Consider the following 72,089-nt stretch of genomic DNA (forward strand, 5'->3'; position numbering starts at 1 on the left):
ATTTCTGAAATGTTATTTGTATATTATCGTTTTTGCTGTAATCCACCTTGATTCCTCTGGGGAAAAGGAGGAATATAAATTATTATTATTATTATTATTATTATTATTATTATTATTATATGGAGGGACAATTGAACACATCCCAAGATTCCATGATAGGATGGAGCCAGGGTGGTTAAAGCGGCACCAAGACTGCATTAGTGTGGCATCAACCTGGGTGACTATTGGTCAAGTCACACTCTCTCAGCCTCTGAAGAAACAACCCCCCTCTGAAGAAACTCATTATTATTATTATTATTATTATTATCATTATTTATAGTATTTAGCTCTTCAGCAAAAACGCTATCAGAGCGGCTCACATTATTTTCAATTAGGCAACTTGCCCAGAAAAACCCATGATCGCGTTACCTTAAAAAGGGCCTGTCAGGGTAGGCAACAACAACAATAACAACAACAACAACAATAATATAATGATTTATTTCTATTCTGCCCTTTTCCTCACGGAATCAAAGTGTATTACAACAAGAACATTAGATATAAAAAAAGATAACCATACAGTAAACATAAGCCAGAAAACAAAACATAAACCTAATGCCTAAAGCAAGGTATATATATATATATATATATATATATATAGAACAAAATCCACATTATCAATGTAATAAATTAAAATATACTCTAACATAGTTAATGTAACTAACAAATATCAACTTTAGCAGCAATATATACACACACACACACACACAAACAGGTCAATACAAGTACTAGGGCAGTAATAATACAATAATGCAGGTTAGAAGCAAATTTAAGGAAACGAAACAGGGAAAGATCCGAAGACTTGATCTATTGATTTATAGATCAACTTGATCTATTGACTTTTAATTATCGGCTATTAGTTTTAAAATGAATTTGAATGATTAAAAAAACTTTAGAGAATGAATCTATAACAAGCAAAGGAAATTGAATGAGTATCACTACTAATGTATTTTTTGTCATAGGTTAAATGTCACTAATTTTTTGCTGGGTTTTGTTTTGTATTGTTTGTTTGATTGAGGTTGTTATTTGTTTTATATGTTATGAAAACTATTCAATAAAAATATATATTTTAAAAAAATATGGGGGAGCTGTCAGGGTGCCATAATCTTGAAACAACTTGAAGGCACAAAACAACAACAACAACAAGGGCAGCCCCTCAGTGACTCCCTTTTATGGCGTCATGTTGTGACAGGGCGCCTTCAAGTCCTTTCTAAAGGACTATGGCGAGGCTTTCTGAGAGACTTGGTGGAAACAGTTTTTGTGATCAAGCTCGGATTCGAACCCGGCTCTATCAGCATCGTAGTCCAACGCTAAAACCACTACGCTACAGTTGTACTGCAGATACAGGGCCCTTCCTTCCTTGTTTTATCATTTAATGACTCTTTGGGCTTCTTTTCCCGCCCTTTTGCTTCACGTCACTCACTGCGCATGCGCGACGCCGCCACCTCCCCTTCACCGCCTCCCACTGATGAATGAAAGGAGCGTCGCGTCTACGTCACGGGAAAGTCCCGGATGTGTCAGGTCAGGGCGCTATGAGGAGACCACAAGGGGACGGCCGCAGCCACCGCGTATCGCGATCAGGTGAGGCGGAGCGGGTGACGACTAGACTGAGCGGCAGGGGCAACAGGAGACAAAGAGTACGAGCGAGAGACCCATAAAAGCCAACGGTCGGTCGGTTGCAAGGGCCCTGACGCAGAGAGAAGGGGCGGGGCCAGAGGGGAAGCAAAAAATCCCAACACATTTGGATAGGAGCTGCGCATGCGCCGTGGCGTGATTTCCTTCTTCTGAACTACGGCGCATGCGCGTTGGTTCAAAGCCCGCGCAGGCGCCGTGTATGGAAAGGAAAAGGGAGGTGGAGGTGAAGCCCGGGGCACGCAAGTTTTTGTGGGAGGCTGCTCTTCTGCGCGTGCGCAGAGGAAGGAACGAAAAGAGGAACAGTCACATCCTGCAGCTTCCTGGCTTTCTTTAACCTCCCCTCCATCTGCGGCGCATGCGCATAACGTTGTTGCAGGGGCCTTGCGGAATAGTGATCCTCTGCAGCGTTGCAAGAGGGAGACATGCTGCCAAATAGTGAGCCATGAGTGTTGCTGGCTGCTGCTTTTCAAAAGGGAGGAGGAAGAGAGGGAGCAGGAATGGTGGGCAGAAGTTGCCTTTTTAGTAAATATTTATTCAGTTTTTAAAAAAGCTCCACCTTCTGGACCACTGGCTCCCTCCAGTGGAGTGAAGAAAGTGGCAGAAGTTACTTACTGGGGCCAACAGGTAAGAAGAGCCCTGGCTCTCCCTTCCTAGGAGCAGAAAGCAGGCCTGCTTTCCTTAGGGACAGTTGGGGAAGAAGATGGTGCTGAGCCTTTAAAAGGGCAGAGGAGATCTAGTATGCCCTTGTTGTTGTTGTGCCTTCTAGGCTGCATCCACACTGGAGAGGTAACCCAGTTTGGCACTGCTTTAACTCTTGTCTGGCTCAAGCTTATGGAATTCTGGGAGTTGGAGTTTGTTGTGGGCCCAGAGCACAGCAGAGCTCCGCTCTGGGCCCCACAACAAACTCCAACTCCCAGAATTCCATAGTCTTGAGCCAGGGCAGTGCACCTTCAGGTCGGCTTAAAAGGTCTTGTGCCCCTAACCTTGGCGAATATGGAGGGACAAGTGCACTCATGTATAAGTCTAGAAATTTAGGTTAAAAAATTGACCCCCAAAAAAGTGAGTGGACTTATCCACAGGTCAATGTAAGTACTCTACTTTAATTCATCTATCTGTTCCTTGGCTTACAGTTGTTAGACACTGCTTAGGTGGTATGAAGTGGTATATAAATGAAGCTTGTTTGGTGAAAGGCAAGAATTTAATCTGCCCTGGAAGCACTGACCTCCTCTACTCTGTCATCCATCCAGCCTTTAGTATGAGCACAAATAGTTATGTCTGCTGGAATTTTCTAAGTTCTTTGGCATTGTTTTCCTTTGCTTCATCCTTTACATCTTTCACTACATGTCCCTAAATTTTACCCCAGACTTATCCACGGGGCATATCAGAATCCATAATTTTGGCTCCAAAGCCTGTCCTCGATTTATATATGAGGTTGACTTATAGTCAAGTATAGACAGTATTTTATTTATTTATCTATTTCATTTCATTTTTATACAGCCTTTCTCCCGGGAAGGGACCCAAGGCGGCTTACAAGATAAACCTATCATGGGGTTTTCTTGGCAAGTTTCTTCATAGGGGGTTTGCCATTGCCATCCTCTGAAGCTGAGAGTGTATGGCTTGCCCAGGGCCACCCAGTTGGGTTCCTGGCTGAGCGAGGAATCAAACCCAGGTCTTCAGAGTCATAGTTGAACGCCCAAACTACTACCCCACGATGGCTCTCAATCTATTAAACTCCCCCTGGTTAAAGAGTATTGGCATGAAGTTGTTGGTGAAGTGAAGCAAAGGAGGTAGACTTCCAGCAAATGGACATTTATGCACTGGATGGGCTTTGGATGCCTTCTGACTCCATATTCCCCGAGGCCTTTTCCACTACACACTTCATCATGAGATGTATGGTCTTTCTTTCAATTTATAGGGGGAAACGCAGAGCCTTTGAGATAGGGCAGGTTAGAAATGTAAGCAGAGGCCCACTTTTATTTATTTTATTAGAGTATTTATACCCCACTCTTCAGCCACAAAGGCTCTCAGAGCAGCTTACAGATTTTTAATTTGACATTTCTCTTGTCAGTGGCCCCATCCAGACAGGCCAAAATAAAGCTGCTTCGGACAACTTTGGAGGACTGGAGCGTGGCTTTGGTGTGGCTTCCAGACTCTTAGGACGCATGCATCAATTAAACAGCATACCTCCAAAGTGGCCCAGAGCAGCTTTATTTTGGCCTGTCTGTATGGGGCCAGTGATTGATTGGTAGACAGTGTCAAGCCTTTATCATTGTCTGATGTTGCTCTTGTCTTCATGGGGTGTTGGATACAGGAAAGAAGTTTTAGCAGATGGCTCTTGACCTGTCAGCTGTACTGCAATGGAACGCCATTGCTGCTGAAAGGTTTCCTGTTCCACTATTATTCAACATATTTTCTTGTATTACATATAAGAGTGCTAATGTCTGATCAAACTTCTAAATCCAGATTTTGGCCAACCTATTAAGTGTCTACAAAGCATTTTTTTTAACATGTAGAAATACCTTCTCTGTTATTCTCTTGAGTTATATGTGTAACTTACCTAAACAAACATAACTAAACTTCAGGGGCCGGAAATCAGGACTGAATCAGCTTTATAATATATACTGTAGAATCAACCAAGATATTTCTTTTTTTAGAAAAGCTTTTTAACCCACCAAATGTCTAAAAGTCTAGGATAGATAACATATAAAACCAATATCATGTGGACTGTAACTATCATCCCAGATCCTGTTGAAAGTGCATTCCTCCTTATCCATAGTAACTTGTCAAAGCAAAGGTTTTCCATTTCTTATGGGAAGAGTTCCACAACTGGGGATTGAGTGTGAAACCTCCTGGCACATCTTATTGTTATATTCTGGCACACAGGGAATGAAATCAGCATAATTTTGGGGAGAGAACTCAGTCCACCCTGTTTTATGTTAGCAGTGACTAAGTCTAGAGGGAAAATTGGAGTGAAGTTTTGTAAGAGTGGAAATAAAACTAAAGGATGATGATGTATTAGTATCTAGTATGGCATATCATATTATAATTATCAGTAGAATGGAGATTTCTGGGTAGGTTGTCCAGTGCAGACAGTGGGACCAGTTGATTATCTATCATGCAGGACGAGGGAAAGAGTTTGAGATTGAAGGAGGACTTCTAAAGAGCCACTCAGCTGTAGTATAAATGGCTTTTACATGCTCAGGCAGGAACCTTTTGTGAACTGCTCCTTGTTTTCTTTTTAGGCACACATTATTAACACTGATGATTTGTGTAGGCAGGAGAGCTAGTAAAAAAGCAGAGACACTAGTTATTTTTGTAAAGTTCATTTGCAATACTGTCTTAAAGTCTGAAATAATGGCTATTGAGAAGTGGTAGGTTGCTTTTGTGGAGCGTTAATGAGGCAGAGATGTTCTTAAAAAAAATTAGGTTGTGAAGTGGTGAATTTAAACTAGGGAAGGATAATTCAAAGTGTTCTTCTGTGAAACCAATTGGCCTAGAAGGTGTGAAATTCTTTTGGGGCCTTCTGAGAAGAAAGACTCAAAGAAAATGAGGGGGAAGAACAAGTTGGTGGTTTCTTGGAGTAGAAACTAAAAAAGGCCAAAACAGTCCAGTGTAGGAACAAAGTGATTTCCTTTCAGGCCTTGATGTTGAGGGATAAAAAGAAACCCTAAATCAGAGGTGGGCAAAGCGTGGCCATGAATCTCCTGCATCTCTTCCAGAAAGTTTTGTGGCCTCAGCTCCTCCAGGACCATCATTTCCATGGGTTGTATAATTGTAGATGGAATCAGAGGGCCACCAAGCCATTTCCAGGCAGAACTCAAAGTGCTGACTGTGAATTTTAAAGCCCTACATGGTTTGAGTCCAGACTATCTGAAAAACTATCTTCTTATATGAGCTTGACCATGCTCTGAAATCTGTGGGGAATGCTTTCTCTTGGTGCCTCCATAATCCCAGACATGTGGTGAAGAGATGAGAGAGCTCCTTTTTGGTGGCTGCTCCCAAATTGTGGAGCTCCCTTCCTCGGGAGGTCCAGTAAGCAGGCAATGTCAGTTCCCATTTATTTCAATGGGCCTACTGTAAGTGGGGCTGACATTACCTTTAGGCTGCTGCCACACTACAGAATTAATCCAGTTTGATACCGCTTTAAGTTACATAGTTCCGTCGTATGGAATCCTGGGATCTGTAGTTTGTTGCGGCACCAGAGCTTAGTGACAGGGAAGGCTAAATTTCTCACAACAACACAAATCCCAGAATTGACCCATTGAGCTGTGGCAGTTAAAGTGGTGTCAAAGTGCAGATGCAGCTTTAGCCAAAAGGTTACGATGCTCTCTCACTTGAAATACATCCTGCACATTCTATACATGCTTGTCGGGAAAAGACTGAACTAGAAATTGTTCTCAGACATGTTAGTTTTGAGTGTGGACGGAGCATTCAAACATTTAATTTCCAACTTCAGTCTGAAGTTGTACAATCCAGGAGGTATCATGTGGGAAAGATTCTGTCTGGATTGTCATGACTAAAAGCACCTTAATAGATTGGGTGTTAAATCCGGATCACAGCTGGGCCAAAACATTGTGGAAGGGTTCAAAAATGAAAGAGGTTATGCACACCTTCAGATGGTTTGTGTTGCAGTTTGAGATCCATTCTTTCAGGTGACCGTGGCTCAGATTTTTTTTCATACTGAACCAGTAATGCCCAAAATATCGATGTTGATTCTATTGTTTGTCAGGAATTTGTAAAACTGTGTTTTGGCTTTTTGGGCACAGGTCAGTACTTGCATTACATTTGAGATCTCCTGGTAAATACAAGCAACTAGCCATATACAGTATGCATATAATTATATTCAGTTTGCATATCCAAAAATAAAAACCAATTAGTTTTAAAGATGCTGCCATATATTTTTCTTCCTCTTTCACAAACAGTATAAAAATGACAATAGCAGAGTTTTGTGTTAGAAACTTTAATGAGTGGGTTTTGCCATTGTCTGTTGGAGTAATTAGAGCAAGAATAACGGAAGGCCTGCCTGCCTTCTTGTATTATATATTTAGTATCACTGTCACAGAAAGATCTTAAGCATTTTGTTTCTTGCCCATCTAATTCTATAAATGGATTAATATTACAGTATTTTATTCATAATGTTTTGAATACAATTACGTGGTAGTTTTAATTATATTTTTGATCATTGTATTTTTAATTGATTTTATATTATAAATTCACCTCTCACAATTTGACAGCAGTGACAAAAAATACAAGAGACCCTGCTAAGTTGAATGGTTTTAGACTAAGAGTGGGCAGAGCGTGGCCCATAGCAATAGTAAGTACATGCTCTTACTGCTTATCAGTGAACTAAGCACTCCCTAAGCGGTTTATAATGTGTAAGCTAATTGCCTCCAACAATCTGGGTACTCATTTTAGCGACCTATGGAAGGATGCAAGGCTAATTGGACCTGGGAGCCCCTGTGATTGAACTCACAACCTTGTGGCCTGCAGTACAAGCATAGGCTGCATGTGCCCACACCCCCTGAATTCTTTCATTAGTCCCCCAAAGCCCCCTAACTCAATTTTTAAAAAGATACCTTGGCAAAAATTTCAGGCAATTTTTACTGGAAATCACAGACAAAAAAATAATAATCCTACGAACATATGAAAAATATGAGAAAGCATCCACACTCACATAATCCTCCAGAATCTCCCCCTATTTTTAGTCCCTCCATTTGCCTCTGTAGTCCCTCTCAAAATGCTGGTAGGGAGTGGTGTCACGCTGAATGCCATTTTGAGAGGGAGTGAGTACAGAGGAAAATGGAGGTGCTTGCAGTGGAGAGATGCAGCCTGTGAAGTGTCTGGGTCAAAATTTACACATGCTCCAAGGCAATTGCCCAGCCCTGCTTTGCTCAGTCTTGGCTGTAGTTTAGCCCCGGAAGGGGGCAACACCAGGATCTTAACTGTGTAGTAATATTTGGGAAAACATTACACACTGTGCTGCCGTTACACATTCATTTAATCACAGTTGACTTTAAAGTTATGTAAATCCTCTGTGGTGATTATATTTATTATTGCTTTTAACTTTCAGCTATAAACCTGCTTTTACATTCTCTGCCTTGACAATTGTTTCAAGTTTTTGGTGTTTTCTGTTAGAAGTACGGTGTTATCTGCATTTCTTAAATTGTTATTTCTTCCTCCAGTTTTCACGCCTCCTACCTCTGCACTAATAATGCTTTTTGTATGATGTTTTCAGCATACAACTTAAACAGATAGGATGATAAAAGGCAGCCTTTTCTGACCACCATACAGTACTAATTTCAAACCAATCTGTTTCTTCATATTCTGTTCTGACAGTAGTCTGTCACACATCAGGACAATGAAATGCTGTGGCACACCCATTTCTCTAAGAGCAGCCCATATACCCATAGACTGTGCTCTATACAATCGAAAGCTTTACTATAGTCTGTAAAGCACGGGTTAATATTCTTTTGAAATTCTTTGGTACATTACATTGTCCAACAACTGTTTGAAATAGGATCCCTAGTGCCTCTTCCTTTCCTGAAACCAAGTTGGACAGCCTAGTATTTCTTTTTCCATGTATGATAGAAGTCTTTATTGTAGAATTTTGAACATCGCTTTGCTTGCATGGGAAATTAATACAATGGTCCTGTAGTTGGTACAGTCCCTTTTGTCCCCTTTCCTGGGGATTGAAATATATTTTCAATCTATCTCTATTGATTGAAGCAACTCTATTGATATGCCATCTGTTCCTGGTGATTTATTTTTCCATAGTGCTCTGAGTACTGCTTCCACTTCACTTTCTAAAACTGAATGTTCGTATGCTTCTTCAGTATATTAATCTGTCATCCTTTAATCTTTCTTATATAGTTCTTTTGTGTATTGTTTCCATCATCTTTTTATTTCTACTTGGTCATGCTGTGTGTCCCCGTGTTGGTTGTATAGCAGCCTTACTCTTGGTTTACATTTCCCTTTGATTTCTCAGATCATGTTGAAGAGGTCTCCTGTTCTTTCTTTGTTGTCAGCTTCTATTTCTTTGGATAGGTTATTATAGTAGTTTTCCTTATCGCTATACTAGTTGCTGAACTATTGCATTTAGGGTTCTGGTTCTGTCTTGGTTATCTTTTACTTTTATTTCTCTTCTGTGTGTTAGTAAAAAAAAACCAATAGAGTGTTGCTATTATATAAAACTGGGCTATGGGTAGGCTAGCGCCCTGCCATCTAAAAGCTTATGCTGCCTTTCATGGCATTGTTACCACTGAAGTTGTGCGCAGCTTTTGATGTTGATGACAGTGATGTGGGGGAGAAGTTTTTCCAGTGATTAGTTTTTTCTATGAAAAATTTGAAATTCTTAAATAAATGTTTCATAAAATTAATTGGTAATAATGAATGAATGCCAGTATAATATTAGGCAAATGAGTCTGGGGTGGTGCTAGTGATAGTGAAACTAGTGGTCCCATAGTAACTGCAACAGAAAGTGGGTGATACTGTATATACTCAAATATATGTCTAGAAATTTTAGTCAAAAAATTGACCTGAAAAACCTGTGTTGACTTATCAATGTAAGTAGCACTGTACTTTAGCTCTTATTAAGAAAAACGAACCATCCCTTGGTAAAAGGCATGAGTGTAATCTGTCCTGGAAGCACCAACCCTTGTCTACTCTCATCCATCCAGCCTTTAGTGTGAGCACAAGCATGCCTCTTGGAATTGTGTAACTTTTTTTGGCATTGTTTTCCTTTGCTTCATCTTTTAGATCCGTTGTTTATGCCCCTAAGTTTTACCATGCACTTTATCCTCGACTTATCCATAATTTTGGCTCCAAAACCTTCCTTTGACTTATACACAAAGTCGATTTATGGTCGGTAGGTTCATGGACAGTTACATCATGTCATGCGCTGTTTGTTGAGTGTTCTAAAACCAGTATCTGAACAATTTTTGGTGCCCTTTCCCCTTAAGTATAAACAGTGTAGAAGAAGTACATGTAAGAGTATAAAGATGAGTATCCCAAGAAAAATTCTACACAAAACTTTGAATTTGTTTGAATATGTTTCATCCACTTTAAGACCCAAATCCCATTGCTAGTTACAGTAGATCCTTAGAAATCAGGTGATTTATTTAAGTGTTGACTTACTATTCAGCAGTTAAATTTAGGAGTCAATGAGTTTAATTTTTTTCCCTTAAGTAAACATTTCAGTTCAAATATTTATGAGCTGTTGGGACCTTGTCAAGTTGACCGTGACATGGTTGCAGAGGCCGCAAAATAAAGAATAAGAAAGAAAGGTGTCAAATGGAAAAAGAAGGCTAAATTACAGTCCTTTTAACTCTTAGCGCTATTCCTTTACAGAAAGTTACAGGTGGTATTTCCAGACTTGATGCAAGCTTGTCTACCTTCTGAACTTGCTAATTATTTCACGTCATTCCTACCCAGCCTAGACGCTTCCCCAGATATGTTGCACTATGTTTGTGCATTACATTTTCCTTTCTCTCCCAGCCTTCAAGCTACCCTTACATAATGTTTCATCGGGCCAGTTTTTGTATTGCTTGGTTGGAAGTCCAGTTTTGGTTTTGAAAAACTGATTATTATTATTATTATTATTATTATTATTATTATACATCAAACAATTGAGGGATGGCTGGCATCTGTTTAAAAGATAATTTCCCTCTCTTGAAGGATTCCAGGAGAAGCAGTTCACCCTTTTGTTGCAGGAGTGGCCAGCAAGTTGTGAGAAGTCAAGCACTGCAAGGAGGAGACATGCTCACACTTTGCCCCTGTGTACAGTCCATGTGTCACTTCTCTTTTCTTCTGCCTGCTTTTGCACCTTTATGTGTTCTAGTTTGTCTCCAGAAACAAGTATTTGAGCTGTGAATAGTCAGTTTTGACCACTACTTTGCCTTCATAGCAGGCCTAGCTAGACTTATAAGCAATGTCTTGAGTGACTGCATGTTTTGAACATTTATAGATCTGTTTCCAGGAAGGTCTGCCTAACTCTTTTCCCACCTGGGCAGTGCTAACGTTCATTTTCTAATTTGGAAAAGGCTATTGCAGGCAAGGACCAAAAAGTCCAGCAGTTTATGTTGTCCAGACCTGCTGCACTCATAAGAGAATAAGAGAATTGGGACTTGGCGATCATGTTTTTCTTTGTTTTGTTTTAGTGTTCCATGCACTTTATATGGATTATTTCTGAAAATCTTAGAACAGCTGTAAAAGTAGGTGCCTTTTCACATGATGCATAGTAAGGGACCAGAAAATTTCCTGAGGGCATACCATGCTATTATATAATTAAAACTAAGCAGAGCTCAGCCCAAACATTGCATAGATGGGAGAGTGCTTCCCATCTAAATTGCTTTAAGCTCCTTGAAGAAAGAATGGCATATCATCACACACATTCTAATAATTAGAAGCCAAGCTAAATACAGTTTAGTGTCCATGGATCACAGTGTCAAGAAATGTTTCCTAGGTGCAGAGAAACTCAGATTAAACAATAAAATTCTAACCAGCCTAGGAAGGCAGGCTGGGCAGTGTTGAATACTTTTTCTTTTCTCTGATTAGGGTTGTTTTTGTTCAATGTACCTGTTAATGGAGGGTTCTCAGAAACTGGCAGTCCCTGGTATCGGTAGTTGCTTGCTAGCCAGAGATATTTTTTTTTCCTCTTTAATCTAATTCTGCCTGGTTACACTAACCCCCAAAACATCAATCTTTGAAAATTAGCATGTGGATGCACTTATTGAGAATTGGCCATTATAGAGCAGGCTGGGATTCTTTGGCATTCTTTAAAGCAGCATTTCTCAATATTCACTCTGCGGAAGATTTTGGCTTCAACCTTTTGTGTTTCTAGTTAGGCTAGCTTGGGATTCTGGGAGTTGAAGTCCAAAACATTTGGCTCCCATGGTTGAGAAATGCTGCTTAAAACAACAACAGCAACAACAAGCAGCATGTCTGTATTTGAGTCATCCCCAGAGCATGGAAAATTACTTTTTGTTCTGAGAATTAAGATCCTGGGACTTATGGTCCAAAGATGTAACTTTTTAAAACTTAGTACCATGCCTGTTTGAGAGAGGCTAAACATTGTTTACTAAGAGTCCATAGTGCTAGGCTTTCTCTGTGCTTTCTGTGCTGCATTTAGAACTGCCTATCCTTGTCCTAGAAAGTTCATGTATGCCTGCTGCTCATAAGACATTAAAAGCAGTATGTGGGGTAGGGGTGGCAGAACACAGCATTTGCAACCTATTTTCTTGTTTCTTTTTCTTTTTTATTCTTTCTTTTGTTTGTTTGTTTGTTTGTTTTTGTTTAGGTTTATAGTCTTTTCCACCCCAAAGCTTTGGGAAGGAATTTGATGCAACATATCACAATATGAATTATATTTCACATCGTGAAAACTTGCATCTAACACTACTGCCAATTTACCCAAGTGCTTGGTGGTAGATCTATGATAAATAACTTGCTTCCGTCTGAAGTCAGTTTAACCCAGTTTTGCCTGCCTGCTGCTATAATATAGAAAGTGATAAAAGCCCATTTAGTTCTCCCTTAATTGTCATAACTTTACCGCTCTGTGCTTTCAAGTGCTTTTGTACTGTGGAGGCAAAGTAGTTAGTTCCTCCAAAGGGACCAGTTAGTTCAGCCAGCCAGAACAAATATTATTTAATTTAAATTAACTTGCCCCATTGTGCAGGCTCTGTAACAGGTATCAACATTTAAAATAGAACCAGTATATTCAACTGCCTCTTTACTGGCATTCCTTCTAACTATGTTTCTTTTTCATCAGCAAGTTCAGTATGCTCTACTAGATGCATTGTTCTCTGCCTACATTGATTATGCTGTCCTTTTCTTTCAGATCTGTGGCTTTGTGGCTCATCATTCTTCATTTTTGTTCTTCTAAAGCTCTAGCTACCTTGTTTTTTTCTGTTTTACCAACCCTTGTCCTCTGTTAATCCCCTGTTTTAGTATACAGATTGAGTATCCCTTATTTGGAATTCCAAAATAGTTCAGATTCCCAAATTATCCACATGGATGGCTGAGATAGTGACACCTTTACTTTCTGATGGTTCTGTGTACACAAACTTTGTTTCATGCACAAAATTGTTAAAAATATTATATACCGTATAAAATTACCTGCAGGCTATATTAAAAAGGTGTAAATGAAACATATAAGTGGAAGCTCGTGTTTTGACTTGTGTCCCATCTCCAAGACATCTTATTATGTAAATGCAAATATTCCAAAATCCCTCCCCCCCAAAATAAAATAAAATTCTGAATACTTCTGGTCCCAAGCATTTTGGATAAGGGAGACTCAACTTGTTTGGGGGCACCCTCTAACCTTATTCTGATCTGTTCACCTATAATGTCGGCTTTCTATTGGTGTTTGTCTAACACAGAATAAATTACAGTTGCCCCTCCGTTTTCGCAGACTTGAAGTCCGTGGTCTCAATTACTCATGGAGGGGCAAGCCTCAATGGCTAAAAAGGTGTGCAGTGACGAATGGGGCTTGATTATATGCGAATTCAAGCCAGTGGGGCTTGAATATATGCGAGTTTCCATTTTCGTGGGTGGGTGGGGTCCAGAATGGATCCCCCGTGTAAACGGAGGGGGGACTGTATATGCTTTCAGCAGGAACCCTATTAATTTATCAAAACCCCTGTAGTTTTCATAAAAGCCCAGTAGTTACCAACTGTGATTTTGTTAACATCCTCAAATGTTGTTGAAATTCAACTCCCAGAAGCTCCCGTCTATGTAACCAGCGCTGATGGATTCTGTGATTTGTAGTCCGACATCCAGGGACTCAATTTGATTCCTACCCTGAGTCTGATTCCGAGTTGGTTGTGTTCAGTAGTAGTAATAGGAGGACATAGCTACTCTACAGGTAGACAAGTGGAAATATCACTTGAGCTATTTGTAACATTCAGAGAGTTAATCAGTAAAACAATCTAGTTTCACAGTGAAATATGTGTGTATGCATGGCTCGAGGAGGAAAGCCCTGTGTCAATCAGTGAGTACTAGATGTGCATTGGGGAGATATTATGCTGAATTCAAGAAAAAAGGTAACATGATCAAGTGGCTTTGGAAAAGAGCTGGAAAACAGAAGCCTTGCAAGAATTCTGGAAGATGGTACAAGTGAGACATTGGATGTCCTAGCTGGGGATGTAAACATCCGTTAGGATAAACTCTTTCCCAGGCTGGCTTGTTAACTGGGAGGAAAATTATCAAAGCTGGAGGAACTTCAGGTCTTGCAAGGGATCCTGGCCCTCCTGCATTGGACTACCTGTTTATGGCAAATTCTTGCTTCAATTCAGCTGGTACTATTTCTCTGTTGTAAATAGGTTTTGGAAAATAGTCGTTAGCAGAGAAGTAGCAGCAGATGGGAGTTGGTAAACTTTACCTTTCTCATGCCCTCTTCTAGTATCACTTTCTTGCAGCCAATCCTCCAGATCCATGTTTGCAAAGAAACATGGTATCTGCAATCTTATCTGCAGGGATAATTCCATAAGAAAATAGACAGGTGAGAGAACATTTAAGCATCTCCCCCATCCATTTCTTCCCTAAAAACTGATTCTCTGGACCAAAACACACTATAGGAATAATCCAGCCTGAGATTGCTTTAACTGCTCTGCCTCAATGCTAGGATATTCTAGGAACTAGTTTTGTGAGACATTTAGCCTTTTATGTTAGAGAGCTCTGGTACCATAATAAACTAATGTCCAGGATTCCCTGTTATTGAGCCAAGCCAGGCAGTTAAAGCAGTCTCAAACTAGATTATTTCTGCAGTGTGTTTTGGACCTCTGTCTTCAACACCATTCACTATGCAGTGGTAATACAGTGCTCAGAGTTTGGAAATGAGCTTCCTACTTGCCCTCTTCATCTGCCATGTTTTCATCTAATGGTGTTTGGATGCAAACAGACAATTAATTGTCTGATAATTAAACTAGAAAAATGCACAGACTTAGTTATGAACAGTCAAATAGGTAGAGAAGGCAGACAGGATCCCAGCACAACTGCATTATCCTTGTAAATCCCAAGAAAACCTGAAAACCAGTCATGATAAACATCATGTCTAAAAACAGTGTTTCCTGGGAAATTATCAGCCTTGGAACTTATTCTACTCTGAGCCCCAGCTGACAAATGAAACATACAACTATTGAAGAAATGCTTTTATAGATCTTTATGCTATAGGGTTCTTAGGCTGGAACGATTGTAACTGAAACTGAATTGGATAATATCTTGCACCTATGGATCATTCTAGGCACAAATGAATGATTTTCCGCTACCTCTGATCTTGCAGTCCTGCATGCCCACCTGAAGTGTGGACTGTCTTCTCTGTTACCTCCATGGCATAATTCATATGAGAGCCACTGCCAGAGGAAATATCCTTGCATTCATTGTGGTCTTGCCCATTTCTAGCTTTGGATCTGCGTTTCTGATACTGAAGCACTTGTTGCTTATATTGTGCTTCCTTTTACTGGCTCTTCTTTTGAAGTAAAGGTTGTTCTAATGTTTAATTTAAAAGAACATCTTCAGATTTCTAACTGATGTAATAAGATGAACGTGGTAAACATTCTCTGTGTTTCTGTAAAGATTCCTGTATACCATGAATGTTAAGTATAACATGTATGTTAAGCTCTACCCTTTTTAAGATAAGGCGTATTATTTAAATGTAACTTCAGTTAGCCAAAAGCATTCATGTGTGGTAAAAGGCTATGGAAAGAGTTCTTTTTAAAAAATGGTTTGTGCCTTGAAGAAAGTATGCCTTTCCTCTGCTACTTTCTGCTTTGATTTAAGGGACCCAGCATCAACACATGAATTTTGAGGTGGGAAAATTAAATCTTGTCACACCTGTGAAACTAAGTCTGTCCTTAAGCACCACAAGACGTTTTGGGTTTTTGTGGCCCCAGGGTGACACATTGCCTCTCTGAAAATTGTTTCCATGGATTGTGAAAATGATTTGGGTATTTCATGTTGACTCATTGCCGTTACCTTCCATCTGTCAGTTTTTCTTCCTTTTCTTTCCCTGGCTGGATTTTATTCCTTGCTGCCCTAAGAGGGGCAAGTTATTTCACCATTATATGCCCACTACCAGCCCAGAGCAGCCAAAAGCATTCCTCCTATGCAATTGCTGCTTCCATGTTGTTGTTAACTGCCTTCATGGCAACTCTATGAATGGGGATATTTAAAAGACCCCCTATTCTCAACCTCTCTGCTCAGGTCTTGTAGGTTCAGGCCCATAAACTACCTTATCAAGTCTAGCCATATGATGTATAATTTCCCTCTCTTTCTACTGCCTTTCCTAGCATTATTGTCTTTTCTAATAAGTCAAGCCTTTTCATTATGTGGCCAAAGTATGAAGGCTTTAATTTGATCACCTTCGCTTCCAGGGAGAGTTCAGGCTTGATCTGTTCAAAAACCCATTTATTTTTCTTCCGTACTGATAGCTTATGTCCATCTACCATTTTAGCCTTCCTCTCCTTTTTGTGTGTGTTTACATGCTTGCCACATTCTCTTGTAGCAATGGCTCTATACTGAATGACATAGTTCTGATAATATTAAAGAAGAGCGCTAATGACAATTTTCCTTTCTGGTAGGTTAAGTAATCTTCATTACAAATAGTCCAGTGCTTTCTCCCTGGCTCCTTTTGTGGCTTTACATTCAGACTTCTTGTCCTATTTATCTGTGTGCATCTTTCCCCTAATTATAGTCCTAATCCTTTGATTTTGCCTCGCTGAGTCTATTGTCTGTTTCATATTAGTCTGTTTGCACCTTCCCATTATACATGGTTTAAGGGGTGTCTCATTTTTGTGTGTGCTTTTTCGTGTTCCTAACACCTATCTCTTTTATTAAAGATTTTGTGGTACAGATTATTACTCTGTTGATTTGGGTGGCTCCCTGATCCTTTTCTCTCTCTTGATCTGTGGCCCCAGCTGACAGCACACACTAGGTATCAGGACTTGTTTATTTGTTTCTGCTCCATTTTAAAAGCTTAATCTAAAAAGCTAGATTTATATGGAAACTGTAGCCAGTTGTAATTACTATTTGAACGATGCAGCATCATTTTATTTTCTGCGCTGCTGCACAGAGAACAATGAGATAGATCATATCCTGGGTGTGAAAATGGTGCTGGAGGAGTTGCAAGTTTCCTGCATCAGAAATGAACATGGGACTCTCAAGTCAAGCATAGTCTGACTTGAACTTTGGCAAACCTTTGCAGTGGAGGAAATGGTACATATGGCTTCAGCAGAGAATTCCATTGTACCCATGTTGAAAATGCAGATATGTTGACCCAAACTGATGAAACGAAGACTGTGTATCTGCTTCTGTAGCCATGAAAAGGGGAAAATGTTTTTCTCCCTACAGCCCCTCTCTTCTTTTCACCTTCTCCTATCCCTGGTTTTCTGCACAGCTAGTACAGTGGGTTTGCTGCAGAAGGCAATGTACTTTTATATAGTCTGAATACACTATCAGGAAGTTTTACTTTTATAACTGATTGCCTACTATTTAATTGAGCTTGGGAATGCAGGAAAATAGAATTTTGGGGCACATTTGCATTGCTGTCTTCCAGTAAAGCAGGACACTTTCTCAGTTCTTTTGAGATTATCTTTTCCAGGCACTGTTACTTCTTTCATAAAGGGACATATTTGAATATATGTGTGTTTGCTTCTATGCAAAAAATCGAAATACAAGGAACAAATCCAGCCCCTCCCCAACTTCTGGCGGTTGCCATAAGAGGATATTCTAGAAAGAGGAAGCCTTTGCCATGTTTAAAGGAAAGCCTATTGAAAAAACTACTGCCTTTGAATAACCAATGTAAACACAAGAGGAACTTCAGGGGCAGTTGCTGGAGATGTAAAAAACTAACAATACACAATTGTTTTAAATAACTTGAGTAGCAGGAAATAATCAACAGAAAGTCTTCTTCCTGCACTCTTCCTGATTTACTGAGGAAAGCATAAGGATTTTATTCTTTGTTGGACACGTCTGTAGTTTTGGGCTATTAGTTTGGAAGATCAGCACAGAAGAGTAGCCTCCGTTAATACGTGAAAGTTGTCATTTTAAGATGTATCTAAGTGCCTTCTTTTCATCTATAGCTACCGTGTCAGCATTTATTTTCTGCTACATGGACTGAGGTGTAATCTGTTAGTTATTGATTTTATTAACAAAGTTGGAAAGGAGGCATTGAAAAAAACTTAAAATATGGATATTGTTTATTTTAGAGATATCTAAGTTGCCATTTAAGGTCATGGCTTCATCAGGTGGTTTCCATAAATTATAATACTTCATTGAAGTACAAAGCCATATGTAATTATTATGATACATAATTGTGAAGACACACACAACTAAAGGTGGTGGCAGGTTTGGGTGTGCAACGCCGGTACCCTGGTGAGATCAAACTCTTTACCCAAAAAAGGCTCTGAAGCTGAATGTAAAGTTCAAAAGGGGGAAATTTAATTTAAAGGACAAAAATAAAGAGTTTTCTCCTCCCCAGCTCTAAATAAAAGATACTTTACAGTTTCAGCAATCTTCCAGATGTCATCTTTCTGGGTCTGATGTCGGTTTGCTCTCCTCACTCAATGGAGCTGGTGCAGGGTCTTTCAGCTCCTGAACGCCTTTATTTTCTTGCTGATGGTAACTAATTTGGCTAAACTGGTCCTGGTAACTAAAATGGCTAAATACTGGTAACTAAAATGGCTAACGTGTAAGAAATGCCCTTTCCGGCTGCCTGGGCCTGTTTGCCACCAAAAGACAGCTCCCTGCCTGCTCACAGCAAAGACTGCTCCAAACTAAACCTCTAGCTAAAGCCAAGCATGTTGGGAAAGGGCAAACCAAACCTGGAAATAATGCAGGGGAAACCTACAGCTCCTCCCACAAACTAATACAATGAACTTTTCTACACTAAAATATTCTATGGCCTGAACCAACACGAAAGAAAATGCAGGGGGAAATTTAATCAGTCCTGGCAGGACATCACAATAATAAAATACCTTTTGAAGTGATTGACTGAAAGTAAAATCAGCAGTAACAACATGGAACAATAACTTTAAATGCGGCAATGTAAAAATAATGTAAAATTGCAGGATTTAATGTCTAAGAGAAATCCTCTTAAATAAGTGATACTGTAAAGCTTGTTTGAAGGTCTCAATTGATGGAGACATACACATTTCAGTCATGATAAAATTCTATAAAAGTGGAGGAGCAGCTTAAAAGGTTCCATGCCTGCTCCTTATATCCACCAGTCTAACGGCTTCCACTGGAGACGATGCAAACAAGGCTTATGAGACCTCTCTCAAAGTATAGGTGGGATAGAGTGAGCAATATCAGTTGACATCAAACAAACAGGAGCAGCAAGTGGCTTATGCATGGAAGCAGTGCAAGAGGTCTGGGGGCCTGCTGTTGTTTTCTCTGGGACATTGTCCTAGACTTCTGCTGCTTGAAGGAGTGAATGAATGAGTTGGAGTGAACAACTGCATAGTTCTGCAAGTATGAAGCTCATGATCCAATAGGAACAGCAGACAGCTTTTCATAGGCATGTATAACAGAGGTTTGAGGACAGGTCTGGGAAAGTCAGGAAACTGTTCTGGCATTCTTCAAGTTCTGTACTGTTTTTATTTCCCCCTGCTGAGGATGTACAGCACTAAACTTGCAGCAAGGACAAGCTGTATCTTGCTGGAAGAAGGTACAAAGGCTCATGACATGCCTATATATGCTTTGGCTTCTTGGGGAAAGTAAATAGGCAAGGAGCAGTAGGTGCTTCTGGAAGGACAAGAAGAAGAAGCACTTTGTAAGGAAAAAGACAAAAGCCAGGCACTGGAGGTGAGATGAATGGTACACACAGGAGCAAGAAATTTGTGGAGAATTGTGTCTTTGAAGCTATGGAACGGTTTTCAGGACCTTCCTACGTCCGTTGTGGAGTAAGTTGGGCCCACAACAGTGATTCTGCAGCACTGGAATAAGAACAGCTGCCCCAGATTCCAGAAAGCATGAAAGAGGATAGAAAGTGTTCTCTGAATGGAAGGAATTTTATGACCCTGTTGAAGAGAAGGGAACATGTGAATGTGATGGTGTTTGGTGGCTTGCTACCGAGTGGGGCAGAGGCAGTGTGTTGTGGCCTGAGGAGTTGTCAAGGAAGGTGCATTGTCTCCCTATGTGGGTATTCAGGATGTGATGGAGAGTTTGACAAGATTCATCAAACCCACTGACAATCATCCCTTCCTCTTGATTTAAATGGGAGCAAATGGTACTGCCGGATGCAGATTTCATCCCATTGACTGTGAGACTGTGGCTTGTTAGATGAAGGCCTGTCAGTGGGGTTGGCAGGTGATGATCTTGTCATTCCTTCCTATTGAAGGTCACAGCTGGGGATAAAAGATTACTAGAACAATGATTGGTGACATAGATGTATGTGTGTTGTGTGTCTTCAAAGTGGTTTCTAACTTATGGTGATCCCAAGGCAAACTTATCATGGGAATTTCTTGGCAAGATTTGTTCAGAGGAGGTGTGTCATTGCCTGATGCTGAGAGCATGTGGCTGGCCTTAGATCACCCAGTGAGTTTCATGGCTGAGTGAGAATCAAACTCTGGTCTCCAGAGTTGTAGTCCAGCGCTCAAACCACTATGCCATGCTGGCTGGCTACACAGCATGGGGGAAAGCTGGGTTCTTGGACAAAGGTTCGGTGCATCCACAAGATAAATCTTCTGATGGAGATAGGTTATATCTCATGAGAACTGGAAATAATGTTTTTGGCAGGTGTTTTACAAACCTGATCCGGGGGAGGGTGCATAAACTAATCTCATGGGAGAGAACAATTTAATCTTAGATGACAGCATGGGGATAGTAGTGTGAATGAAAACAGGTCAGTAGGGTAGTTATTCACTTAGATGTAAGGGATAGAGATGTGAAGACCTGGGGGAGGGAAACACAAAAATTTAAAGGGAAACCCCATTTTTTTCAGTTCCCTCCCCTAAAAACATTTTTTCTTAGGAAAAATGGGAAATTGTTAAAAGAATTTAAAAACAATTGATTATGGAGTATTTTGTTCTAAACTAATAAAATGTTTAAGACTAGGTGTTCATATATTTGCTTACTCCCCCAAAATTATTGGTAAAAATTATGTAAAAGGAAGCCTTTAAAAAAAATATAAGACAATGTACAGGATCATATCATTGCAATTCTTGTTCTTGGTTTTCTCTTCTATCATCTTTCCATGGGAATTAATGCTTTGACTCTACTTGATACAAAGGAGAACTAGAGATGAAGTAAATTTTTCTTCTGTTTTTGTTTTTATTGTATGCCTTCTCTTAAAGAACTCACAGAAACAAATTGATTCCTTACAGCCCAGAACTTTGTAGCTTTGATCTGTAACAGAAAGTAAAAATATTAAAATCCTGTCTCCATACATTGTACAGTGAGCCCTTTGTATCCACTGTGATTTGATTGCAGGATACTGAAATTCATGGATGCATATGGCATAGTAAAATAGTGTCCACTATATGAAATGGCAAAATCAAACTTTGCTTTTTGGAATTTATTCTTTTTTAGAATATTTTCAAGCTGTGGATGGTTGAATCCATAGATAAAGAATCCATGGGTACAGATGGTTGGTTGTACTGTTTAAACACCAAACATAATGACTTTATGCCAGTCAGAACTAAATACAGTAGATATAATACATGAAATTCCTAACGTAACAGAATGAATTTGAAACTGTAAAGCGCTAATGTAATACTGTATTCTGCTTTTTATCTCGAGTAAGGAAGCAGTTGGAGTATGCAATACATGGTTTCTGAGGTGTCTGTATCAAGTATAGAAAACCTGACATCTTCCAGATATTTTAACTTCAATCATTCTTGTCCAATGCTGCCTGAGGCTGATTGAAATCTCATTCAGAACATTTGGAGGGCATTAGTTTCCTTACTCTTGACCCTACCAATGTGCACTGTCTGGAAAATAAACAAGACAACTTGAAATCTTAACATGGAGAGGCAACTAGGACTTAATAGGCACTATTAAATGGGTGCCATAAGGTTCATAATTGGCATGTAGGAAACAAACTAAACAGGAAGGGAGGAGCTGTACAATTGGAAGAAAAGGATAGGTACGCATGGGAGGGATTCAGTAAAGTTTTGACTTCCTTGCTTGACAGTTCCAAGTGGAAGAGACAATTTAATTTAATCTAATTTTAATCCATTTGTTGTTTAATTTCTATTTTACTGCTTTTCAGCTTATGTTTTATGTTTGGGCGTTGGGATGTGGAACTGTTTTAGCACAAATTTGTATTTTTATGATATTTTATTGTTATACTTCTGTTCTAATCTGCCTTGATTCCCCTGGGAAAAGGTGGAAATAAATTATTATTATTAAAAGAAGAAGTTTTGGAAAGAAACCCAAACACAATACATAACCATTTCGGTAAGCAAGAAAAATGGAAGGCTGAGCTGTATAAGTAGGACAGCCAGACCCCCTCATGGATACCAAAATCCACAGATGCTCAAGTTCCGTTGTCCCCAATGGCAGTGCATGTGTGCGGCTATGCCACCGTCAGGAACAATGGGACTTCAATGGCAGCACGTGCATGTAGCTGCACTACCATTAGGAACAAACCCCATTGTCCTCAGTGGCAGTGCATGCACGTGGCCATGCCACCATTAGGGATAATGGGACTTCAGGTGAAGACTCATTGTTCCTAACGGCAGTGTGACTGCATGCTCAAATTCGTAGATGACAAGTCTGTGGATACTGAGGGCCAACAGTATTCTGATGAGTTCCAGTTTAAAAGGGGCTGTATAGGATGCCAGCATAGTGTAGTGGTGATTTAGTGGTTTGAGTGTTGGACTACAATTCTGTAGACCTGGATTCGATTACCAGCATGGCCATGAAACTCAATGGGTGACCTTGGGCAACTCACATGCTCTCAGCCTCAGGGGAAGTCAATGACAAACCTCATCTAAACAAATCTTGTCAAGAAAAAACCAGTATGGCCTTAGGCTTGCCATAAGTTGGAAATGACTTGAAGACACACTACAACAACATACCTGAAGGAGGGTAAACTAGAGGAAGTAGCCAAACATTGTAATGAGTGTATTGGTAAGTATATGGCTCAGGCAATGCTGCTAGGCAGTCATGCTCTTAGATGAGTCTGCAGTTTGTTCATGGACTATGTCTGGAGAATGTTCATCAAAAAGACTAATACAATCAAGTTGCATCACAAGAAGTATGTTGGTCAATTGTGAAGGAGTAATGATTCATCTCCGATCTTCACCTAGATTACTTTGTCCAATTCAGAACATCACACTTTCAGAAAGATACTGAGAAATTAGATTGTGTTTCTAGGTAGGGTATTTGGATCATCTGAGGACACTTGCAAGTCCTTTCACGTTTCTAAACCAATTGCGGTTTATGTGAAGGGGACTGTAATTTGTGGAAAAAATAAGCCAATTGATCCATCTGGTGAGCAGATTTTTTGTGCGTGTGTGTGTGTAATTCTTTGCCTTCAACCCATAGGAAGATAAGGTGTTCTGAAGATATTCAAGAAATATGAAAGGAATTCTTACATTTTGTATCATTACACTTCTTACTGTCAAATAATGTTTGGCTAATAAAGGCATGAAGTTTTCCTTCTGGCACCACAGTTTAGAAATTGAGTTACCCCCAGTTTAGAAATTGAGTTAAATTTGATAAGGATGTGCTTATCAAATTTGCAGATGACACCGGATTAGGGGGGGTAGCTACTATACCAGAGGACAGGATCAACATTCAAAAAATGACTTTAATAGATTAGAAAGCAGGAACAAAAATAAAATGGATTTCACCAGGGAGAAATGTAAGATACTGCACTTAGGCAGAAAAATGAAATGCACAGATAAGGACTAGGGACACCTGGTTTGACAACAGTACATGTGAAAGGGATCTAGGAGTCCTAGTAGGCCACAAGTTAAACATCAATCAACAGTGTGATGTGGCAGCTTAAAAAGCCAGTGCAGTTCTAGGCTGCATCAATAGAAGTATAGAGTCTAGATTGGAGGACTCTATTCTGCTTTTGTCAGGCTTAATCTGGAGCACTGAGTCCAGTTCTGGCCACCACCGTTAAAAAAAAAAATGTTGACAAGCTGGAGCATGTCCAGAGGAGAGTGACCAAAATAGTGAAGGGTCTGGGAAACATTCCTTGTGAGGAGCAACTTAGGTAGTTGGGCATGTTTATCCTGGAAAAGAGAACATTAAGAGGTGATATGATAGCCCTGTTTAAATATTTGAAGGGATGTCATTTTGAGGATGGAGCAAGCTTGTTTTCTGCTGCTCCAGAGAATAGGACCCAGAACAGTGGATACAAACTACAGGAAAAGAGATTCCATCTCAACATTAGGAGGAACCTCCTGACAGTACGAGCTGTTCAACAGTGAAACACACTCCCTTGGAGTATGGTGGAGTTTCCTCCTTTGGAAGTTTTTAAACAGAGACTGGATGGACATCTGTTGGGGGTTCTTTGATTGTGAATTCCTGCATGACATGGGGTTGGATTGGATGCCGCTTATGGCCTCTTCCAACTCTATGATTCTACAATTCTGTGAAATCGGGAGCTAACTTTGAAAGCATTCTCATTCTCTTTTTTCCTTTCAGAAGCATTTGGCCTTCACTTAATCATGAACATGAGACTTAGAGATGTAAAATTTCCAAAAATGTTGCAGGTGTGGAGGGGACCCCCCATTTTCCATTTTTTTCGGGGGGAAAATAGAACATTTCAAACAAAGATTGAAAACCACTGTTACTTTAGGAACAAAAAAGATATTTGTAACATGGTTTAGCATAAAATTGTTGTATTTGCTATATTAAAAGTACAGTTTACCTAAGGAATAATTTAAAATAACTTTTTCAATTTTTTTATTCCAAATAGAGCCGTAAGGAACCTCTTTGGTTTTGCGAGTTTATGGCAAAATAAACTGGCATAAATAAAAGCAGAAGGAAAATAAAGAAAATGTTTGTCTCATGTTGTCACGCAGACATGAAACACTCGTTCTCTTAAGAAGAACTGAAAAAAGAAACCAAGATATAGAACTGCAGTTATATGGTACTGTACAAAGTGTTAACATAAACATATTTTTTAATGAAGTAGATGTATTGCTGGATGTCACTTCTTTAGCAGAAAATTTGGTACCAGAGGCAAAAATAACATGGAAGGAAAAGGGAGATAGGTTCCCAGAACACAAAAAAGAGCAGTTAAACATGTTTTCAACACTCGCAAATTGGTACATGTGAAATGAAGAAATCATGTCAGGAATGCCTTGCCTAAGTAACAAAAACATTTTGAACCTTCTAGAGAGCACTTGAAAGTGTTTTTCCAGAAAGGATCCAGGGCTGACTTTTTCTTTCACCAGCCTCCATACTTACAATTTTCATTTTGATGGCCAAACATACAGACCTGTGCTTTTTAAAAATCTTGGTTGGAGTAGCTGATGAAGAAGGCATACATGCCCTCCCCTTTTCTCCATTTTCCTGTTTCTCCAGTCTTCTTTCACCATCCTCCCAATGCTGACACTGCTAAAGATCACGCAGATAAACAGAGGATAGGGAGCAAAAGAGGGGACAGGACTGATGTTAAAAAACTGACTTGGTACAAAGGAGCTTCTTTGCCCAAGGCTTTGATAACTGAGATATGCTGGTATAGTGCCAAATCATTTTTCAGTCTTTCTAATGGACGGAGGAAAAAAATATTTTTCTCTCTGGATATGTGTATGTGTGTGTGTTTTGATTTTTGTCTGCAATTTTCATATCTCTGGTGTGGCTTGCAGCAAAATGCCCTTTCTACCTGTCAGGAGTGTTCCTTTTCATGGTTCGGAGGGCAGGGTTGCCCTAATAAGACCTTTAAAAAAAGAGGGGGTCATACAGACAGGCCAAAATAAAGCTGCTTCGGGTCACTTTGGAGGTATGCTGTTTAAATGATGCATGCGTCCTAAGAGACCAGAAACCACGCCAAAGCTACGCTCCAGTCTTAAGGACTGACCACTGCTTTGGTACGGTTTTTGGCCTCTTAGGACGCATGCATCATTTAAACAGCATACCTCCAAAGTGACCTGAAGCAGCTTTATTTTGTCCTGTCTGTATGGGCCCAAAAGTCTCCTTTGTTCTGAAAAATCTGGGTTCCACCAAATCATTCTGGTGTGTGTGTGTGTTTGTGTGTGTGTGTGTGTGTGTGTGTATATACCTATATGTTGCTGGTTAACTCATAGTGACCATTAATTTCATAGGGTTTCTTAAGTAAGGCATACTCAGAGGTGGTTTTGCCAAGATATAGTGGTTTGAGTGTTGAATTGTGACTCTGTAGATCAGGGTTCGAATCCCTGCTTGGCAGTGGAAACCCACTTGGTGACCTTGGGCAGGTCACATACGCTCAGCCTGAGAGGATCAACAAGGTTCCTCTTATTCCTAGACTATTCAGGTGGCTTTTTAAAAGTTTTGAGCTTTTGGTAGTCCATAATTTGTATTATCTTTTAAGGACTGATGGATTACACTGCTGTTAATTATGATTTTAATTATGTCTCTAAACAGTGTTGAATGGTTAGAAATGGGGATGTGAGTTAACACAAGTGGTAGGTGAGGAGAAGATTTTAGTTAACGAGAATCTACTGATGTAGCCTTCCCTGCTCTTTCATAAATTATGTTAGTTGAAAGGAGAAATGGTAATATGTTAAATGAATCCTGCTTCATTGCTTCACCCTGCTGCTGCTCCACCTTAATAGTATGTTGAACAGCCCATTTGGGAATCGGATGCTGTGTTGCCACAAGTTTTCAAGAAAGATGGTATTTCAGACATGCAGGAGCGGAGAGTGCTGTCTAGAGAACAGGTTTTGTCTGCTCCTTCTATCGTATTGATTGGCTTCTTTTAAAAAATGTTCACTTAAAAAATCTTATTCTGTTTTTATTATCAGGAGCTGCCTGGGGTGTTACATGCAAGAAGGAAGGATATAAACTGAAATAATATAAGAACTGCAAGAGAAGAGAGTTCTCCTCCTTTCTCTGCATGTCCCTGTGCTGGCAAAAAAAACTTCATTGTTTTTTGCCTGTCAGTTTGTTGTTTTCCTTTTAGTGATGCTGGCATCTTCTCTCTGGGAGCAAATTGAGAATTTTGGACAGGACTTGGAACACACAGTGGCTTTGAGACCAGAATTTGATGAACAGTTTGGACACCAAGTGTTTGTTTCCAGAAAACATGCGCACAAGGGGACAGACAGGAAGGTATATGTTCACAAGCTGAGCCACAGGAGTTAAGAAAGTAGAAAGCCAAACTGCCTTGCCACCTTCCTGTGTAAGCTGCCTTATCCCATATTTTGTCAGTATGCTGGCTCTCCGAAATATAAACTGCTCCTTGGTGTCTGGAGAAATCTGGAGTTGGCTCAGAGTTAAAGTGGAGTAACCTGCCCTTTGTGCATAACTGTCAAACTTGTTTCCACACCAATTAAAGTACAGTATTCTCTGTAAAAGCCTTAAGAGATTGCTCACTGGAAGTAATTGTCTTTCTGAGTGTGCCTTAATCGGACAGCAGTGTCTTGAAACCTGAGCTCCTGGGTGCCTTTGTGAAAACTGTCCCATGAGCACTGGAAAGGAGGAAGGTAGGCCAAATATTCTGACTGTGAGGCTGCCTAGACTTTAACTTTTATTTATATCTGTGGCCCTTCTGTGTTTTGTAGTTAGTCTCTAAACTAAATTTCTGTTCCCTAATGTTTTGTGGCTAACCAATGTTTTATTGTTAACTGTTCTCAAGGCTCATGGCAACCCTATGGATGAGACGTCCCCAAATTCCTTATCCTCCACTGCTCTGCTCAGGCCCTGCAAACTCAGTCCTATGTGCTCCCTGAATGAATCCATCCATCTGACTGTGGTCTTCCTATCTTTCTACAACCTTCTACTTTTCATAGCATTATTATCTTTTCTACTGAGTCATGGCTTCTCATGATATGACCATAGTACAACAGCCTCAGTTTGATCATCTTGGCTTCCAGGGAGATTTCAGGCTTGGTCTGTTCAAGAACCCATTTGTTATGTCTTTTTGGTTCTCCACAGTATTCTCACCACTTTCTTCCAGCACCACATTTCGAATCAGTTGTTTTTCTTTGTATCCACTTTTTTCACTGTCCAGCTCTCACATCCATTCATGGTGATGGGGAATACAGTGGATTGGACAATTCTAACTTTAGTGCTCAGTTTACTCTTTAGAGTCTTGTCTAGTTCTTTTATTGCTCCCCTTCCCATTCCTACTCTTCTTGCTTTTGGAAGGTCTTTGGTAGAACAAAACTGCTGTGTTTTGTGGTGGTTGGTTTTCAGGAGTCATAAAAAAGGGCTTCAGGATGTTAGACAGGAGGTACTCTGCTCAAACTCTAGAAAATCAGTGTTATCTGAGCCTGTGTAAGCTGTCTCGTTTATACTCAGGGCTCAGAAATTAAAACCCAAGTCTTTTGCTGCTCTGATGGGAAGATAGAGGCACGTACTTGGCTGCTTACTTCCACCCATATAAGAACAGAGTTAGATCAGACCAAAGGCCAAACATTTTGCTTCTACCTGTGGCACCTAAATACTTTTGGGAAGCTCACAGACTGGTCCTGGTAGTGAAAACCACAATTTTTCAGTCTTTAGCATCTGGCAGTCAGATTCATATTTCTTTTGAACATCAGCATCCCTTTTAGCATCTGTGTCTAATAGCTGTTGATAGATCTCTGTGTCTCTGAGTAGAATAGGGGAAGGAGATGACATGGTAGATAAATTCACTTCCTATCCCAGCCCTTTCCAGTATTGCACCCTCCAGATGTGCTGGACTGCAATTCCCATCATTGCCAACTGTTCCCTGGCTGGGAATGATAAGGCTGCAGTTCAGCACATCTGATGAGCACCTGGAAGGGGTGCTCTGGTAGGCTTGCACCCGCAGGTCAGAAAGTAGTGGGAGCAGGATACTTTTTATGGTTCCCTAATTTGGCTGTCTCCTTCCCCCTTTTCTGCTGCTCTTTCCCATTGCTTCTGGTGAGAAGGAAATAAAGTAGACAACATCAGGACTATCATAAGCTATCTCCTTTTGTGTCATGTCTTTTTAGATTGTAAGCCTGAGGGCAGGGAACCATCTAATTAAAATAATAATTGTAAGCCGCTTTGAGAGCCGTTAGAGCTGAAGGGTGGGGTATAAATACCATAAACAAACAAACAAACAAATAAATAAAATAAGCTACTCACCTTTCTGTATATGAAACTATCCCCCATTTCCTCACACGATATCAGAGTTCTGAAAGTGGAAGATCAATAGCAGTTGATTTTCCATTCTTCATTGAAAGTGGGTTCTGAGAACAGAACTAGAGAGAAGGAGACCCACACAATTTTATGTCTCCTTGGACTCTTTCCCGGGGCCTTTAGGACTGAAACCCTCATAATTTTTTTTTAAAAAAACCCATCTTGGCTGATAACCAGCTGTGCATTTTTGACACTGAATTCCAGCAGGATGAAATAGCCCTTGACATTTATTGTTAATGGATGATCAGTCAACTTTGCAGGATGAGCCAGAGGTCTGGACTTACAAGAGGGAGTGTTTTTGTACATTTCTCTAACGTTGCTCTTTGGTCATCTGTCTTCTAAACTAATAATACCTGAGTGCACTTTATCCTCCTGATCATTTCTGTATCTTCACCAGTTTCATGTTCAAAATAACAATAATCAAGGTTATTTTTATGATCCAGCAGTTGTGGACACATGTTTTCTGTCCATCTCATCTACCTCTTTTCCACAGTTCTTCAGATGTAATCGTTTTACTACTATGCCTGGTTTTCTGCATCTCTTGTTGCAATACTTAAATAACTTGTTCTTCTTTGTGGCCTCTGTAACTCACACAAATGGGGTTATCCTGCACCTGCGCAATGCTTCTTTTGAAACCTAGAGTGTTTCACAATCATTTTGGTTGCAGTCTTGCCTAGCACCCCTATATAAGGGCCTTCCCACCGAAATTGCCAGTTTGAATAATTTGTTTGATTTCATAGGTTGCACACTCTTTAATTCTTCATGTGGGCAATAATTCAGTTACTGTAAGTTTTGTTTTGTCTGGCTGCTCTCTTATTTAACCATACTGACATCTTTTTGAACCTTTTTATGCCTTTTTTTCCTGTGATTAGGGCCACATTAAATAACATCCAAGCTTTCTGCAGAGATCTGATCCGCTTACTTATACCATTCAGCTTTCTTTTACCTTATCACCTTTTCTTGGTTTCTTGACTTTGTACTAAGGCAAAGATGTTCCTATGTAGAAATTCTGTCTCTTTCATAATGTGAAATTACATTTATCCAACTAATTTAAGAATAATTGAAGTCACTCATTATTGTTAAATCTTGCAATCTCTGTGCTGCATCACCAAATGATACTGTGTCCCAAATACTGTATACTCTGCTTCTTTCTACAGGAACAGATTTCCTCCAAGACTGCATATAACTGCATTCAAATACAGGTTGAGTCTCTCTTATCCAAATGCTTCAGACCCAAAGTGTTTTGGATTTTGGAATATCCGTATTTGCTTATAAGTATATAATGAGATATCTTGGAGATGGGACCGAAGTCTAGATGCAAAATTCATTTATGTCTCTTGTACACTTAATACCCATTGCCTGAAGGTAATTTTATATAATATTTTAACAAAATTTGTGGACATTGAAGCATCAGAAAACAAGGGTGTCACTCTCACAACCACCCATTTAAAAAAGTTTTGTTTTTGGAATATTTTGAATTTTGGAATTCCAGGTAAGGAAGACTCAACCTGTATAACAAAACAAGGATATGCATTTATTTTCTGGCATATATTAGCCAGCTGTATAAGATTTTCTGTGGCCATTGTTACGCTGCCGCGCCATGCTAGGGTTAGAGACCATGTGGTTGCCGCGCTGTCCCTAACCCTAAAATCGGGACCAGCACGGCACATTTGGATGGTCTGTCCCACACCAGAGCCTTTCAGATAAGCTATGTAATTCATACATTAATTAATTAAATAAAAACCAAACTGATATTCCAAGGTCCTGTTTGTCAGCAATACATTTAGGCTGCACTGCACTAGGTGACCATGTATTTAAAGAAGAGAAATGAACCAGCAGGGAAGAATTCAGTGGAGAGCATCTGTGCCAGTGCTAGGGCTATGATCTGTGTTCAGGGCTGGAACTATTAACAGGAGACCAGCTGTCAATTTGCAAAGAAAGCAAAACAAAACAAACACGCACAAAGCCAGCATACAAATAGGGAATTATTCTGTTGGCCAGGAGAGCTATCGACCCACATAGCAGGGCATCAGTTTGGGATGGGAAATTTCCATTTGCCTAGACTGCTAGCAGCCAGATGTTGGTTGATGCCTTGAACTTGGAAATATTTTTCTTGCAGCATTGACTTGAGTATTGGAGTCTGTGCCTTGTGCCTACTAATGAGGTCCTATGGTCTGTTGGCAAATGCTTCTGAAATCTTGGCATAAGTTACATCTTAATTTTTTCTCTCTCACTTTGTGGGGATGTGTTTTTCCCATATAAATAAACTCTCTGCTATTTATGTTCAGCTTGCTGTCATGCTACTCACATGTGGTGCGTTCCTCATATAAAGTGTCTGCAACATAGTCCTAATAATAAGAGCAGAACTGTGCTCTATTACTTGCCTGGTCCAACACTTTCAGTCCCGCAGTGGCCATCAGGTGCCTCTGGAAAGCTCACAAAGAAGGGTACGAGAAAAATACCACTCCAATGTTTGTGTTCTTCAGCTGGTACTGGAAGTCACAACATAACCAATAGCCATTGATAGTCTCCATGAATTTTTCTAATCCCCTTTCATAGCCATCCAGCTGGTATTGAAAGATGTACAGCTCTGATACTGGAGATAATATATGTCTGATCTCATTTTAAAGACATCCAAGTTGGCCATAGTTAAAACTGGAAGCAATTAAGAATTTGGATGTTGTGATTGTAGGAGCCAAGCCATCAAGAAATGGGGAGAAGGAGACAGGGGTTGTGTGGGAAGTAGTGCCAAGTCTTGGAAGACTTGCTTTGTGTAAACTACCCCCTCCTTTAAAATTTTCCTGGCAATACTTCCCAGACTTTGTTCTGCTGCTGTAAGGCTCGAACAATGAAAAGAGAACAGATTTAATGATTCTGAGGTTGCATGCACACTGCAGAAATAATCCAGTTTGACACCACTTTAACTACTATTGCTCCACCCTGTGGAATTCTGGGAATTGTAGTTAGTTGTGGCACCAGATCACTCTGACAGAATAAATGTCTCACAAAACTACAATTTCCAGAATTCCATAAACATCAACCACGGCAGTTAAAATGGTGTCAAACCTGAGCCTTGCATTCCTATACCAACGAGCACTGTTTTCATTTTTCCTCACTCAGTACATTAAAATGCATCTGAATATTTCTACTTTCAGAGCATCCACTGGTGATTTCCTTTTAGCATAGAATTTTCCTTTCCTTTCTCTCTCTCTCTTTTATTTTTATGTTCTTTTAGATGTGGGTTATTCAGATCTGATTTTTCTTTAAAGTGTGGTTGACTTGAACCAATAGGGCTATGTCATGAGTAGCACTAAAATTAAGTACCTCTGAGCCTGTACAGAGTTCCCTTTCCTTTCCACTGACTGAAAGCTTCCACACTACCGGTGTGGTGGTGTCAAAGGGATATGTAAAAGGCTAGGATGCTGCCGCTTGTAAAGAGTCCTACACAGCAGGAATCAAATTAATGGCTCATTCCAAGTAGTAATTTGATGCCCTGGCATTGCAGTGTGTGAAATTGTCTTTTCAGAGGGAGAAGAAGCGTGGCGGGTAATCTCTCTGTGCCAGGCTAATCTTAATATCTGCTGTGTTTCTGAAAGCTTTGTTGCCTTTTGAAAAATCTATTTAATTTTCTCTTGACGATTCAGAACTCTGTTGATAATACTCTTATCAGCTTGCTTTAAGCCAGACATGAATGGTATGTGCAGATTTGTCTGTTTATGATGGAATTTTTAACACCTTCTGTTTGTTACTTCTAACTTTTCTTTGCATATTGAAGTGGGGGACGACCACCCTTTCATCCCATTTTTAGCAAAGCTATTTTTATGCAGGCTGTGTAGGTAAGCAACTGAAAAGATTAATTTTTATGCAAATATTTTCCTCTTATATCTATTAATCCATCATACACAGAAAATTTATCAGCTTCTCTGATAGGTTTACTTCTCCAACCCCCTCTTTGGCACTAGATTTGTTTGTGAGTGATGGGATTTGAGCAAAAGGGTGGGTTAGAGAGAGGGCCAAAATTGGGGGGGGGGGGGGGCAAAGGCTTTCTAGTTAAAGCTGTCTGTGATGTAAGAGTTCAGTCCTGGATGAATGACAGTGAAATCTAACTTGGGAGACCTGCTCTCAAGCTCCATTCCTGTCATGAGGCTCCATCTGGGGCCTTCAAACCCCATCTCAGTTTCCTGCCTGTAAGATGGAGTCTGTAACCTGTTTCAGAGGTATTATAAAAATGAGCACAATAATCTAATTGTATGAATTGGGGATTGTGGCCATTTCTTATTCAATGATATAGGGAGCAGGGGTGGTGGTTCACCTCCCCCATTTTTTGTTTGTTTTTATTGTTTTTACAGTGGCCCATCTTTAGAGATATACAACCTGTTTTGCAAGGGATTGCACTCCCTTTGCAGCTTGGGGGACACCTGAACCCAGTGTTATCTTTAGACATACCAATAACATCTGTGTTCAGGAGTGCCTTTTGCTAATTTCAGCTAGTTTGCTAGCTGTGTGGCCCTATCTGAAGAAACCATATTAGGCCTCTGTTATCCATTTGCTTGGTATATGCAGGCTAAATTACTGCAATGCAGTTGGGGTTTCATTAAAGACAATTAGGAAACTGCCTTTGGTTCAAAATGTGGCTGCTAAGGTAAGGTGAAGATATATTATAGACACACAACACTTCCCTTAAATTGATTTTATTGGTTATCAGTCTGTTTCTGGGCTCTCTTTAAAGTGCTGATATGGACCTTTAAAGCTCTAATCTGGACCAAAACCATATATCTCAGGGTTGCTTATGCTCCCAAGAAACTACCGAATCCTTGAGATCAGTGGACCTCCTAAAACCTGGTTGGCAAACACTAGATATGGCTCTAATGCCTCAGAAAACTGTATATGATTGATCCTCTTCAAGAACGTACAACCTGGGTACGCTTTTTCTGCTACCCTTACTGTATTATTTTGACTTTATTTAATTCTGTTTTAAAATGGTATTAATACATCTTGGTTATAATTGCTTTGAAATACAGGTTATGAAAGTGTTAATATTAATAAAAATAAAAAATGGCCTCAAGAGATGGCTACTTCCCCTTGTGACTTCTCTGTATATATTTTATTTAAGGATGCTCCATTATTTATACAGCACTTTCCCCAGCCATAATATTCTCATAGCAGCTCACAGTAATGAAATCAGACTTATGGGCAAATGATTTTGACCTCAGACTAACATAAGGAGCAGATGGGGTGGCAAACCTTATTAGCAGTAGCTCTTTATCAGGTTAAGTAGGTAATTGGTTAGAAACGTGAGAGAAAGTGGGTGTTGACTATCTCTCCCAGTGGACCTGTACTGATCACAGACATGATATCCCAGGGATGGGCAAGCTGTGATGCTTCAGAGATGATGTTGTACTCCAGCTCTCACCAGCCCTGGCCATCATGGAGTTATAGCTCACTAACACCTGCAGAGCCACAGATTTCACACCCCAGCCCTATCTACTAGCTTGAGGAAGTGGTTGTTTAGATTCTGAGCCTTTAGCATACGTTGGGCTTCCAGAATCCATGTCACTGTTGCAAAAGTGACATAGACAACAACGGACAGGAACCACTACTTCTCTGAGCGTGATTTCTGTCCACATGGTGTATGCTCACCAGTTTTCAGGGTGATGTGCACAGTTCTCTCCCCATGTCCTGTCCCTAGTTGTGTTGTCATCCTCACAACAGCCCTTTCAGATAATGCATTTAAAATAGTGCATTTGGTGTAATTGTGCATTTTGGTTGTCCCAATGAAAGTATCATTGTTTGGATGTTATTGGATTTGATATATGGCCAACACGGCTACCCCTGGATGTTTCCTTTCCTTTAAAATAGGCTAGTCAATATGAAAATGATAAGACTCAAAGTCATCCGGGAAACAGGGATTTGAACTTGGGTCTCCTGTATCATTGTCTTGCTCTCTAACCTGATCTGAAGTGACTGGTTAATCACTGGTATCCCTGAATGCAGGTCCAGAGTTTGCAGTAGCAATGTAACCTCTTCACATGACTATTGGGTGCAAGGTTGCAATGGATAAAATGTCTAGATGAGAAGTCTTGTATTATGTGACACCTCCTAGCAGTTGATGGAGAAATAATACTTGTCAATGGATATACTGGTTCAGTGTTCTGGTTTAACGCAAAAAGGAATAGATTTGAAAACTTGCCAGGTTGATACAAAAAGTATCAAATGGCTCAACATTGCTGCCTTTGCAAAACACTTCCTCAGGCTGAAGATTTTTCAACAGTAGCACTGATCCCGTTGTCATCCTTTTTGATGCTGAGAAGTATAAGGGGAGACAAATGTCATATATCATGTGATGGTTGTATATCTGTTACTTAAGGAGATTGTGTCAGTTTTTCCACTTAGAATGGATAAAGAATGTCCTTATATCTTGGGAGCCATGCTTGGTAGGAAGCATCTGAAAATTGTATTGGAAAAGGTAATGAAAGCCTGAAATTCATGTGTCAGTTTTGATGAGGGAGGCCTGATGGGTCTGAAGTTGCTTTCCAAAAGCAGTTTCTGTTCTCCTCCCTCCCCCCATTGCAGTTCTATGGGAACATCTGTTTTTTCCTTAGCTTATCTCTCACACTTCTGCTGTTAATGGCAGTTTTGTTGTTGTTGGTTTATTTTTTTTAAAACCAGATTCTGACAGGCTGTTCGATGCATTCATTTTGCCAGCTGCTGGCAGTCAAGTATGTTAGGGAGTGATTGGGGATGGCAAGCAAGTGTGTTGCTCCCCCAGGATCCAGGACTGTGTCTTTGGCTGGGTAGGCAGTACGTAGTTCTGCAAGTATGGTAAGATGATGATGATAACGTCTGCTGTGCTGTGCTGTGTGTGTGTTGGGCTGGAGGGATATAAAGCTTTTGGCATACACAAAAGTGACCCATAGTCCTTTTGATCTGAGCTGACTGTGCACAAGGAGGTGGGTGGGTGGTGCTGACTGAAGCTTAAGGAGCAAATCTAAGACAGAAGAATTCAGACGTGCTTCTTGTAACTCACCTGCTTGCCTGGGGAAAGTACCAGTTGTCCTAAGGCCAGCCATTCTATGGCCAGTTTCTCCTATGCCATATGCAACTTGCTTTCCACAGAAAGCCATGCTATTCATGTGCAGAGTTGAGCTAAGAGAGAAAATGAAGACTAAGTGCAATGTAGGTGGGGTAAGCACACCTCTGTTATTCACAAGACCATCTTTATGGTTCTGTGACTTGATTTCTATCTCAGTACACTGTAGCAGCCTTAACTAATTATCCTTCCTTCCTTCCATGCATCCATCCATCTGTTTCTTCTCAACCCCCATGATGAAATTCAGCCTGTAAACTCCTTGGGACAGGTTTCTCTTTCTTTTGCTTAGTTCATTCTCTAGGATGCATATGATGATGGTACTATTTAATAATATTTGGACAGTTGGGAACTATTTGTGCTCCTGATACAGCATGTCAAACTCAGTTGTCTTCTGAAGAGCTAATACTCTTTCAGTTTACAGTGCTACCAAATATGTGGCATCATAATAGGAGCAGGGAGTAAGGAAAGTCTTACATTCTGGCTGATTTAGGTTGGTCAGTGGCAAGCTGGAGTGTTAGCTAAGTGTATTCTGGTTGTACAGTGGAAGCATCCTAGGATTGCAGCTCATCTGCCCCAGACAACTGTGCCTCTTTCCCCCATTAATAGCAATGTATTGGGCCGTCACTGGTGATTGATTAGGCTCAAGTTCTGATGCTGAAGCTGTTGTTGGGTCATTTAGGTCTAAGCTTTATTCATGATGCCAATGCAAAGTTCCATCCTGTATTTAATAAAAACGAGACTAGGGTGTGTAATAAAGCTATTGCAGCTGCAATATATGCACAAAATTGAGACAGGCTTCAGATCCACCTCTAGGCAATCTCTAGGTTAAACTTCCCCCAATTTGGTGCCCTCATGATGTGTAGGACTCCAGTGCTTATCACCACACAGGCAGTTGCAAGAGTTACAGTTCAACCCGTCTTAAGTGTGCCAGCTTCAGGAAGATGTCTTGGTTTAGTTTTCAGTCCACTCTGTTGTAAGCACTTACCTGTGTGTATGTTTTCCACCAAGTTCATGTTTCTACTCTTGAGCACTCTTCAGCAGATGCATTTATATTGCATGAGTTGACAGCAGTTTATAAGTAACTACAGGACTGACTTGGATTCAGATCCCATATCTGCCATGGACTTATGACCTTTGTTAAATCTCCATCTCTCCAGTCTCCGTTCCATAGTGGCAAATTGGGAATCACAATGACCTACATTGATGGTACTGGGTTGAATAGTTAGTGTTGTAATACATTTCTTTTCCTCTGCAATTTAAATACAGCTTGAGTCTCCTTTATCTGAAATGCTTGGGATCAGAAGTGTTTGGGATTTTGGAATATTTGTATATACATACATGAGGTATCTTGGAGATAGGACACAAGTCTAAATATGAAATTCATCTAGGGGGTGAAACAGATGGCTGGAAAGAAGCGGCCAGAGGCTGCAATCTTGACCACACACCTCACTGTGATAGAAGGTTGCTGCCACTGCCCCAGCTTCTTTTTGCTCCAGTCTAAAGAATATATATACAGTGCTACCTCGGGTTACGAATTTAATTCGTTCCGCGGCGCCGTTCATAACCCGATACATTTCGCAACCCGAAAAGCCGCTGGAAAGCCGCTAGCCGCTAGCCGCGCTTTGAATTTCGCGCCGAAACGCGCCGAAAAGATTTTCGTAACCCGAAAAATCTTTCGTAACCCGGAACAGTTTTTTTAAATCTAACTTTTTCGTACCCCGGAAATTTCGTAACGCGGTGAATTCGTATCCCGGGGTACCACTGTACTGTATATACTCGACTATAAGTTGACCTCATGTATAAGTCGAGGGCAAGTTTTCGGGCCCAAATTATGGATTTTGCTATGACCCGTGGATAAGTCGAGGGTAAAACTTAGGGACATATAGCAAAGGATCTAAAGGATGAAGCAAAGCAAAACAATGTGAAAGAACTTATAAAATTCCAGCAGACATAGCTCTTTGTGCTTACTCTTAAGGCTAGATGGATGAGAGAATAGAGAGGCTCAGTGCTTCACATATTATAATCTTGCTTTTCACCAGGAGCTGCTTCCTTCTTTTAAATAGGAATTAAGATACAGTACTTACATTGACTCAATGGATAAGTCGACTCAAGTTTTTTGGGTCTTTCGACCTAAATTTCTAGACTTATACATGGGTATATACAGTAGGATGTATGAATGGTGTGCCCCCAATGCAGCCACAAGCCACTTCTTTTGCCCTGTTCTGGGCCCATGTTTCATATACACCTTAAATACATAGCCTGAATATAATTTTATACACAACATTTTAAAATAATGTTTTGCATGAAAGAAAAATTGTGTACACTGAACTATCAGAAAGCAAAGGTGTTACTACTATCTTATAGCCTGAAGGTAGCTTTATGCACAGTATTTTTAAATAATTTTGTGCATGAAACAAAATTATTAAAGCATCAGAAACAAATGTGTCACTATCTCAGCCACTCATGTGGACAATTTTGAATTTTGGGATATTTTGGATTTAGGAATTCCAGGTAAGGGATACTCAACTTGTAGTATCCCTATTTGTTTAGAAATAAGCATTAGAATATGCATAGTAAGATTACAGGGTTTGGAAAATCTCAGATGCTTAGATACTGGATTTATCCATGCCTCATGAACATTCAGCCAAGTCCTGTAAATATTTCATTTCTGGTAGCTGTTACCCTGGCATAACGTGCTGGGAGGCCCTTGCTATCACTGATGTTTGGTTCCAGGAGCTCCTTTGGATACTAAAATCCATGTATGCTTAAGTTCCATTATATATAAGACGTAATAAAGCTGTGTCCCTTGTATGAAATGGCAAAATCAAGGTTTATATTTTGGATTTTTAAACAAAATATTTTCAAGCCATGGATGATTGAATATGTGGTTGCAGAATCCATGGATACAAAGAGGAGCCAGTGACCAAGCAGTTTTCAGAAATCTGTAGAACTGATTCCAGAATTGTGCTGTTCCTTTGAAATTTAGCAGAATTTCTGCATTTAAAAATGAACTCTCCTACATCCTTTATTCAACCAGGGTGAAGACTGCATAACTAGTTTTCTTTTACTAACCTGTGGAATCCTGTCTGAAATCCTCCAAACTGGCGATGTCAAGGGTACCGAGTCCTCCTCCTCCGGCAGAGATGTCAAGTGGACCTGTCGCGGAGAGCTGGTGTTACACTCAAGTTAGTTTGTAATTTAGATTCTTTTGGCATTCTCTTATCAGTGAACAAAGGGTATCTTGATAATAGTTTTAATACCAGGGGATGTTCAATGTCCCTGTTTGAACTGCTGAGGCCCCAAGCAATTTCCAAAGATTGCATCTGCTAAGGATCCTAAAGATGGACATCAGCCTACCATATTCTGGTTGGGCTGCTGGGGTATTCCCAAGTCACCTGTGAGACTTTAATCCTAGACTGGGACATACACCTTATCGGGGGAGGGGGGGACGGTGGCACTGGAATGCCACACAGTCCAAAGTTTTACAAATCATGAAATGTAGCCTCTTATTCTATATATTTCCCCCTCTAATTAAAACCATCTTTGGGATGAGTAAGATACCAGACTATTAAAATCATATAAACACTACATGCACAATCCTGTGAAGGACAAACAATTTCAAGACTTTATGAGGAGTTGTGTGAGTGTGTGTGTGGGGGGGAGGTGAATTCAGCATTTCACTCTTGCATTATAGTCATGGGATGCATGCTGCTGCATTTTGACTAGATTGTTTTCCATATCTCCAAATCAATAACATTATCCCATCTGTTTTAACCACCCAATAATATAATGATGATACTGCTTCCGGAGAATAGTTGAGCTGAGACTTGCATACTTTCAAAGGAAGGCAGCTCTGTCTTTTGTTGGGTAGCCTCCAACACTGCCACCCTCCATGTACATAATGTGTTATGAAGGTGGTTTAATATTACAATCAGGAAAGGTGCTTAAAGCCAACTTGAACGTATAGGTCTTAATATATTTTTTTAAAAAAATTGTAGTGGAGCCATGAGTCTACATTTCCCAGTTGCATGAATTCAGCAGTTGAATTCTGAAAATTTAAGCATTCATTGAAAACAACAACAACAACCAACTGTGCGCAACAGATTTGAGATCCTGTGGATGTAAATAAGAAAAATAAACATCTCTTTCATGGTGAATTAGTGTAGGCCATGTGTACCAGCTGAATAGTCATGGCTTCACTCCCTTGACTTTGGTTAAGAACATAAGACTCACAGGCCAATGTTTTCACCCACTTCTGCCTGTGAAGGACAAACATGACAATCTATAGTATCTGGCTGGCACAGAACAGATATTCTTGGAATACCAGGTTCTTTTATAAACAACAGAAATTTTCAGGATTGCTTAACTGTAAACCATTCTGTAATATACATGAAAGATTACCCCACCACCATCACCACCATGATTTTGATTTCAGTTTTTGAGTCTTTCAGTCACCTTATTCTTCCTACCTGTCTACATGCATTTCTGGGTCCCCCTCACCCCTTTTGGTTTTTACAGATTAAAGTAGTCAAATTTTCCTACATGTGGACCATCAACAATTTCAGCTTTTGCCGGGAAGAAATGGGCGAGGTCATCAAAAGCTCAACATTTTCATCAGGAGCTAATGATAAATTGAAATGGTAAGGACCATTGCACAAGAAATACTTGGTGACAGTGCACATTGGGAAATAGTGTGACACATTTTAACTTGACTGCATATCGTTCTTAATGGTCACCTCAGCCATACGTTCACTGGAAACCTTGAGCATGTTGCTGATCCTCAGCTTCAATACTGCCTTCAACAATATGGCACAATAGTGACTGGACTGGCAGGTTTGTTTTCAGATTGACTATGGAATAGCATTTGTCCATAAAGGGAACAGTGCCCTCCATCAAAAGGGGCACTGTGGTACTGATAATACCAGCATGCTTTATGTCATGCCATTGAGGATGCTTGTGTTCCCAACATATTTACTCATCCAAAATGTGACTCAGACATCATGTAGAACTAGCTGCCAAGACCAACGTCTCATTTTTCATGTTGTTGAATGGCATCCAAACAGGGCTAACAGCCACGACATATGACAAAATCAAGTCACAGGCACAGCACAAAAACCATAATTTCAAAAAGCTTAAACAAGTGAGCCAAGCTACATACTATATAGCACTAATTCTTACACTATCTGATGTGTCAGAATGGCAGGGATTTTCTCTCAGTGTGATACATCTGTTTCTCTCTGTCCTGGAGATTCGTCATGGGCCAACATCAGTCTCTGAACCACCTCTTAGAGTACTAGTACTGTAGAAGAAACAAACATGGATACTGGTTAGTATCAACAGAGGACTCAGTAAAATGCCCCCAGTGAGAAATTTCAAAGGAAGTCCTTTCCTGCTTAGGTTCTCTGTCGAGTATGTCATCATAGGATGTAGTGTGTTATTCTGCATAGTACAAGCTGAAGTCTGTCCTGTACAAAAGACCTGCCTTCAGCAGGGTTAGATTCATTGGAACTGTGTGCATGATTGTACTGAGAAAGTGAAAAACATTTTTCTGCTTCTGCAGGTGTTTACGGGTGAATCCAAAGGGCTTAGATGAAGAGAGTAAAGACTACCTTTCACTTTATCTGTTACTGGTCAGCTGTCCAAAGAGTGAAGTCCGAGCCAAATTCAAGTTCTCCATCCTGAATGCAAAAGGAGAAGAAACAAAAGCAATGGGTATGCCTAGTTGGTGGGTTGGTGCTTTATGTTTATTTACCAAACATGAGCAGAAGAGAAGTAAAGGCTCCAGGCATGCTTGTTCTGTGGTTTCCTTTCTCCTTTTAAATTCCATTTTTATATGTTCTTAGAGAGTCAGCGAGCCTATCGGTTTGTGCAAGGCAAAGACTGGGGTTTTAAGAAATTTATTAGAAGAGATTTTCTCTTAGATGAAGCCAACGGACTTCTTCCTGATGACAAGCTCACTCTCTTCTGTGAGGTAAGTAGTGCAAAATCTTCTGCTTCGAATAATATGCAGGAGGATGCTTCTGTCATTTCAGTTCTTTTGTAAGTTTAGCTGTTTGTTCATCCTAGGGTTTGACAAGGGGTTGTTATAGGTGGACCTGTCTCTGGATCATCTCCCTTGTTTGCTTGGCATTCTGTATGGTCCACCTTATGTGCTCTGTTGTCTGGAGTTACTGCTTGGTAAGCAGTTTTTCAGTGGCAGTTGCTTGTGGCATCCTACCAGAAGAGTATATGGGGAAGTAAGTACAGAGCTCAGAAAAGTTACCTTTTTGGACTAAATCTTCCAAGATCCCCACTCATCATTGCTAGGATGGTTGAGGGATTCTGGCAGTAGCCTAGAAAGTAATGCTTCCAAGTTCTGAAGTATGAACAAATATTGCTGAGGCAGATAAAACAGGTAACTTTTCTGTCCCTCACAACTCAGTTAATCAATCTTAAAAATAGAAACATTTGTTTTAAATTTTATTCCTGACAGAAGCCTATGAATCTGAGGGCAGGAGTGATGCACATAGATGAAAACATGTGCTGTTTTTTTGCTGTTAGAGTGTTTCCCCCCCCCCCCCTTCCATTTAGAAGGTGTACCATATGCTCAACTAACTTTTTCCTCTCTGGTCACAGGTGCCTCCAGCTGTGTTTCTGTTTAGCAGGAATGATGTATGGTGGCTTTTAAAAAAATGTTGTTGCTGCATTGCTGAGACTCTGAAAACTGAGTTACTTTTGTGATTTGAGTGAGAGCTGAGAATTTATAATTCTATGATTCTGTGAGATAGTCTTGTGGGGGCTTCTCTTTCCTCAAAAACTTGAAATAGAGCTGGAAGTTTGGGTTTGTGAGTTCTGTTGTGACTTCCTTCTCTAAACATGCAACAACATGAACTCACCAGTTTTCAGGGTTGGGCCTGATTTTATGAGGCATTTATCCTCATAGACTTGCTTGATGAACATTTTTCCAGGCCAGTAGGTTAGGCTATGTTGGGATCCTCAAACCCTTCGTTTTGAGCAGATTGCTCCATCAAGGAAGCAGGACCCAGATTCTTTGTATTTCATGGGTACACTGTTTATTCATAACAGATGGCAGTGTCTTTAGGATAGTTTGATGTCTTAAAAATGGTTTTAAAAATATTTTCTGATTGTAGAGGGTACTGACCACAATGCAGCCAGAATCAAAATCTGTTGATTTTTGTTGGGAGAGATTGAAGCACATCTGTCACACTTCAAATGAAATATATACGGCCAGAATGTTTAATTTTGCCTTTGTCACTTCTTAAGTGTTTATTTGATTCAAGTTTATATAGGTGATTCCTGGTAAACTCTTCAAAAGCAGTATAAGCCTGCAAATATAACTAATGGATAGAATACCAACATCCTTATTCCTACACAAGGTGTATGTGTGTATATTAAACCTATATTAGACCATCCGTATCAAATTGTTCTTCAACCTTCTAATTTCGCTTACACCAACCTGGCATTCCCCACTAACCTCAGTAGCCCATCTGTAGGGGAGGATGATATCTCATTAATTCTCATGGGGTGAATATACACAAACTCCTTATTTCATCCAAGTGTGTAGATGTACACAGGCATTCTTTCCTGTGAATTCTTGTGACTTTCTTTCAAAAAGGTCTGCTTCACTGGCTGAGAAGATCCATGGGGATTTGTTGCTGTGTTTTGTTCTGCTTTGTCCTTTTAGGTTCACTGCTAATCCTACTTGTGATTTGTTGACCCTCTGTGCTTCCTTTCAGGTGAGTGTAGTCCAGGACTCTGTCAATATCTCCGGCCAGAACTCCATGAATATGGTGAAGGTACCTGAATGCCGCTTGGCTGATGAGTTGGGAGGCCTCTGGGAAAATTCTCGCTTCACGGACTGCTGCCTGTGTGTGGCAGGCCAGGAGTTCCAGGCTCACAAAGCCATATTAGCAGGTCGGTAACTTCACAGGCAAAAGGATTAGCAGGATGACGGATGAAGAGATCACTGGCAGGATGACTGCCTTGATGAGTCTTTTGCTGGTTGTTTCGTAAGGGCGTCAAATGGTGGATTTTCTTTAAAAAAGGAAACAGCTGACTCCAGGAAGAGGTTGAGGGACACTGGGGAAGCATTAAAAAGGAAAGCTTTAGGATATGGGATAAAAGCATACAAAGCATATCATTATTCTTTTGGAGCCAAGGTTGCACTGGTGGTTTCCAAATTCATCTTTCTGGTTGTTGTTGCTGATTTTTTTTAAAGAAATTTCTAGCTCTATGGTTACAAAGCTGTATTTGGAAGTATATAGCCACTGCTCATTGAAACCTCAAGAAGTTAGAGAGGTTATTTCTGAAAATTTCTAATTGTTTGGGACAAATTTGGTGCCCTGGTTTGGTTTTTGCTCTTTTCATGGCTGTCAAACCATCAAATAGTTTGTAAGGTGGTATTCACAAACCCTCACTTCAAACTATAGTGTAAAGAAATATTATTGAAGATGCCTTAACAAGTGAATGGTTTGCACCCTCACTAAGTCTGATACCCAGAGCCTCTTTCAGTTGAGTTGATGGGATATGAACGTTAGTTTTAAACTGGTTTACTTTTTTTAACATACATGTTACTCATGAGAAGAAATCTGATATATCTCACTCATGAACTTTCTATTAATTTTTATTTGTCCCTTTTATGTTGGCACTTGTATTTGCAGGTACTGATTGTATGTGTCAGTTTCTCTCTGGAGAGGAAGGGTTATCTCTTCTCATATTTTTAATTGCATTTCTCTGCTTCCCCTCTCTCCTTCCTCCTTCCCCTCCCCTTCCCACCTATCTCTGGCTGCAGCACGTTCTCCGGTTTTCAGCGCTATGTTTGAACATGAGATGGAAGAAAGTAAAAAAGTAAGTGAACAAAGAAGAGAGCTTTCAAGCCATGCTGCTGTTTACTGCAGTGTAGACAAGGAGATATTAAGGGGATGAAACAATTGCTTGACCCAGCTAGTAACTTAAAAGTATTTCTGGCTTTGGGCCCCTACTTCACCTTCAAAAGTTAGTTGAAGCACAGAGGCACAAAACACAAATCACTTCTGTTGCTGTTAGTCTGTCAAGGCTGGTGGGGCATTTTGCTCTGGAAGCAAAGAAAAAGAAGGTTGGGTTGGGGAACTGCATCTTGGACAGTTAGATCTTGACAGTGGCTGTGGAGTCAACCCTGCCAGTGAAATCACAAAATTGCTTTAATTGAAGCGAGAAATTGACAATAAATTGCCCAAGGAGCCTGAACTAGAGCAGTGGGTGCAAGTCTGTGATTCAAATCTCTGTTTAGCTGTGAAGCCTCCTGGTTAATGTCTTGATTTCAAGGTAGATTGTTTCTATAAACTTTTGGGGAAAATATCTTATCTTTCGGGCTTGGGGGAAAATAAACTTGAGACTTGAATGTTTTATCAGTGGCCTTGAAATTTTCAGATTGGGCAGGAAAGAAATCTGAATAAACATTTGTATAGCAGCCAATAGGCAAAAATTGGCATATTGAGAAAGCTAGAGGTTAATTGAGAATGCACTTGTTATACTATTTGAGATTATTATTAGGTAACTGAGAGGGTGACAAAACAGGGGTGAGAGGCCATTTCAGTGCACTGTTTACTGTAACTGAAAAAAGCAGATGTGACCGAAAATTTTCTGCACCCGCTCCTGAATATTTCTATTTTCCCCCAATAGTTACATTTGGTTACAAGAGAGAGATTTGGGACAAGAGAGGGTTGGTTGGATGTGTTGTCTGGATATAAGATTAATTTCTGTTTTGCCTCTGTTCCAGAATCGAGTAGAAATTAACGATGTAGAACCAGAAGTTTTTAAAGAAATGATGTGCTTCATTTACACGGGGAAGGCACCCAACCTTGACAAAATGGCTGACGACCTGCTTGCAGCTGCTGACAAGGTACACAAGGAACATAGTAGCCCAGATTGTTTCTTTTTGGTTAAAAAAAAGACGGAGAAAACAAGCTTGGAGACTCTGGCATCAGCATGTTGTTTTGTTTCCATATCTGATACCCTTCAAATGTTTCAGGCTACAGTTATCATCAGTCGTCTTAGGCAACATAGCCTATAGTCAGGAATTTGGGAATTTTAGTCCAAAACACTTGGCGGGTATCAGATGAGGGAAAGCTGAACTAATCTTTTTTTGTGTACCCTTTTGCATTCACAGGAATATGTCCTTAAATCTGTGGTGGGCTAAGATGACTATATTGATTCCTTGGTCTTTGGGTATACCTTGAGAGATTACCTTGGCCATTTTACATATGGCAAGGATGATGAAGCTTTTGCAACGGTGGAGGGACACCCCCTCCCATCCAACTGCTGAGATGCTAAGAATTTATATAGTTCTGGTGGATGTAACCTTAGCCCCTCTTGTCCAGGATTGATGGATACTTCTCGATTTGGGCAGCCTAAGGATGTGGATAGGATTCTTGGAGAGTGAGAGCCGCCACATGTATACTAGACCCTTGCTCTTCCTGGTTAATTAAACAGGCCAGAGGAGGACTGACTGAATGGGCAAGGGAAGTGATTGATGCCTCTTTACAACAAGGCAAGGCCCCCACACACCTGAAGGAGGCTGTGGTAACACCTCTTTTGAAAAAAAATACCTTTCCTGGATCCTACTATACTAGATAATTATAAGCCAAACTCCAACCTTCCTTTTTTGGGCAAAGTACAGGGGGATGTAGTAGCTTCTCAATACCAGGGGCTTCTGGATTAAATGGATCATCTAGATCAGTGTCTCCAAACGTTATTGGGGTACTGTCCCCTTTCCTCTTCTCTCTGTCCCACCACCCTCTCAGATGCATTTAGTGGGAACAAAGGAGAGGGCAGTCTTGGTGGCTGCTCCCAGGTTCTCTAACTTCTTCCCTAGAGAGGCCAATGGCCTCATCACTGCTGTCCTTTCGGTGGCAGGTAAAAACATTTTTGTGTGATCAGGCTTTTTTAACTGATGAGGATTGGACCTTTAAATGCTGTGCAAGTCAGAGTAAAGTTTGTATACAGTTTTAAAATACACTTTAATATTTTATTGCGGAATTGTTTTAACTTTTTTAATTGTTTAATTATTTTAAAATTTTATATTTAGCCTTTTTAAATGTTTTTGTATTGTTTCAAATTGTACTGTTTTAAATTAAATGTTTGCCACCTTAATAATCACCTTGATGATGATGATGTTCAGTGGCTAGGTCAGCCACAAAGTCATCATCACATTTCTCTCATTAGTTTGGCCTAAGTACAAGACGTTCACCTGCAAGAAGAAAAGCAGGCTGAAGAATAATGAGCTCCACACTTGTACCTTTGCAGGAGTAGATTCCATTGGGAAATGAGGTCTGTGCTAGAGTCCTCTAGAATGAAGTAAAAACATATAGGGGAATTCTTTTCATTTCATAGGCAGGAGGACCCTGCTGTATTCCAACCTGTGAGCGGCTCTCTTGCATGCTGTCTAAGCAAGTCATTTCCATGGATCAATCATGTCATAATTTAAAGTGATGATCTGTCTTCCCTCTGCAACGAGAGGGTCTTCCTTCATTGCAAATACCTAAGGTAGTCTTTCATTGTCTGTGGACAGGAGTGGTTGCCAGTATTTATTTATTTGTTTGTTTTAAACTATGCCAGCTCTCCTGGTTTCTGCCACTACTTACTGCCTTGGATTCTCAGGCATTGTGGCATTTCTTACTTGATGTGTACCTTACCCATCAGGAAGCAAAAGAGCTTTCTGACTGGTTGTAAGCAACATTGGTTTACCTCATGCTTCTGACAATGAGGGGGGGTCAGGGGACTGAACAGATCTATGGCTGGAATGGTTGTGACCCATGGCCCATTCATTCACCCTTACCTGCCTTAGAGCATATTACTGAGAACATGCCCTGAGGTAGTTTTGTGTGTTTGTGTTATCTTATTCTTAGATTCTGGCACAAACATAGAATTAGGATAGAAAACACTGGAGATCCATTCATACGGCTTTTTCCTTTCCCACTTTCATAAAAATATATAGACAGAAAATACTTCACTGTCCTGGATATTTGGTATGGGGTTACAACTACTTCCCTTGTCCTCATTTCTATTATAATAGTTTAATTCTATGAATAGTTTAAATCTATTTCACTGTTTGCTTTTTTATGTTTTTTAGTTTTATTATACCTGTTTTAAATTATAAGCTGCCTGGAGTTACAATTTTGGTGAAAAGGCAGGGTATATATGATGATATAGATGATGATGTCAATATGATTTGTCATCATCATCATTTCTCATCTGTCTATATACTGACAACAGGTTGGGCAAAGGGAAAGCAATTGTCTTTTTTTTCTCCTCCAAGTCCCATCTGTAAACCTGTGGAATCTGAGAGTCATAAACAGAATAAATATAGTAGAATAGAATAAAAACTGAGAGTCCCTGGTATTTCACAAACTTATCATCTACTGTTCAGTCTTTGCCCCACAGAGATTGTTTTTACTCCTTATTCCTTATTGGAAATGTCTGAATGCAGAAATAAAATGTGCAAATTCTTATTTGCAAAATCAGGAATCTAGGAATGGGTTATGTTTTGACTGCTGGAGGGTTCTGGTCACAGAAAACAGTATTCAGGATTCACAAGTTGTCCAGGTTCCATGTAGGAATGGAGTCTTATATAGGGATGAGGAGCTGGCTGGAGCAAGTAATAGAATTAATTGAGGAGGATGGGCTTCTAGGAATTTGAATTGGTTTTTTTAATTTAATTTCTCATCAAAATAAACAGTCAAAAACCCCTTATGGTTTGTGTCATGTCTTTGCAGAGAAGAAAATCAATAGTGAATTTCTGATGGAAATTCTCAGCAGGGAACTTTAAAAAAAATATTAGTAGAAATTTATCACCATCCCAGTTGGAATGTGTATTCTTCACTACATTCCTGCAACATGTTACTTTTCCCCACCACCCAGCCATCCAGCAGATGCCAAGTGAATCTGTCTGTGCACAAACTCTTCTCAGTCTTTTGGTCTGGGTTGTGTGTGGCAAATACTATACAACAGCAAGCAGTTCCAGTTGCTCGCCCATTTATAAGGAAGCAAAATTGAGGGGGCTTTTAATTGTTTTGGAGGGGCAGGGTGTTTATTTGTTTTTAAATGTATCCCACTAAACTTCTCTGGGTGTCTTTTTAAAAACAGAAAGCAAAACCTTTTATGGTAGCATGTAAAAACCTCTTAATATTTGCCCGAGAGGCTTAGGAACAGCTTGTTCTGTCTTTCTTCCAGTCTCTTGGGGCAAATACGTAATTAGACTATAAACAAAACACAGTGCATATCTGAAGCCCTGGAGATCTGCCATTGAGCTCTTGGGTGAAGATATGATTAGAGAGTTAGACTTTGTCTTTTAGAAGTGTTATTGAGGAGGATAGGAAAGAATATTATTGTACCGGAAGGATCAGAAATCATTGGTCTCTGATCCAGCTCCACATAGGGGTTGCTTTCCTGACCTTATATGTTTCTTATATCCAGGCTTCCAAAGTTCTGCAGCTAGAAGAAATTATGTAGATCTGCTGCTATCATTTTGCATAATTCTGTTTCTGTGATTCAGGCTTGGCATCAGTTCTGAATAGTTTGGCAAAAAGGAGGTTTAGTGGAGCACAAAAAGATGTATGCAGTTTTTTCCTTCCCAGCCTGAATGCTGTGTTGTAGGTATTGTTTGAGGAGTTTATTCTTACATGAAGAACATTCAGATAGCAAGAAGAGGCCCAGCGTTACAGCTCTTCTCATGTTTCTATATTGCTGGACTTCATTTTGGGCATTAGGACATTTCTGTAATTTGGGGTGAGAGAATAGTTTGCATTCACATTTAGTCATGCTTTGGGTAGACTCATTCAAAATCAAGTGGTATTTCACTTAGTCATAGTAAATTACTCATAAGTCTCATTGAATTCAGTGGAAATACACTAGCCATCACTAAGTCTGGATCCAGTCTACTGTGCTTTGAATGTAACATTGTTGCACGGTTTTGTAAATAACTTGGAATGCATCTTCCAACAAGCAGCAAAGCATATGCACAGAGATATAATGGGAGTTTAAAAAACAACATGGATCCAGTCACAACTGCAAAAATAGTGTGAATGATACAATAAAAATCATCTGGATATGGAGGAGTCTCTAAATTTCAGCTTCTTTTCAGTTGTATCCTGTGATTGATTGATTGATTGATTGATTGATTGATTGCAGTATGCTCTGGAACGCTTAAAGGTGATGTGTGAGGATGCCCTGTGCAGCAACCTGTCTGTAGAAAATGCAGCAGAAATCCTAATCTTGGCTGATCTACACAGTGCTGACCAGTTAAAAACTCAGGCAGTTGACTTCATAAACTAGTAAGTAGATCTTCCTTTTCAATTATTGTTTGAGAGTAGGGGAAGTCTGGCCAATAGAACCCTGCAGAGAACCGTGTACCATTTCACTTTCTATTGACTGGGCCCAAGGATTTCTTGTCACCAACTCAAATTAGTCCATCAAACAGAAAGTTGCCACTTCTTCTGTTATAAGTTACCTACACCTTCCTTTCCAAAAATCAGTTGTTTTCTCCCATTTTAACTGTGCCTTCACTTCAGTGGAGAGTGCACCTCAGCAGCTCTTTTCTTTTGCTTTTGTGCTGGAAAGAGATGTTGTGGCTGTTTTCATAAGTAATATGGAATAACTGCCTTCTGGAAAGGATTCTTTTATCAACTCTTTCTGCTAAAAAGAACATTAAGAGTCACTTTCATATTCATTTTTTCTCCAGTATTCACTTGGGAACCAGGAAATCTTGCAGGAGCTATGAATTGTGAAAAAGGAGCATACCAGCAACAGTTTTTAAAAAATGGTGTTGTACATTCCCTCTCTGGGATGGTTTGGATATTTAATTGAGGGCACCTTAGGTTCTAACCATTTTTATGCCTGAATGCTGAGTTGTTAAATACAAAGCATGCACATCCGACTTGGCAGCAAGTGAGAGAACATAACATCTGGAACAGCCTTGATTTTCTTAGGTCAATGTGTTGCCTACTCGTCATCACACTGTTGAAGAACACCCTACAAAAGGCTGTAAATCTGTTAGGCTGATGGTGAGATATTTAAATGAGATGTAAAAGTAAGTGCAGAGTCCCCAAAGTGGAAATAACAGAAGTTTGTGAACTTACTTCCTTTAGTATGATATCACAGTTACTTGTTCATGTACTTTTCCAAGCCAGTAACTGAGTTTTTAAAAATTATTGTTGTTATTTGTTTTCAGTCATGCTTCTGATGTCATGGAGACTTCAGGCTGGAAGTCTATGGTAGTGTCTCACCCTCATTTGGTGGCTGAAGCGTATCGTTCGTTGGCCTCCGCGCAGTGCCCCTTTCTGGGTCCCCCACGCAAGCGGCTGAAGCAATCATAAAGTCTGGACCCCATCGCACAACCCCACGCGTGTTTGTGTGTGTGTATTTTTTAAAATGGACGTAGCGACGGAAACAGTTGCTTCTCCAACCTTGACCACCAGGTAGACGATGCGACCTGTGGAGCTTTTTACTCTGTTGTGGGGGTGGGGTGGGGGGAGGGAAAAAAGACTGCTTTGGGACATGCAGACTTTTAAAACAAAACAACAAATGGCACCAAGTAAACTTGGGAGCAAATGAGGGAGGGGTGGACTTTGGGTAAAGGGGACTGTTCAGCCTAATATATCCCTGTTGCTGCATTGTCTGTGTGTTTCCCTTTGACTTGGCTGAGTCAAGAACTTAAGGGGGTTGGCCAGGTGCTGGCCCAAGACAACAGATCCCAATGATGACGAATGGAACTTAAGGCAAAAAATAGAGACAAGCACGGCCTCTGCATCTGACTGCAGAGAACAAGAAGACAGGCGTGCTCGGAGAGTGCTCTATTTGGCTTTGGAAATGATGTAAGGGAATAGCAGAAAATGAAGCTGCCTTCATAAAATGGAGCCTGTGAATAGGATCATTAGTGGGATTTTACGTCAAGAGACATTTGCGAGACAGAGAGGCCTTCTCGGCATCCTGAAATCCTTGCATTTGCCATTACCTGTGATGCAGCAGTTGCTCTCTCTTGCTAGCACTTGTACGTGAATTGTGAAAAACGAAAAAAAGAAGTTAATTCCTTTCACAAAATGGCAACTTCTTAGAAGTCGAGAGAGGACTGGTTGAGAAGGATATTCTCTGTGGAAGAAATGGATAAGACAGAGGCAGCCATTATCAGCCTTCAGGAACTGTTGGGGTGATATTCTAGACTTGGAAATGCGCTATCCAAGAACAATGGTTACCTGTTTAGATATTGTGGGAATTTTGTTCCTCTGGTAACTCTTTTCTCCTGCTTTAGTTTTGTTCCTTTTTACCTCCTGTAATACCTTCATATCCTCTGACTCTTTTTGTTTTGTTTTTTAAAAAAGAAATTTTATTGTTCATGAACACTGTGTCAAAAGTTTCTTGTCCTGAGTTGTTAAAACAATTCTTATTGAGTGTTTGTACCCAATCTGCTGGTTTGTAGAAGGTCTGGTTCTAGTCCATTCTAAGCCAGTTTTCTTTTTCAGGAAAAAAGTTCCAAAATAGCTGATAAAGCTTTTCTTTTCTTTTCTTTCCCCCTTTCTTTGGAAATATAATTAATCTTTTGTACTGTGTTTTGCTCTGTCTTGTCTTCATGGTTTTTCCTTCCTTTCTTTTTTAAAGAAACACTTGTGCTTCCTGGTTCAGATTTGATTTTATGTGTCTGTTTTATTGATGCTGATATGTCTTTTGTAACCCAGGAATTTAATAGCTATCACCAAGGTACTTTGGATTACTATTTCAGTAAGAGCAAGTTCAGTTCAAACTAGCTGGCCACCCTGGAGTTTATCAAAGAAAGTTTAGGGTCTTGTATCCTATCTCTTCCCTTCTGCATAAAGTAACTTGATCAGAGCTTGGAAAAGTTGTTTTTGGGGCTGCACCATACAGAAGAAGTACACAGCCAGAATCGCTCCCTTCTGACTTTAGTCTGAAACACACTGCAGAAATAATCCGGTTTGAAACCGCTTTAACTGCCCTAGCTGAATGCTAGGGAGTTTTGGGAACTGCGTTTTGTGAGACATTGAGCCTTCTTTGTCAGACAGCTCTGGGGCCATAATAAACTACTAAGGCAGTTAAAGTGCCCACAAACTGGATTATTTCTGCAGTGTGTTTTGGACTTTTGTCTAAAATAAGAAGTGCAGGATACAATCTTTGTCCTAGATCATTTTTACCGTAGCCTCATGCTTTAGGAGATATTTTCAGAAAGAAAGGCATAATTTTATATGGAGTTGCACCACCCTAGTATTACAACATGAATTATTTGGATAGTAGCCCTATAGTTGCACATTTCCTTACAGGTAAGTTGAAGATTCAGGTTTGGCAACAAGGGAATTGGAATGATGAATGAATGTATTGGAGAAATCTGCAAAGAAAGTTTTATGCCTGGTGCTTCTTAGGTTTCTCAACGTTGAGGATTAGTGGAACAACAAACAAGGCTAGCAGCAAAGTGTTGGATTTTGTTCTCCCCTGCTAACAGGGATGCTCCTTTCTTCTTAGGGTCAGTCCCTTTCTCTCCTTGTCCAGCTAATTATCACAGTTCTGTGGCTACTGATTATTCATTGGACTATTACTGGATAGAGAGGAGGCATGTTCCCTGAGTTTTTGTCCTTTAAAAGGGCTTTTTTTGTAATTGGGGTTCTTTGAAACATGTTGCTACCTTCCTCTTACTTCCCTATGGGTCTACTCTGGTAGTACCTACCTTGTTAAAAAGACTAATGTTCAGATGGTCTTCTAATGCAAGAAAACATTCTAGTACCAATCAATAGCCCCATTAGGCTGACAAGAGCTCTCCGTAGTTTTCTAGCATAAAGTTCTGGAGGCTGGACATTGCACATGAGCAGTCTACTGTGAGGTTGATAGTGGAGGGTTCCTCTAAATGGAGTTGTTTTCTTTCAGGGTGGGGAGAATGGGTGCTGGAGAAAGAGTTACACTGATCTGAATGTGCCTTTGGGCTGTGTGATATATCCAATGCAGTCAGCAGTTCCAGTGACCATGCCTGCCTTACACTGAAGGATGACACTGTAGTTCTGTAAGAGTAGAACAGAAGGCTGGCCATTTGGTGTGCAAAGTGGTTTATGCCCTTGTTTTTGTTTTAAGGAACACTCATGAAGTAGGCCAGGGTACAGGATCTATGGTCCTCCAGATGTTACTGACTTATAAGTTCAAATAGCCCTAGTCAGCATAGCCAGTGGTGAAGAATTATAAAAAACATACCAAGGGCCAAGGTGGCCCACCCATGAGGTAGACTTTGCTAGTCTTCCTCTACAGCCAAGAATAGAAGCTGGGAACTGTTCATTTATAAAACAAAAATGGTGTCTAAAGTGGTTAAAGCTATCCCATTTTCCAATCTGGTTCAATCAAATGCGACACATGATACTCCTTTTCCTTACCAGCCTGCTAAGAGACAAATCGCCTCTGCTTTACATGCTACCAGCTACCCTCTTAGCAGGCTGGGTTTTGTGTTTGTGTTTTAAATGCAATCTACTGAACAGATTTGGAGAGGATGGAGAGGACTGAGGCGCAGGCTTCTCTTTTTCTGCATGAAAACTAAGCAGACTAGTGGAGGACGAATGAAAATATTCATCCTGCTGCTGACAGCCCACTCACTTTGCCTGAATGGAATTCCTGGCTAACTAATGGCTGTTGTGTGAATTATTGAATACAAAGCTGATCTAACAAAAGATTATTTACAGAACGGAGATGGGGAATGTGTGGCCTCTCGGATATTGTTGACACGCATCTATAACAGCAGTGTAGCCAGTGGTCAGGGATGTTGGGGGTTGCAGACCAATAGTATTGGAAAGTCACCATTTCCTACACTTACAGTAGGGAATGGAACGTGAAAGGGATGTAAAAAAAAGGTGTCTGTCTCAGTGCCATAAATATGAACAGTTTTTAATGACTTCCACGTGTACTGAGTGCTGTCACAGGGAGGCCAAAGGGAAAAAGGTAAATTTTGTGGAGCTATTTTTTTCAAAGGAGACCATGTCATCATGATTCCAACTGAAAAAGTAAAGAATTCCAAATATAAAGGGACACAATATAGATGAAACATAAATGAGCAATTGAGGATACATATTCAGAAGCAGAACAATATCAGGAGCACAGAAAGTCTGAGTTGAAGAATTAACAAGGAAAGGAAACAAGCAGCAAGAGCAGTTAATGATGGAACCAGCAGCCAACGAAAAGAAGTGTAAATGAGAGTAACATTATTATATCTGAGTGGATCATTATAAAAGATGTGGCCTGAAAATCTATACAAATCCTCACAACTGTATGTTCTGGGTCACCATTAGACAAGCACAGAGTTTGGAAATGTTAGCTTTTTGCACTATAATTCCCAGAATTTCTCATCCAGTAGGGTAAGTGGCAGAGAGATCTGGGAATTGTAGATGAGAATAGTCACTTTTCCAATCTCTGGACAAGCCGCTGTCTTGTACTCACCTTCCTGTGGTCATGTACAATTTGGAAATACTTCCCTACGGTGTGAGGTATATGTGTTATGTGTTTACCTGTTATTTTAGTAATCTTCAACTGTCAAAAAGCTGTATGTATGTTCAGTATTATCATCATATTGTTTTCAGTCTGTCTTAGCAGAGAAATTGATGTGAGATACACATATGATGCTGACTTGGTAAAGATTAGAAGGGTCCTCCAAACAAGCTAATTACAATAGTAATGACTGAGGCAGCTTGGGCAGTGTGTAACACACTGGCAAGGAGTTGTACAGTTGAAGTCGTTTTTGAAATGAGGTTGCAATGGCCATCTTAAAAAAAAGGGGGAGTGGGCATCATTGGTTTCTGCTAAATAAGATTCTCCTTTACTTTAAATTCTAAGGAAAAGTAGTTTCCAACTTGAGGTCTCTAGAGACCCATTTCCAATCATTGCCCATGCTGACTTAGAATCATGGGAATTGTGTTCCCAGAAACATCTGGAAACATCTAGAAACATGTAAATTAGGTTGGCTGGCTGTGTGATTTTCTGTTGAGTCTCATTGTGAGGGTTGCCATCACTAAATTTAATATTTTAAAATTAAATCTGCCTTTCCATTTATTCTTTTCAAGTCAACGTAGATTGTAAAAATGGGGCCCTGATAGCAAGAGGTGGTCTACTTCTTATTATAGATGTTAGTGGGGAGAATGGGGTAGATATAATCTCACATCTTTGTGTTGTTGTTTTTCTGAGCTCCTAAGGCAGATTGCTTCTTATGCTGGCCCAAAGTCTTCCAAAAACCTTGGTATCTTCTTTTTCTGCATCCTTTAGGTGGTTTTTTGCCCTCTTCCTTTTTTATGCCGGTAGTAGTACATGGACCCAATTTACCAGTTTAAACAGCGTTTTGAGTGTTGCATTTTTAATAAGAGGGAAGCTTGCTAGAATCAATTGTATCCCGTCTGCGTCTCTAGGTATGAGCAAGAAGCTGCCTTAATTATTCCATGGAAGAAGCTGTGTTGTTTACCGAAAGGTTTGCTGTAACTTGACAAAGATTTCATCCCTATTGGGTTTGCAGGAGCAGCTATAACTGTTCAGGGAGTCTCTTGCCTCAGCTTCTACTTGGAGGATGCAGACACACTTGCAAGAAGTTAAACGGACCTTGACATCACCAGCCCTCCCTTTTCTTCAGGGAGGCGCTTGACTGGAAATCAAGGCTGGTTTTGGCAATCTTCTTCCCAGGGGAACTAAAGGCACATGGACAGAAAAGGCAATCCATGCTGGGACTTGTGTGACCTTCTCTTTCCTCTGGGGAGCGGTACAGGCCCAGAATGGGTCTTCATGGCAGATTTCTGCCAAATAATTGTATTTATGTTGATATAAGCATTTTCATTATAAAGAGGAGGTGAAATTAGAACAGAGATTAAGGAACAAATGGAAATTGTTAATTTGGAACATTTGGACGTCTTTAAACAGAGGATTGGTGGCCATCTCAGGAATGCTTTAGCTATGTATTCTTGCATGGCAGAGGGTTGGATTAGATAGCCCTTGGGATCCCTTTAAATACTGAGTCTATGTTTTTACCTCTGTGGGCACAGTTTAAAAGCTACTCACCAAGTGCACAGATGCATTTTGCAGAGCTCTGGATGCAAGAGTTTCCTTTTCTAAGACCTGAAATGGACATCAGTAGGATAAGGGTACAATGTGGACCACAGAGAAACAATAATCCTTCTGGATTAATTGTTTCTCTGTGTCGACCCTGTAATCAAACTTCCCTGGGCAGCTTTCAGATTATATATATATATAAAAAGATTATCCACATCCATAAAATACATATGTGGCTTAAAACATTAAAAAGCAGAGAATAAAATAGTCCATACGGCATACATTGCTAACCAATATAAATTGATTGTAATACTTGCGACTTTCAGACCCTAGTCTTCCAAAAACTCTGGGAGAAATCTAAAAGCACATACATACTTCTTTGTTTGTTGACACCAAGAATAGAAGGTGGATGCCACGTGAGACTTGGGAGGCATTCTACATCTGGGGTGTCATCTTTAAGGCTCTCATCTGTTTACTCATAATGCTGTATTGGAATATTGAACATTGAAATATGTTAGGAGGCATCCTTGGTCCATAGGAAAATGTATCTAACTGTCCAGCATTGTCACTTGTTACACATGACTAGTTGCTCATGATAAAAGTGGGCGTGAAGCCGCTGCCGTGCTCTTTTAGGCTGGGGAGGGGAAACAGAAATTAGTTCTGGATATGTTGCTTATTCTCTGGATAGTTTCTGTAGTAGTTGTTTTCCTTACCACAAGCTTTGCTAGTCAGGGACAACATCTGGAGAGTTGTATAATTGTTATCCCTACAGTAGTAAATCAGCAAGGATTTCCATATCCCAGTTGTTTTAACAATAAAAATAGAAGAGCAACTTCTTCTACCCACTCACTTGCAATTGTACTGCTAAAATCAAGAAAGGTCAGGGTAGCCAGGAATAATTTATTTCCACCCACTCTTGGGCTCAAAGTTCTTTAATTTTGTATCTCACACCAGGTTCCAGTTGTTGGATTCTGGAGTTCTAATTTTAAAAAGTAGATCCTTCAAGCTTGACATCTCCCCAGGCTTGATCTGAAAGACCTTGAAAGTGGCAACTTGTTGGTATTGCGTCGCCTTTCTGCAAGCTAGTGCTTCATCTCCCCCCCTCTTTTTTTTTTTTTTACTGTGTGGATCTCTTTCTTTTTAATAAACAGTAATTGATACGGCTGAAGCCATCTGGCGATAGTAGCATCAGAACTGCAGCATACTGTTCATAAACCTCCCACTAATGTCCCTCCCTGCCTCCTTCAAAATCCAAACTGCAGCTTTCTGTCTGCAGTGTATGTTGTGCTACTGCAGAGATGTCCGAGCCAGATGAACAGTTGGGAAAGCTGAATTTCTACAAGGAGGGAAGGGTATATTTATCTAAACTGTAATTCAGGCAGACATTTAAAGAGGAAACCATCTGAGCTGGCATTCTGGGCTCTAAGAAACATTTGCCTGTCTAGGCTGCCCCAAGGTGACTTTTCAGACATGCCCCAATGCCCTAGAGAGACCAGATCCTGTCTAGATTTTGCAGCTAAGCAGGGTCAGCCCTGGTTAGTACTCAGATGAGACCACCAATAAATACTAGAAGTTATATTTTAGAAGAAAGAACAGGCAAAACCACCTCTTGAGTATCTCAGAAAACCCTATAAAATTCGTGGTGCCACCATAAATCAACAGGTGGCTTGAAAGCACATGTATGCCTCTTCAAAAAATGTGGCTCCGCAAGGGAACCCCTATTTCAGGCTTTCACATACCTAAAATAGGAAGGACTTGAAATCCAGAAAATTGGGGTGTTGTGGTTGTAATTTATGATGTCGAAAATAAAATTTCAGAATATGTGGATTCTGAAACATGATCACTGGTGATTCAGGAAAAAAATGGTTATGGTTCTAGTAGAGTGTTTATTTTTTTCAAAGGCTTCCTTGCTTTTAATTTACATAGGAATGTTGTTGGCTGAAGAGCAGGGTAAAATGTCTTTAATGAACACACCAGGATTTTATTTAATCATAACTGTAAGCTGCATTATTTTCAGAAGGAAAGCTGTGGCCTGTTACAGCTGCACCAAAGCTGCTTCGGGTCTCTTTGGAGGTAAGCTATTTAAATGATGCCTGGGTCCTAAGAGTCCGGAGGTCGCGCCAAAGCCACGCTTCATTCCTAAGCACTGGAGTGCAGCTTTGGTGCAGCTTCCGGATTCTTAGGATGCATGCATCATTTAAACAGCATACCTCCAAAGAGACCCGAAGCAGCTTTATTTTGGCAGTCTGTAACAGGCCTGTGTTAGTCTTCTGCAGCAAAAGGATGCATCTTGTACACTTAGGAATATGTTGTTGCACATGTTTTTGTGTGCTAGAGGCTGCTTTGTTGGGTACAAATGCTGCATGATAAATTGAGCCTGCTAAAGCTTATGCTGCAACAGTGGTTCTCAAAAGGTGGGACAAGACCTTTGGGGGGGCATGACTTACCTCCAAATAAGGTCAAGGCGACAAACATGTCTTTCCTCTTGTCCACTTTATCAATCCACCAACACAGTAAGGTAAGTGAGGCTGAGAGAGGGTGTCACTGGCCTAAATTAAACAGGGACTTTCATGGATGATTATGTCTTCTAAGTCCCAATCCTACACTCTAACCTTTGGTCTCATTCTTTTTGGTGTGCTGGACTTCTACCTTTCCTCTTGCATTCAGTAAGAATTCTTCAAAGTCTGTGCATCATAGGCCAGATATAACCAGTGCATTGTGCTTTTAACATATGTGCTTTTTGGCTCCACAGGCATAGCATTTGCTTTTTCAGTCAAATATTGCTGTTGTATTCCATTTTATGACACCTGCTTCTTGTCCTAGGCTAATTACCATGTGCCCTGAATAGTATTATTCTACCGCAGAAGGTCCCATTCATTGTTTCCTACAGTTTCTCTATACTCACTTCTCTTCCCAAGCATCCCTTATTTTAGCTAGACAAAAAGCTTGTCTGTCTTTTCCTTTCTCTTTAATTGCTTCCATGGAGGTTTGTGAATGGGTGTTAAGAAATATGCGACTTGGGATGACCGGTGGTAAGTGGAAATGTAGACCCAGCACCTTTATTAAAATGGAGAACAAAACACAGGAGGAGACTTTAAAGGAGCTGAGCATGTTTAGCTTGGTGAACAAAGGCTGCCACAAAGGTGGGGGGAGGCTTGTTCTCTCAGAGGGTAAATCTCGGTCTAATGGTTTTAAGTTACAAGTGGGTAGATTTCAGTTGAACATTAAAAGGCACTTGACAATGAGAGCCATTGGCCAATGGAGCCAGTTGCCTAGAGCGGGTAGGGTCTCTAGATGTCTAGAGAAAGAGGCTGGACGGCTACCTGCTGGGATGCTCCAGCTAAAGATCCTGCATTGAGCAGAGGGTTGGACCCAGTGACCCATAAGCCCCCTTACAATTCTGTGATTGTGTGAACTTTGTCTTCCATTTTCCTGGTCTTTACCCTACAGTTCCAAACTATGAGAAATAATCCTGTAGATGATAGTTGTGTTGCCTTCAAGTTTCTCTGAAAGATTTTCTCCTCTCCATTCCGACAGTGTCTCACAGTACACTGCTTTTTGTTTTTACTCAGTTAACTCCATTCATGCTTGTCCACTTCCAGACCTCTTGAACTCCTTTCACTCCCATCTGTGCCTTTATGTCTTCTTCACTATTCACTTTCAAGTGCCTCATTCCTAGATCTTTGGCAAAATTATGTATTGGGACTACCAGTCCCAAAAAATGACTTTTTCAAGCTCTAATAACCTTTATGACTCTACTTTTGCACAAACTTTATAGCCATGCCCTTACCTGCAATCTCAATGGTTACTGGAGGGCTTCCCCCATACGGGTATGTTCATGCATGCTATCTCTCCTCTCTCTCTCTCTCTCTCTCTCTCTCTCTCTCTCTCTCTCTCTCTCTAGCATTTGCACATGTTGATCCCTTCCCATTTACCCTTGTAATGTAGACTGACAGCTCTCTACATAGATGAATGCCACTTCAGTGCCTTACATAGTATTTGGCACATGGTATCCTATTCATGCTCTCCCTGCAATAATGCATATCAGATTAATGTGATTATTTTTAGGCTTTACTAGTACAGAGTTTAGACTTTGTTAGTCAGGAACAGAGGAAGAGGAACTGCACCTTGTAGGAGAGCTCTAAAGGTTTGTCTCATCTAAAATCTTTTTGCATTGGTGACCCAGTAGATAGCCTTCCCTACTGTAGATCATGAACACTTAGTACAGACAACTGACTAACTGAAACCTGAAGGTTCTCGAAAGCTATCTTGTCCATGACTTATACCATTTGATACACTTCTTTGCTGTGATTTTGCCTAATCTAGGGGCTGCTACTACATTTTGTGGTGTTAAATTTCTTACATCTTTCATCTTCATCATTAATTGTGTGAAGGTATCTTGTATCCTGAATCAATTACTGTTCCATTTTTTTGGATAGCCTTGCATTGCGGGGGGCGGGGGTTAAAAAGAGGAAAAATTTCCCATCCTAATTTTTATAGAATCCCTACCTACAGACATCAGATCCTGACTCTTGGGGCTTGGGTTTTCGTGGTGCTGGTGAAATGAAAAACTCATCCACAGACCCATTGTTTCCTTTAGGCGAACAATAAATGTAGAGAGGGAACTTTAAACCCCAGAAGCTTTGGAGCATTTCCACCATCTAACAGCAAACCAGCTATTATTGGCGAAAGAGATCTTTCACTGCCCATCTCCCTCGAGCTTTAAATTGTTATTGGCGGATTCTGCTGAAGTATTTCTCTTATTTATTGTGAGAGTTTATCTTACCTTTCTCTCCCCCCCCCCCTCCGCCCAATTCCCCTTTTATAAAAGACAACAGTTCATCTGTTTACCAACAAAACAACAGACCAGGGAGCTGGTTTGCTTTGAAAGCTCTTTAGCTTTTGTTCTACGGCTGAAAGACACCCTTCCTTATGTCTGTATGTAGCTGCATCTGGGAAAATCTGTGGCCTGCTTTTGTTCCTTTTTGTTTTCAGAAGATTATTTGGAGTCTTTGACAAAGACTGTCTTGCTAAACTAATTACCTTGGTGCATCACTTTTAAACACACACACACACACACACACAAATAAATTTAGGACAGGGTCTCCCCTCACCACATGATTGCCACACCAGACTTTATTAATAGCTAGAAGGCCTTTAAAAACTTCCAAGATCTCCCTACCATTTAGATTCTATACATTTCTAATTGTATCATGTGCATGTGCTCATGAATAGTCAGTTCGAAGAGGCAGTGTTCTGGAGCTTATGCCAGGCTACATTCCAAATAGTGTAGAGAAGAGGTGGGCAACATAAGGCTGGTATGCGGCAAGTGCCCCATGCCAGCCATTCTTTCTGTTGTTTAAAAATGCCACCAAAATTTGGTGACCCGTTCTGGCACTGCCACTGGCTTTTGATTGCAAAGTGGAAAAATCCCATTTAAAGCAAGCATTTTTCTTGCTTTGAATGGTTTTGCTCCTGATATTCTGCTAATAGCAAGTATAGCCCACAGCCAATTTAGGAAACTTCAAATGGTTCATGGACCCAAGTTGCTGGCTTAAGGTCTTACATGCTGTCTGGACTCTAGGGTAAGTCCAAATCTAATCTTTGAGTAGCATTGACCACATTCTTGCAAGTGATCCTGGTACATTCTGATGACATTGCTGTTTGCTAACATCCTAGAGAGTCGGTGTGGAGCACTGGTTTAAGAGTTGGGCTATGACTTGAGACCAGGATTCAAATCCTGGCTTGGCCATGCAAACCTACTGGGTGACCTTGGGCAAGCTGCACAGGATGGCAATGGCAAACCACCTCTGAAGAAACTTGCCAAGAAAACCCTGTGATAGGTTCATCTTAGGTTTGCCATTAGTTGGAAACAACTTGAAGGTACCCAACAACAACACTCATCCTGAGGTCTAGAGACCTTACCTTGCTGAAACCAGCATTCCTGTCATCAGTGGAGCCTCCTCAGTAGCGAAGAGATATTCCTAGCTACATGTAGAAATACATTTCTGTAATAACAACTAGAGTTTTAGAGATTTACTGCCTTCATGCTATGAACGTGGAGCCAGCTCTGCGAGGTGGTGAGCAAGCTGGACAAATGGTGGACAAGACCTTGGAGGACCCAAGTTCAAATCTACTGAGAGGGAGGTTGTTGGCAAACATGAAGGCAACACCAAGGTTGTGACCTGTAGTCCAGATCATATGTGGGTTCTAGAGGTTTCTACCTAGGGACTCAGCCCAGACCTTAAAAATCAGATTAATTTACTGGACATTATAACATATGGGAAATTAACCCATTTACTTCAGGTTTATTCCCAGTGAAGGACATAGGGAGCTTGTCTATCCCTAATTCATAGTTTTTTATTCCACTTGATTCCTCAACAACTATTTACTTGGGATGTTAAGTGGATTTGCCAGAATCCCCTGCAGCTGGTAGAGTTACCACTGGTATAGGCAACAAGTATCTTAACTATTCTTTTGAGTCTGACATGTATGTTCCAGCTCAATATAAAACAGAAGCTAAATGTGTTATAAAGTCTACAGTACATTGGTTATGTGATGTAAAACAAAGGTGTCTTAGGTATCGATAGATTTACAGTTTGTGAGGTTTTCTGAGATTGAAGATGATATACAGTCCAGTATTGCAGAGCTTGAACATTACTTTTCTTTGCATTAAAACTCCCCATGTTGGCTGGGGGATTCTGGGAGCCATAGTCCAAAAAGGTAGCTTTTCCAAAGTCTAGTGCCACAGCATTATCTGGTTTCCCAAATATATGTTAGGTGCTCTGTGTACCTTCCAGTTTTCTATTAGGCAGTTCTGGAAACTTGAAAAGCAATGGTAGTACAGTGGGGGAGAGAGAGAGAGAGAGAATGTCAAATGTGGAAGCATAGTAATAGAAGAAGAAATAATGACCAGCTGTTGCAGATGGTATTTTTTGTCTGCCTTTCTCCCAGGGCAGTTGGTAATGCAATTTCTAAAATGAGACATGCTGGTTTCAGAAATACTTCAAAGCCTTCCCACACAATTACAGGTCTGTGTGTGGTGGCACTCGCAGTTTGGGAAATGTATTCTGCATTAACCCAGAAACACACCCTCCTTGTTCTCACATTTCTGCATTTATGGTAGATGCAGTGGGGTGTGAGATTAACCAAGTCTAGGTAAGATGATGTTCCAGGCCCGTACTTTTTAGGAAATAAGGTCATGGCTTATTAGAAGGGCACATGTTTTGTATGGAGAAGGTCCCAGGTTCATTCACTCCCATTTCCCAGATAGGACTGGGAAAGTCCTCTGAACTTCAGAACCCTGAAGAATCTCTGCCAGTCAAAGATCAGGTAGACCACCCATTCCTATCCTAGTGCCCTCCAGATGTTCTGGATTTCAACTCCCGTCTCATCAATGCAGCCACTATGGCAATTTGTCAGCTATATTGGGTGTTTTGATCAAGTCAATAACATCTGGAGGGTGCTAGTTTGTGAAAATATTGTCTTGGGGATAATGAGCTAGAATTTAATTGTTACAATTTAAATTTCAAGGAGAAAGGGGGGAGCTAGCCAAAATAAGGCAGGAGACCAACCTTTGTAGGCAGGCAAAGCTAGAGCATGGGGTTGTGAGACAGGAACATGATAGTGTCCAAAAGATCTAATGGAATGTCTATATGAATTTCCCTCTCCTTTCATACATCCTCAGATTTCTGTGAGACAACCTGCACAGCCCAGGTTATGATTTCTGGGGAACTGGAACGGAGAGAAAGACCTTTTTCAGTGGGAAAAGAATAATAAAAACGCATAATTCAGATATTTGGAGCTCTTTGTCAACGCTTGGAAAATTTACCTTTGCGAACTACACCTCCCAGAAATACCCCCACTAGGATGGCCATTGGCATGCTATCTGGATGATTCTGGGAATTGTAGTCCAAAAATTGCTTCTTCATGTTCTGCCGTTAGTCTGGTGCTAAGGCCACAAGTTTGCACTTCCGCTTTCCTTGTAGTCCAGTTTTACAAAGAGGTTACTGCCTTAATTTTAAAGAAAGATAATCCTGTCTGGAAGCCCAGATTTTCTTTCCCCAAAGATGCTTCATGGCTGTAGTTTCTCAGTGTATCTTGTTATGATGCACAAAGGTATGAAATAAATTGCTGTATTGCATCACCATTGCCTCAAGAGGGAACTGTAGTCTATATTCACAAATCATAAAGCATTCACGGGTTTTTTTGGAATCTCAGTTATAAATTATACATCAGTTTTAATTCCAAATGGCTCCTTTTAATTTGTTTGCCTTTTTGCAGGCTAATTTAATTTGTGAGCTCATCATCTTTGCAATAATTCAGGTTGTCATATGTACTGCTATTCAATGTTGAAGTTAAAGGCTTACCCTTTAGACATGCATAGGAAGGATGCATTTCACAGTCCACACTCACCAGTGGTGTCTCTGCATTATTTTGTAAGTGAGGTTGTTAGAGAGAGAGAGTTAAAGCCCTAAATGGCTTGGGACCTTCATATTTGAAGGAACTCCTCTCCCTGTATACTCTTGCTTAAGAATCTAAGATCTACTGGAGAAGGCCTCCTCTGTGTCCCACCAATAGAGTCAGTACAGGCATATCTCGATTAACAAAGCTTCTCATTTTTGCAAAGGCTTTTTCTGCCTGCTCTTTCTCTTCATCCCTTGTCTAGCTGAAAGTTTTTTAGCAGCAGCAGTGGCAACATAAGGAACATGGGAAAGGCAGGCTAGAGAAACACAGATTTCCAGTGTCAGGTTAAAGTACTTTGTCTGCAATAAACAAAGCTTGAGCTGGGAAGGAATGGGATTACCTTCTAGCTTATCCTAATGTAGATGTTTGTGCCTGCCGACAACAGGCAAGACACACAGCAGCTGTCTCCAGAGCATGTGAGCAGCAAAATGGAGAAAAATGAGGAGCTGCCAAGCCTGCTTCATCAGCTACCCCCAGTTTGTTATACAAGCATACATCTCTTAAGTTTGTCCACTAAAATGGGAATCATATTAAAAGTGAAGGCTGGTGTATGATACCTTTTTGAAGAAGCATTCAAGTGGCCTCTAAGAGGTTCAGAATGTTTCTGTCTACTTATGTAAGGCTTGCTGACCTGAGTGCTCCATTTTACCTGTGCATGTTGTCATCTTTGGATAAAACGTTTGCTGAAACACATTGAACTGATCTTTTCTGTAGTGTAAGTACTTACTCTTTTGATGTTATTTTTACCTCTTGTACCAAATATTCTGTTAAATGATATTCAGGATCACTTCAGCTTTGTTAACAGAGGTATGGCCTTCTCAGCTGTGGCACCCTACTTGAATGCCCTCTTCTAGAATGCCTGGTTGGCACCAACACTGTCTTTATTTCAGTGCCAAGTAAAAACCTGAGTGTTTATGAAAGCCTTTGGGACCTAACTGATCAACCCCAAATTGCCTATGTGCAAAAACTGTTTTGGGTTTTAAACCTACAGTATTTTTAAACTATGCTTTCAAACTCTTCAAATTATTATTTTAATTATTTAAATGGGTTTTATTTGTACGCTGCCTGCCATCTTGTGATAATAGCGTGGAATAGAAATATTTGAATAAGTAAATAAATAAACTTCCCCCTCACTGGTGTAATGGAGCTAGGATCAGGAACCTTTGCCTAGCAGGGACTATGATATCTGCTAACCCACCTAACTTGGTGTTCCCTGTTCTAAGTTTAGCTGCAAGCTCTATGGTAGAAAGGGGTCCTACTAGCAACAATGTATGGTTATGAGCTGTTCCTCTTGTAACCCAAAATATTTGGTATGGCTTGGTGTTGAGAGGTTTGTTAAGATGCTCAAAAGACGGTTGTTTTATTAAAACACTAAAAATCATATTTTAAGCATCTTGGGACATGGCTCTTCTTTCCTCTGTGGATTTCATTAGATGGTCCCTGGTTTCTGCCTCTTGGTTTTGAGCGGGCAAGACCCATTAACTTTACAAAAGACCTATTCTTAATGGGGATAAACTGGAATATATAGTGAGAGATTAGCACAGCCACCTGCATGTTTGGACTTTTTTTGGAGGAACTGCTATGAGGATGAGGGGCTGCACTTCACAGTTTTACCAGTGCTACTCAAAGCAATGAACTATAGTTCAGTGCTAATCTGTGAGCTGTTGGCTGCAGGTCCACAGCAAGATTCAATCTAAGGAAGAAACAGTTGTAATCAGTGTGCATAAATATGATGCTCATACCTGGTACACTAAAGAAACACTCTCATCCCACCCACCCCCGCCCCATATCAGACAATTTAGTAAGAACTAATTTACATTACACCACTGCCCCCCCCCCCACATTTGCATGTATTGATATGGATATGTATGCACAGACATGTGTTTACATGTATGTATACCCAGAGCAAGTGTGTATGAGAGTCATTTGCTGGAGTTTTGCCCTAGTGTCTGATTAGAAACACAGACTTAATGAAATTGTGAATTTGTCATCATCAACATTTTACAAATGCAAACATTTCTTCTCCCAAACTTCTTCCCATTTGTTTTCCTCAGCATTATATGGCTGGACTCATTTGCTTAAGTTATTGGGACTTGTTTGGTTCACCACCATCATCCTGCAGCATGTGCACAGGTTCTCCTCCTTCAAAACAGCACAACCTGTGTTTGTTTTGTGTTTCATGTTTGGTCAAGGGTGGCAAGGCATCTGTTGGCCAGTCTCTGCTTTATGGCAGATGCATTGGCCCTTCTTTTCAGCAAGAGCTCCTCTTGCCAGCTTGGAGTCCCTCTAGGCATGGTGCATTTGGTCGCCAGATAGCAAGCAAGAGAAGCCAAAAATATATTTGTTGAATGGCTGGAAAGGTACCACTGTTCTGGAACACCACCCGTTCATTTGTATGCAGCTCAGCATTCATACGGTCGCAATCCCTGGTGGCAGTACAAAAACCCGGCCATCTGTTGAGCTGCCGAGTGACTTCTGGCGAACAACTTGGTGGTCTTTTTTGCTGACAGATATATCTGCTTCCCTCCTCCTGCCTCACCACCCAAGAAAAGCAGCTGTGGGCTGCCGCTGCCACTGAACATCTCCTTTTCTTGGCACTTTGAAGGGGCACATTCACACACATACAAGGGTGTGAATTGATCCTTAATAAGCGTCAGCCTGTTGCGTTCACTGTGGTTTTTGTGCAGCTGGAACAAGCTTTTCACCCCTGAACTGAGGAGACAAGTAGAACTTAATCACACACACATATTTTCAAAATTTTGGAAAACCAAGCAGCTCAGCAGCTCACACAACTCTGCCCAGTGCACTCTCTCTCTCTCTCTCTCTCTCTCTCTCTCTCTTTTCACCCCCCTAATTTTCACCATTAACTGTGGGAAAGATAAAGAACTAAAAGAGACAAGACCCCCTTTTCATTGACCCCAAAAAGAAGGAGAGGCTGAAGGCCTATCTCACTGTCTAATGGGTCAAAGGCTAAATAATATTGTCAAGAAAGCTCCCTCACCACCATAAGAAAAGCTCCAGAACACACAGTGTGCCACATGGGGGAAAGATGAGTGGTGGAATGGAAGCATTGTACGTGCATCTTGCTACTGAAGGAGCAAGTGGCAAAATGAGGACTTTGCCCCTGCTAACAAGACCCCCCTCCCCGAAATTTTCCTTCACCTCCCAAATTTCTAGAATTGTAGAATGAGAGACACTGAAAATCACATTCCTCTGTTTGCTGTGTTTGCAGTCCCTTGGTAACTTTGCCTGTCCCCTTTTCTTTGGATGCCTAAACATTATTTATTAATGCTCAGCTGATGTTTTAAGTTTCTGCAATATGTGTAATTTGGGGTTTGAGGGAAAATGCAGTTGGCCCTCCATTTCCATGGATTCTTTGTCCACAGATTCAATCATCCTTGGCTTGAAAGTATTTTTACACACACACACACCACTTTTCTGCCATTGTATTTAATGAGACTTGAGCATCCATGGATTTTGGTATCCACAGGGGTCCTGGAACCAAATTCCAGCAAATACCAAGGACCAACTATAAAATGGAGGAGGGCAGAATTCTCATTTCTGTCTTCCCTGCTGCACTTCTGGGGTTACACCTTGCCAGCTACAAAATTTGGTAAGAACACCTAACACCATCTCTGACTTATGGTGATCCTAAAGCAAACTGATCACAGGATTTTGTTTACAAGATCTGTTCAGTAGAAGTTTGCTCTTGCCTCAGACTGAGAGGGTGACTTGCCCAAGGCTACCCACTGGGTTTCCATGGCTAAGAGGAGATCCAAACCTTGGTCTTCCTGTATCGGTCCAGTGTTCAAACCACTATGCCACACTGGCTCTCATCACAGGAAAACTATGGGCAAAAATAACAATACAGTTGGCCGTCGATATTCGCGGCTTTGACTTTTGCAGCTTTTACTATTTGCGGTTTTGATTAATATGTTCTCTCTAGGAATCTCTTAAGTCCTCCAGCGCAACTCTGCTGGACATTGACCATAAAGTTGTGCTGGATAACCTAGATGTTCTTAGAGAAAACACTTCTCTAGGCATTTGTAGGTCCTCCAGCATGATTCTATGCTCAACTTCTGGCAGAAGTCCACCATAGAGTTGCATTGGAGAACTTGGAGATTCCTAGAGAGGTGTTGTCTTAGGCAAAAAGAATAATATTTTTTTTTTTGTGGTTTGTCCACATTCATGGGGGTCCTTCACACTTAACCTCAGCGAATGTGGAAGGTCCACTGTAATAATAAAATCAAGCAGCACTAATATCAAAAAATTCCAAAGCAATTTTTGAAAGGTCTAGGGTAATTTTTTAAAATCTTCACCTGGTGTTGAAAGCAACTTGTTTGAATTGGTGATGGTTGTTTGCATATGGATCCTATTTTTTTTTTCTCCCTGGAGCTCAAGGCTGCACAGATGTTCCTTCTCTCCTCCTCCCTTTCTGCAGTTTTCCTCAGCAGCCCAATGATACCGGTTAGGCACAAAGAAAGTGTTGGGTCTAAAGGTACCAGATTCTGTCTGAATTTAGAAGCTAAGCAGAGTCAGCTCTGGTTAGTGCTTGGGTGGGAAACTACCAACTAATACTATGTGTTGTAGGCTACATTTCAGAGGAAAGAATTGGTAAAAGCATCTTTAAGTGGAGCCACCATAAGTCAACAGGTGACTTGAAAGCACACACACAGATGTAGGGGAGTGAGGGAGGAAGGCTTGGAACCATTGCTCCCCAAAGTTACACACTGTGCATTGCACACTTCATGAGTAAACTGTTGCTCATCACTTGCAATGAGTAACATAACTTATTATTAATGAATTACAGTCAGTGGTTTCCAATTCCAAACAAAACTTAGCTGAACCCCCCAAACAACCCCTAATTAGCCAAAAATAACCCCGCAAATTGACATTTTTTGCAGAGATGCAACACAAGATTTCGACTTCGCAATACAAGATGTTGGCTGTTTCCTAGTTCTTGTTAAAATGTTAAAAGGAATGGTGCTATCCTTCTTTGCCGAAAAGGCAACACTGTTACTTTTAACATGCTATTTTCATACTCTCAGAGATTGTGGGTGTGTGTGCACGTGTGAAAGAGGAGAATTACTGTAATCGGCGATGTGCTATATGTGGGGCTGCCTTTGAAAAGTGCTCAGGAATTTCAGTTGTCCTAGAGAGCTGCAGCCAGATTATTAACTGGAGCTGGCTATGGGGTACATACAATCTTCCTGCTGCAACAGTGCCACTGACAACCAGCCCATTTTCCAGACACAATTCAAAGTGCTGCTTAGGACCTATAAAGCCTTATACAACCTCAGTATGCAAAGGGATTTTGTAGCACCTTTGAGGCTAATGTGTAAAATATGTTGTAACATAAGCTTTTGTGCACTATAGGTATGCAAAGGGATGTGGTACCACCTTTGAGACTAACTGAAAGAAGTTGGTAGCATGAGCTTTTGTAGACTTCAGCCTACTTCCTCTGCATCTATGAGGAAGTAGACTGAAGTCTATGAAAACTCCTGCTACCAACTTCTTTCTTTTAACTAGTCTCAAAGGTGCTACCAGATCCCTTTGCATATTGATCTTCCAGATTAACACGGGTATACATTTGAATTTTACCTTTTTTAGACCATGTCTACTTCCTCAGATACATGGAGTGAAGTGGTGCCCAGGGAAGGACCTTTATAATCAAACTGTATAGCCATAGAAATGCAAAATGTACAGATATGGTGATGAAGTGACAGGTTCAGTTTTAACCATGATCATTGAGGGACAAAGACAGGAAAGATGTTGCCTGAAGCCAAGGTGGGTGGATGTCGGATGACCATATGAATGGTGGAAGGAGTTTTGGAATGTGATATTGCAGGCTGGGAACCAGAAAGGAGATATGTGAAACTGGCCCAGAGTGTCTTCATGAGGCTGCGAAGTTAACCAGTGTTATAATATGTGTAGTGTCCCATGAAGCCATTGTGAGCTTTTGCACAGTTAGGTGCTACAAGATCACTTTGCGCAGTGATATACCAGACTAACATGACTGTACGTCTGAATTATATAGCTCAGAATATAGAATATAATATATAGAGCAATATAGCTCAGCTTCAGACTATCTCGAGTATTGTATCTTCTCATATGAGCCCATATGGGCTCTAAGATCTTTGAGCAAGGTCCTTCTCTTGGTCCCACCACCTTCCCAGGAATATTTGGTGGGAACAAAAAAGAGGTCCTTCCAGTGGTTTCTCCCAGGCTCTCCTTCCATTACTGTCCTTCCATTGGCAAGTGAAACCTTTCTGTTCTGACCAGTTTTTAGGAACTGATTGTAAACGGTGTGCAGTGTAGCTGATTTTTAAACTTTTACTCAGTTTGTTTAAAATGCTTGTTAATACTATGGATAGTTTAATTGCATTTTAAAAACAACTTTTAAGATGTTTTTTACTTAAGTGATTGTAAGGGTGCATTCAGACTGATTAAAAAGACCAGAAAGTCCCAAATTTTGTTCCTGTTCTTTCTGATTTTGGTTTATCCCTGAATATGTTCTGTTGGCTTCTGGTATGTTCAGAGGATTTGTATACCAGCTTCTTAGGCCGGTTTACTTTAG

At 40.5% G+C, this 72,089-nt stretch overlaps 1 protein-coding gene across 4 annotated transcripts; it reads left to right on the top strand.

Moving 5' to 3' along the window:
* Positions 1–1,516: 1,516 nt before the first annotated feature.
* SPOP (speckle type BTB/POZ protein) lies at positions 1,517–52,587 on the top strand. 4 transcript variants are annotated; one of them, XM_089531684.1, is made up of 10 exons: positions 1,517–1,617; positions 39,045–39,192; positions 40,526–40,647; positions 41,568–41,719; positions 41,851–41,978; positions 43,744–43,921; positions 44,799–44,854; positions 45,765–45,887; positions 50,174–50,316; positions 51,213–52,587. In XM_089531684.1, the coding sequence occupies exons 2-10, from the start codon at positions 39,115–39,117 to the stop codon at positions 51,355–51,357; spliced, it is 1,125 nt and encodes a 374-aa protein (XP_089387810.1). In that variant the 5' UTR covers positions 1,517–1,617; positions 39,045–39,114; the 3' UTR covers positions 51,358–52,587. The 4 variants fall into 4 exon arrangements, with proteins under 4 accessions (XP_089387810.1, XP_089387813.1, XP_089387811.1 ...); XM_089531687.1 differs by lacking the exon at positions 1,517–1,617 and adding an exon at positions 1,652–2,106; XM_089531685.1 differs by lacking the exon at positions 1,517–1,617 and adding an exon at positions 2,118–2,295.
* Positions 52,588–72,089: the final 19,502 nt, after the last annotated feature.

This window comes from Sceloporus occidentalis, unplaced genomic scaffold (assembly GCF_023333645.1).
Source record: "Sceloporus occidentalis isolate IW3139 unplaced genomic scaffold, rSceOcc1.0.p SCAF_7, whole genome shotgun sequence".
Classification (NCBI taxonomy): domain Eukaryota; kingdom Metazoa; phylum Chordata; class Lepidosauria; order Squamata; family Phrynosomatidae; genus Sceloporus; species Sceloporus occidentalis.

What these genes read in the sequence shown, in the direction of transcription:
- SPOP (XM_089531684.1), top strand. Translation starts at nt 39,115, where the DNA reads ATGTCAAGGGTACCGAGTCCTCCTCCTCCGGCAGAGATGTCAAGTGGA. An exon ending in AGCTCACTCTCTTCTGTGAG is followed by an intron (nt 41,979 to 43,743) that starts GTAAGTAGTGCA and finishes GCTTCCTTTCAG; the next exon opens with GTGAGTGTAGTCCAGGACTC. An exon ending in TCACAAAGCCATATTAGCAG is followed by an intron (nt 43,922 to 44,798) that starts GTCGGTAACTTC and finishes CTCTGGCTGCAG; the next exon opens with CACGTTCTCCGGTTTTCAGC.